General features: G+C 43.2%; 1 protein-coding gene and 1 non-coding gene across 2 annotated transcripts; one reads left to right on the top strand and one right to left on the bottom strand.

Annotated features, from left to right (window-relative positions):
• Window positions 1-17634: 17634 nt before the first annotated feature.
• On the bottom strand, window positions 17635-58958 carry LOC125608722. Its single transcript, XM_048779204.1, has 5 exons — window positions 58353-58958; window positions 35305-35416; window positions 35094-35201; window positions 31752-35057; window positions 17635-17708 (listed from the first exon to the last, which is right to left on the bottom strand). The coding sequence occupies exons 1-5, from the start codon at window positions 58956-58958 to the stop codon at window positions 17635-17637; spliced, it is 4206 nt and encodes a 1401-aa protein (XP_048635161.1).
• An 8450-nt stretch (window positions 58959-67408) lies between these two features.
• Window positions 67409-67515, top strand: LOC125579303. Its single transcript, XR_007317289.1, has one exon. It is a non-coding gene; the product is annotated as a small nucleolar RNA R71 (small nucleolar RNA).
• The last annotated feature ends 4574 nt before the right edge of the window (window positions 67516-72089 follow it).

The raw sequence follows: 72089 nt of genomic DNA, 5'->3' as shown, positions 1-72089 counted from the left end.
CCTTGTGGCAATCAACCTCAATGTGCTTGGTTCTCTCATGGAACACCGAGTTGGATGCAATGTGAATGGCAGCTTGATTGTCGCAATGTATTGTCATTGGAGTGGCTTGATCAATCTCCAAGTGCTTCAAGATGCCTTTGATCCACACCAACTCGTTTGTGAGCTTCAGCATAGCTCTATACTCAGCTTCTGCACTTGAACATGACACCACCTTCTGCTTCTTGCTCTTCCAAGTCACCAAGTTGCCTCCAATGAATGTGCAATAGCCTGTGGTTGATCTCCTGTCAACTCTATCTCTTGCCCAATCAGCATCACAATAGCCCACCACTTCTGTGCTTCCATTGCACCCCATCCATACTCCTTGATCCGGCGAGCCATTCAGATACATCAACAGCCTCTCCACCATGCGCCAGTGATGTTCCTTGGGAAGCTGCATGTGTTGGCTCACCTGATTCACAGCAAAGCATATATCAGGCCTTGTGATGGTTAGATAAATCAATTTGCCAACAAGTTTTCTATAGAGTTTAGGATCATGAAATGGCTTGCTGTCTTCAATCTCCCCCTCTCTTGGTACTTTGTAGCCATCCTCCATAGGCATCCTTGTTGTCTTGCCTCCATAAGCACCTGCACCTTTCAAAAGATCAAGTGTATACTTTCTTTGGGACATGAATAAGCCTTCCTTGGATCTACAAATCTCAATTCCAAGAAAGTATTTCATTTCTCCCAAGTCTTTGATTTCAAACATAGATTTGAGAAACTCCTTGGTTGCTTTGATACCTTCCTTATCACTCCCTGTGATAATGATATCATCCACATACACAAGGAGAGCAACCATACCTGAGGGAGTAGTGAGGGTAAAGACAGTATGGTCCAATTTTGACTTCTTAAAGCCTCGGCCGTTCAGAGTTGTGCTCAACTTGTTGTACCAAGCTCTTGGTGATTGCTTCAACCCATAGATAGCCTTCTTTAGCCTCAGTACATTCTCTCTCTTCACTAGATGTTCAAGACCTGGTGGAGGATACATGTAGACTTCATCCTCAAGTTCTCCTTATAAGAATGCATTCTTCACATCCATTTGCCACAATCCCCATCCAAGGTTAACCGCCAAGCTTAGAACAATCCTAATGGTGTGTAACTTGGCTACTGGTGCAAATGTCTCAATGTAATCCTCTCGATATGTTTGAGTGAACCCTCTTGCTACTAATCTAGTCTTCTTCCTCTCAATCTGCCCATCAGCCTTGTATTTTATTGTGAAGATCCATCTACTAGATACTGCCTTCTTCCCTTTTGGTAGTTCACTCTCATACCATGTATCATTCTTTATCATAGCTCATGCCTCAGCTCCTACTGATTCCTTCCATTCCTTATCCTCCATTGCCTCTTCATAGCTTCTTGGAATGTGATTCTCATCTAAGTTTACCATGAATGCACAATGTGCTTCTGGATATTGAGCAAAAGAACACACGGCCTGAGTAGGATGCTTCACAGCTTGGGCATTGTAGTACACTCTTGTGTTTACCCAACTAGAAGGATCCTTTCTCAGCCTTGTACTTTTTCTCAACACTGGCCCTTCTTGCGCCATCTCTTGTTCTTCTTCTTGTGGCAGCACACTTGGTTCAGATCTTTCTTCTCCTAGCTGACTTGCTGCAGCTCCTTCTTCCCTTAGCTGACTCTCTTCAGCTTCTTCTTGTTGATCATTTGATTCCACAGCTTGATCATGAGAACCAGAACTCTCTTCTCTACTTGTCTCTTCACGGTTTTGAGTTCTTGTTTCATTCCCCCCCCTCATGCTCAAGATTGGAAGTCTGATGATCCGGTACTGGAGTAGTGCTTCTCCCACCTTGATTCATGTTGATTCCAAGACCCTCTAGGATAATTGTTGGGGTCAAAAACGGTTACGACAAATTTAACATTCAAAACGTCCGAGGAGGAAAATAAGAATTTCTCCGAAGAGTATTTTTCGAAATAGACTCTTTCTTACGAAAAAGCTTTACGGAAGAAAGAATCGAGATGTCCGACGAAAAGCTCGAAACAGGTCGCTACGTAGCGACCGAGCGTAGCGACCGAGCGATCGTCCCGCTCGGTCGCTACGTAGCGACCGAGCTCAGCCAAGCTCGGTCACTACGTAGAGACCGAGCACTCGTCTCACTCGGTCGCTACGTAGCGACCGGGCTCGAGCCAAAGTTTGGTCGCTGTGTTGCGATTGAACCTTTCCGAACATCGATACGACACCAGTCCATGCATTCTCGTCAATCCTTCGAATGCTATCTCCCGAAGACCGTAGCAAGCTCAGTCCATGTTTCCCGCTATTCTAATTCATCGATCAAACTTCGCGGATTAGAAACCGCGGAAAACTCGTAGTAAACGTGTCGAGTCGGAAGACGGCCCAAAGGGACCTAAAACACGATTCGAAGCCCACCCTACGATTTTCCTAACCAAAAGCCCGTAAACCACAGCATGGTTTACGCTTGGCCCACGAGGAAGGATAAATGTCAAGTTTCCGCGGATAAATACGGAAGTTTTGAAGATAATTATGAAGATCGGGAAAAATGGAATATCTCCATTTTATGCTATGACGGCTTAAGGGCAGAAGAGTAAAAGCGTAAACCGACCTTGGAGCTAGTATAAAAGGAGTCCTAGGCGAGGAGCAGAAAAAAGACTTTTTCAGAGCAAACTTAGCACTTAGAGCAATTTAGGCAATTTTCCGTTTTTGTTATTTCGAGCTGCGACTCAATTAGGTTTAGCCGTCTTAGGGTTGCTAGAACTAGGAATCTCGCCGACAGCTCTCGAGCCCAGGTTTATACCTTGTTGTAACGCTCATACGCAGATTCGGAATAAGATCTACTTTTGCTCTCTTTTCGATTTCTTATTTTTATCGTTGTTATTCTCGTGTTCTGATTGCTTGACGTGTGGTAATTAACAGATATCCGGGTCCTCTGGGAAATTAGGGTTTTCCTAGTTTCCTTATTTAAACGGAAATCGACAGTGTGAATTTCGGTTCCCACAGTTTGGCGCTAGAAGGAGGGGGACTTACGGATCAATCTAACCCGCAAAAGCCACTCAACGATCAGGAACGATATGCGAGATTCGACGTGCGCGAACGTCATCTCATTCAAGGGGGGAGAAACGATCGATCGAGCCAAACCTCGAAACGATCTCCTTGTTATCGAGTTGACGATTCGAGATATCGACGTCGCTAGAGTACTAATCGATACCGGAAGCTCGGCCGATATCATCTTCAAAGACACTCTTGAAAAGATGGGGATCAGTCAATCCGAAATCGCGAAATACCCAAGCCCACTGCTAGGACTTTCGGGGGAAACGACCATGGCCTATGGATCGATTAGACTCGCTGTCAAAGCCGGAACCGTGACGAACATCACAGAGTTTCTAGTCGTTGACCGCCCCGCATCTTACAACGTTATCATGGGGACGCCATGGCTAAACACCATGCGCGCAATCCCATCAACCTACCATCTTTGCCTCAAGTTCCCGACCCCTAACGGAGTCGAGGTAATCTGGGGAAATCCAAGAGTTTCACAGGTTTGTTTCGCCGCGGAACTAAAACGAAAGAGACCGATCCTCGAAATTACTCCTAAGAAAGCGGAGAAAAAGACCTCCAGCAAAGATACGCAAGTCAGGATTCAGCGGAATTCTTCTGGCAGTCTCGCAGCATCGCAGCTCTAGATGAAAAACGCGAGCCAACATGCGAACCCGTGGTAACGATCTGTCTCGACGAAGCCTTCCCAGAACGCTGCGTCGAGATTGGAGCCAATCTCCACGAGCCTTTAAGGACAGAACTCATAACCTGTCTTAAAAAGAACCTTAATACTTTCGCATGGGCTGCGGAAGATATGCCAGGAATCGACATTAACATAACATGTCACGAGCTGAATATCGACCCAACATTCAAACCCGTCAAACAGAAAAGACGGAAGCTGGGACCCGAACGTGCTGCCGCAGTAAACGATGAGGTCGAAAAACTGCTTAAAGTTGGGTCGATAACGGAAGTAAGATACCCGGACTGGCTCGCCAACCCCGTAGTAGTCAAAAAGAAAAACGGGAAGTGGCGAGTTTGCGTAGATTTTACCGACCTAAACAAGGCATGTCCAAAGGATAGCTTCCCTCTACCACATATCGATCGATTGGTAGAAGCAACAGCGGGCAACGAACTCTTATCCTTCATGGATGCCTTCTCAGGTTATAATCAAATTAGGATGAATCCCGACGATCGTGAGAAGACTGCGTTCATTACCGATCGCGGAACTTATTGCTATAAGGTAATGCCCTTCGGCCTCAAAAACGCTGGAGCAACTTACCAACGACTCGTGAACCGAATGTTCTCCAAACAACTCGGAAAAACGATGGAAGTTTATATCGACGACATGCTCGTCAAATCCCTCAAAGCAAGAGATCACGTGTCACATCTCGAAGAATGCTTTGCACAACTAAACTCCCATAACATGAAGCTCAACCCGACGAAATGTAGATTCGCCGTGGCATCAGGAGAATTCCTCGGCTACTTGGTCACCAACCGCGGCATCGAAGCAAATCCAAAACAGATCAACGCACTAATCGAGATGGCTTCACCAAAGAACAAGCGGGAGGTCCAAAGACTGACCGGCAGAATCGCAGCACTTAACCGATTTATTTCACGATCAACAGATAAGTGCCTGCCCTTCTACGACGTCCTGCGAGGAAATAAAAAATTCGAATGGACGGAAGAGTGCGAAAACGCCTTCCAACAGCTGAAGCGTTATTTAGCTACTCCTCCAGTCCTCGCAAAACCCGTGGAAGGGGAGCCTTTATTCTTGTACATCGCGGTGTCGGCAACGGCCGTAAGCGGAGTCCTGATCAGGGAAGAACGCGGAGAGCAGAAACCTATTTTCTACATAAGCAAAACCTTGCTGGATGCCGAATCTAGGTATCCGTTGATGGAAAAATTGGCATGCGCGGTCGTAACATCGGCCCGAAAACTAAGACCATATTTCCAATCCCACACGATTGTCATCCTCACGACTTTTCCCTTACGGACAATTTTGCATAGCCCAAGTCAATCAGGTCGATTGGCTAAGTGGGCGGTCGAGTTGAGCGAGTATGACATCGAATACCGACCAAGGACGAGCGCAAAATCACAAGTGCTCGCAGACTTCTTGGTCGAACTTCCAACGGGAGCAATAACCAATGAGGAACCAAATTCCACCTGGCTCCTCCACGTCGACGGATCCTCATCCAAGCAAGGATCGGGTATCGGGATCCGTCTCACATCTCCAACGAGCGAGATCTTGGAACAATCGTTCAGACTGGAATTCCATGCCTCAAACAACGAGGCCGAATACGAAGCATTAATCGCAGGTCTACGTTTGGCTCACGGCTTAAAAATACGTAATCTCCACGCCTACTGCGACTCCCAGTTAGTGGCCAGTCAATTCAGCGGAGAGTATGAAGCCAGAGACGAACGGATGGACGCGTACCTCAAACTGGTCCAAGGTCTAGCTCAAGACTTCGACTGTTTCGCCCTTACCCGGATCCCCCGTTCCGAGAATGTCCAGGCGGACGCCCTCGCGGCCTTAGCATCAAGTTCCGATCCAGGACTCAAAAGGGTAATTCCGGTCGAATTCATCGAACATCCGAGTATCGGACCACCAGTCGTTGTCAATCTCATAGAGGGTCAAGACGACGAGGAAGAAGAAATTACGATACCACCACCATCAGAGCAATCTGATTACGGCTGTGATACCCCATGGCTTCAGACGATTCGAGACTACATTATCGACGGGCAACTGCCCGCCGAAAAATGGGCAGCTCGCAAGATCCGAACACAGGCCGCACGCTACGTAACAGTGGACGGCGAAATCTACAAATGGAGATTCTCCGGACCACTCCTGACGTGCCTGGAAGGAGAAAAGGCGAGGAAAGTAATGGAGGAAATACATTCCGGCTCATGCGGCAACCATTCCGGCGGAAGATCACTAGCCGTGAAAATCAAACGCCACGGATACTATTGGCCAACAATGATCGGAGATTGCGAGAAATTCGCACGAAAATGCGAAAAATGCCAAAGGCATGCGCCAACTATCCGACAACCGGCCGAAGTTCTTTCCTCCATCACATCGCCTTATCCCTTTATGCGCTGGGCCATGGATATTGTCGGACCTCTGCATAATTCAAAGCAAAAGCGTTTCCTTCTAGTCCTTACCGATTTTTTCTCAAAATGGGTAGAGGCGGACTCGTACGCAAGTATAAAAGACGTCCAAGTCGAGAATTTCGTATGGAGAAACATCATCTGTAGGCATGGAGTTCCTTACGAAATCGTAACCGATAACGGGTCTCAATTCATTTCCACCCGATTCGAGGCATTCTGCGAAAAGTGGAAGATACGACTCAACAAGTCAACTCCCAGATATCCGCAGTGCAACGGACAGGCTGAAACAATCAACAAGACCATTCTCGACGGACTGAAGAAACGCTTGGAGGCCAAAAAAGGTAGATGGGCCGACGAACTCGAGGGAGTCCTCTGGTCTCACCGTACCACCCCAAGGCGAGCAACGGGAGAAACTCCCTTCGCCCTGGTATACGGCACGGAATGCATGATTCCCGCAGAAGTAGAATTTCCCGGTGTTCGAAGAAGGTTCTTACCTGAACGAGAGGAACTCAACAATGCTATGCTCTTGGACGACCTCGACCTCATTAACGAACGCCGGGATCGAGCGCTCATCCGAATTCAAAACTACCAGCACGCCGCTGCAAGATACTATAATTCCAACGTACGGAATCGTAGGTTCAATCAGGGAGATCTGGTCCTTCGCAAAGTCTTCCAAAACACCGCTGAACGAAACGCGGGAAAACTCGGAGCAAACTGGGAAGGTCCCTATAAAATCGAAAAAGTCGTCCGACCAGGTTCTTACGAAATAGCCAACATGCAGGGCATAAAAATCCCTAGAACCTGGAATGCGATGCATCTCAAAAAATACTATCACTAAACAAACCAACTCGCAATCACTGAACTACGAGACGGCTTGATCTCCGCAAGGAGTACGTAGGCAGTTTGCCGAAAGGCAAATTCAGCTGTCCCCCCTCATTAAAAAAGGGGGGGGAGTGGGTACGTATACTCGTATACTCCCAAAAAATCGAAAAACTTCTTACCACACTTTTGGTGTTTTCGACTTATCAAAACATCCTCACCCGCGAAATCGCAACGAGGTCTTCGGAAATCAGTCGGCCGCTTGGGAGAATCAACCTTTAGCATCGCGAGACGTCGCAAAAGATGCCTCAAAGTTGGTTTCTTCCGAGCAAACGAAATCTCCGCAAAAAGACACATACATGCACACATTAACATTTATTTTGCGCAAAATAATCAAAACAACGGCACACGCCACCAAGTCCGATGCTGATCACATCGAACTCACAAACGTCCTAAACAGACATAGACATCTCACGGAGATGACTCTCTTACATCCGACACAAGGATAATAGCGCTATAAAAGAAATCCGAAATTTTGGTCTAGCACTTCCGGTCTCCGGAGAGATGCTCGATTCGTATCAAACAAGTCGTATAAGCCGAGAACTTTTCGCGGACTTTACATCGATACGAATCAGGAAGAAATCGCGACAGGAAAAACGATAGCCGGTTAGTCACCGCACAATCCTTAAACCGAAAGTAAACCTAGGTCTTGCCCTAAACCCAGCGCACTGGTCTCTAACATCTCAAAGGCATGATATCGAAAGATAGGAGATTCTTAAACCACGCCTCTATGTTTACGTTCGATACCTTCAGCACCCCCGCAGAGTTCACATCTCGCGGAAGAACTCTCGAAACAGGTCTCGAATAAAACATTTCACAATCGAAGAAGGATATGAGACGACAACTCATCACCTTCCTCCCCACTATTCACAATTTCATGAAAAGCATTATCCGATTATCGTACCATAAAAAGAAAGCCGCGGAGCGGCAGGGATTCAAAGCCACACACGGCCAGTCCCGAAATACAAACAAGGCCATTCAAGGCCGAAACATAAAAACATAAAAAAATCTCTCGCAAGAGATCTAACCCAAGTCACCCTCAGAACTTACGCCCCCTCTTCACCCGCTGCCTCGTCCGAGCCTGGAGCCGCGTCGCTTCCGTTCTCTCCGACCATCGGGTCTTTCCCCTCTGGGTCTTCTGAACACGTCGGAAGGAAGCACGCGGATTTCAGGTCGGCCAGGATGAGACCGAAATCTCCATCTTCGGCCGCCATATCTCCCTTGCAGCCCGACAGTCGGGCCTCTTCGGCCTCCAAGGTCGGGGGAGTCTCACTTTGGAACGACCGAACCACGGCCATCCCGCCCTCAATCGTCGCCAAAGCGAAATCCCTGCTCCGGATGCACTCGAGGGAACCCAGGGAAGCAGAAATCTTCGCCAAGCGAGCTTGAAACTCCGCGCGAAGGGCATCCGTAGCCTCTTGGATCCCGCGGCGCGCTAGTCCAGCGTCACTCTCGATCTGACGCTGGAGTCGACGCACCTCCGAGGATTTGGCCTTCCTGGCCTTCTTTTCCTTAAGCAAGGAACTCGCCGTCTTCCCAAGGTCCCTCTCAAGCTCTCCTATCGCAACCTCGAGCTTCGACACTTTCGCAGAGTGAGAGTCCTCGACAGCCGTCAACATAGCCTCGGTTTCGGACCATCTGCCCTGAAGCTCCACCAACTCCCCGGAAAGGCGACTGGTCTCAGAACCACATTCGCTGATCATCCCATCGATCAACGATATGAACTGCGAACGGTAAAAATTGGTTAGACTAAGTCCGTGAAAAGAATGCACGAAAGACGATCGAGAATTCAAACAAGAAACAAACCTTTCCGCGAAGTCCCGACGCTAGGCTCGACCCACCTCGCTGCGAAGTCTCCCCGTCACCGCTCTTGGCAAGTTTCCTCTTCCGACTCTTAGGCTGAGTAGCCAGGACAGCGCTAGGAGCACGCAATGCCAGAACGATTTCTTTTCTGGCTGGAGGCGGAGGCATAGAGTCAGCGGCTTTCTCTTTGTCCTCGACGAGGATCGGAGTCGTGGAAGATCCCGCAGGTAGGACTTGCGGGAGAGGAGCCGCGACGTCGGTCCCATGACACGGGGCAACGACCTGCGCGGAAGAAGACGGAAACTCGGAGCCAGTTTGAGCTAGTTCTTTCTCGGCTTGACGACGAACTAGTTTCTCTCGGAAAGAAAGATGACCGGCAACACAAGCCGGCACTTCCGCCGGAGAAGTTGGAATCGGAGCCGGAGAAGTGGCCTCACCCATCTCGACGTCGGAATCTTTCTTATCACCTTGGGAGGAAGACATGTTGAGAGGAAAGTTATGAAACTAGAGAGGTTTTTGAAGGAATGAAGAAGGGAAGGTGTGAAGAAAATGAATGACAAGAGCTCACTACTTATAGAAGTATGGGTTCGGAATGTCGTCTCGACAACTTTTTTCCGCGGAATTTTAAATGTAAATTTCGTCTAATACACTTAAACTTGTCAAAATCACCTATCCGCCCGCTAGAGTCACAACTCTAACGGGCTGGGGGGCTAACTGTTGGGGTCAAAAACGGTTACGACAAATTTAACATTCAAAACGTCCGAGGAGGAAAATAAGAATTTCTCCGAAGAGTATTTTTCGAAATAGACTCTTTCTTACGAAAAAGCTTTACGGAAGAAAGAATCGAGATGTCCGACGAAAAGCTCGAAACAGGTCGCTACGCAGCGACCGAGCGATCGTCCCGCCCGGTCGCTACGTAGCGACCGAGCTCGAGCCAAAGCTCGGTCGCTACGTAGCGACCGAGCGATCGTCCCGCTCGGTCGCTACGTAGCGACCGAGCTCAGCCAAGCTCGGTCGCTACGTAGCGACCGAGCGATCGTCCCGCTCGGTCGCTACGTAGCGACCGAGCTCAAGCCAAAGCTCGGTCGCTACGTAGCGACCGAGCACTCGTCTCACTCGGTCGCTACGTAGCGACCGGGCTCGAGCCAAAGTTCGGTCGCTGTGTAGCGATTGAACCTTTCCGAACATCGATACGACACCAGTCCATGCATTCTCGTCAAACCTTCGAATGCTATCTCCCGAAGACCGTAGCAAGCTCAGTCCATGTTTCCCGCTATTCTAATTCATCGATCAAACTTCGCGGATTAGAAACCGCGGAAAACTCGTAGTAAACGTGTCGAGTCGGAAGACGGCCCAAAGGGACCTAAAACACGATTCGAAGCCCATCCTACGATTTTCCTAACCAAAAGCCCGTAAACCACAGCATGGTTTACGCTTGGCCCACGAGGAAGGATAAATGTCAAGTTTCCGCGGATAAATACGGAAGTTTTGAAGATAATTATGAAGATCGGGAAAAATGGAATATCTCCATTTTATGCTATGATGGCTTAAGGCCAGAAGAGTAAAAGCGTAAACCGACCTTGGAGCTAGTATATAAGGAGTCCTAGGCGAGGAGCAGAAAAAAAGAACTTTTTCAGAGCAAACTTGGCACTTAGAGCAATTTAGGCAATTTTCCGTTTTTGTTATTTCGAGCTGCGACTCAATTAGGTTTAGCCGTCTTAGGGTTGCTAGAACTAGGAATCTCGCCGACAGCTCTCGAGCCCAGGCTTATACCTTGTTGTAACGCTCATACGCAGATTCGGAATAAGATCTACTTTTGCTCTCTTTTCTATTTCTTATTTTTATCGTTGTTATTCTCGTGTTCTGATTGCTTGACGTGTGGTAATTAACAGATATCCGGGTCCTCTGGGAAATTAGGGTTTTCCTAGTTTCCTTATTTAAACGGAAATCGACAGTGTGAATTTCGGTTCCCACAATAATCCTCAAGGTTTCAGCTCTATCAGAGGTGAGATCTTTCAAATCATCTTGAATCTGCTCCGCATAGTATCCTTTTTCTTCAACAAACTTCACTTCTCTAGATACTAACACTCTCCTTGTGTTAGGATCATAGCACTTGTATCCTTTCTGACTTGATGAATATCCAATAAACATTGCCTTTGAACTCTTAGCCTCTAGCTTGTTTCTTATCTCTCCAGGCACCATCACAAAACACAAACATCCAAAGATCTTCATATGCTCTAGAGAGGGCTTGTACTGGTTCAGTACCTCAAATGGTGATTGTCCTTGAAGAATCAGAGTTGGTGTCCTGTTGATGAGATAACAAGCCGTAGCAACTGCATCACTCCAAAATTTCTTAGGCACGTCCAAGGCATAGCATTGGATTGAAACATCATGGACCTGGCTACTTCCATCAAATGCATGTTCTTCCTCTCAGCCACACCATTCTGTTGTGGGGTATAGGGACAGCTTGTCTGATGAAGGATTCCATGCTGAGATAGGTGTAGTTTGAATACTTGTCCCGTGTACTCTCCTCCATTATCTGACCTGAAAATCTTTATCTTGGCATTGTAATGGTTAGTCACATAGGATTGAAAGTTTTTAAATGCATCAAGTACCCTATCTTTGGTTAGAATTAAGGTTAACCAGGTGTATTTGGATTTTTCATCAATGAAAGTTACATAATACTTATGGTTTTCTCTAGATAGGCAAGGTGCAGTCCAAACATCAGAATGAATGAGATCAAAACACTTTTCATAAACTGGAAATTCAGAAAATGTTTTCGAAGAACAGCAAGAAATCATCTAAGGTGGGAAGCAACAAACCACCAAAAATCCCAGGATGAACACAGTTGCATGGAATTGTCAAGGGGCGGGAGCCGACTTGACCAAGGAACATCTACATGAGTTGTTTCATTGCTTTTTGCCTAGATTTTTATTTCTTTCGGAGACTAAGAACAATCGGAGTTTTTTGCAAAATGTGCAAGTTTCTTTTGGATATGATCATGTTTGTACTGTAGACCCTGTTGGTAGAAGTGGCGGACTTGCACTCTTTTATATGGATGATCCCTCGGTTACTATCTTATATACGGATGCGCATATGATTGATATTGAAACTAGACTTGAAGGACACACGATTTTTATGACCTTCGTGTATGGAGACCCTGTCGTTCGATATCGAGACCTAGTTTGGGAAAGATTGTCACGCATGAGTACCAACCGTGGGGGAGCGTGGTTTATGATTGGAGATTTCAATGAGATTACTGGAAATCATGAGAAGAGGGGAGGAAGGCGTCGTTTAGAGAGTTCTTTTCTCCCTTTCCGTATCATGTTGGAAAATTGTGGAATGCTCGAATTCCCATATAAAGGAAATTCATTCTCGTGGGTGGGGAAAAGATGATCCGGTAAAGTTAAATGCAAACTGGATAGAGCAGTTGCAAATGAAGAATGGCACGCCCTTTTTCATCATTCCATTGTGGAATTTTTACAATTGTGGGGCTCGGACCATAGGCCAGTCGTAGCACGTATTCAATCGAATGTTCGGCGGACAAAGAAGAGCTTCAGATTTGACAAAAGATGGATAGGAAAACCGGGTTTCAAAGAAGCAGTAACCTCGGGATGGGGACATTTTGATGCAATTCCAGTTCGAAATTTTCATCAAAAAGTTATCTCATGCCGAAATAAAATCAGTTTTTGGAAGAAGCAAAATCCAATGAACTTTGCTATACTTATTAAAGAGTTAAAACAGAAGATAGACTTGGCACAAGATGATGAAAACTCTACGACTGAAGAATTAGAAGATTTTAGGAGACAATTAATCTTGGCCTTTCGAGAAGAAAACATGTTTTGGGAACAAAAAAGTCGAGACCAGTGGCACAGAGATGGGGACAGAAATACGAAATTTCATCATGCCACCACAAAACAACGAAGAGCCCAAAACAGGATCATCAGTATTAAAGATAAAAATGGGAGGCTGGTAGAGAGTGAAATCGAGGTGGAGAACGTGGCTGTTCAATACTTTCGAGACCTCTTCTCTACCTCTTCGCCGACAGAGCTAGACACCTCGCTTCGATTCATTTCTGGAAAGGTGTCCCATGATGATAATATTTTACTTTTGGAGAAACCTTCGGAACAGGAAATTAGGAGAGCTCTCTTCGACATCAACCCAGATAAAGCTCCCGGACCAGATGGCATGACTAGTAAACTGTTTCAAAAATTCTGGCGCGAGATGCGTCAAGACATTATTAGACTTGTGCAAGACTTCTTTGCGACGGGCAGTTTCGACCCACTATTAAACCAGACAAATATTTGTCTCATTCCTAAGAAGAAGAAACCTCGAGACATGACTGAGTTCAGACCTATTAGTCTTGTAATGTTAGCTACAAGATTATATCTAAGCTACTTTGCAAGAGACTTAAGAGGGTAATCCCGCACTTGATCTCAGAGACGCAATCTGCTTTTGTATCGAAACGTTTGATCACTGATAATATCTTGATAGCACAAGAAAATTTTCACGCCCTACGGACGAACCCAAGATGTAGAGAAGACTTTATGGCTATTAAAACGGATATGAGCAAAGCTTATGACAGAGTGGAATGGAACTTCCTTGCAGCCTTGATGTTAAAGATGGGTTTTGATGAAAGACTGGTTGACCTCATTATGTGTTGTGTCACGTCGGTCACATACCAAATTTTAGTTAATGGGCAACCAAGAGGGCGAATATTACCTAGGAGAGGGTTGAGACAAGGAGATCCTCTCTCTCCCTTTTTGTTCATCATGTGTACGGAGGCCTTGATCTCACTTTTAAACGGAGCTGAAGCAGAAAAAAAGATTGAAGGCCTTCGGGTTGCTAGGGCGAGCCCAAGGATCTCCCATCTTCTATTTGCAGATGACAGTCTCTTCTTCTGTAAGGCGGAAGTAAGCCAATGCAAGGAGATCATAGACATCTTAGACATATATGGGAAGGCATCAGGACAGCGACTAAATGCAACAAAATCCTCGGTCTTTTTTGGAAATAAAGTACATTTGTCTCTGAAGCAAGACATAAAAGAAGCTCTTGGTTTTTTTTCGGAAGGAGGCATGGGGATGTATCTTGGGCTACCCGAGCAAATATGTGGTTCTAAGATGAAAGTGTTCTCTTTTGTACAAGATCGATTAAATGGGCGAGTTAACAATTGGTCATCTAGACTCCTATCCAAAGGGGGGAAAGAGGTCCAGATTAAATCTGTGACTCAATCAGTACCAACCTATGTGATGTCGAGTTATTTGCTTCCACAAGGCATTACTGATAAACTAAGGAGCACAACTTCAAATTTTTGGTGGAGCTCAAAACAAAACAGTAGAGGTTTACATTGGATAGCATGGGACGAGATCTGTACACCCAAAGACTCCGGGGGACTAGGTTTTCGTGATCTTCATGACTTCAATATAGCGCTTCTTGCTAAACAATTATGGAGATTAATTCATTACCCAAATTCTTTATTGGCACGAGTCTTAAAAGGAAGATACTACAACCGCACCTCTCCTTTGGAAGATCGACGAGCATACTCACCATCATATGGATGGCGTAGTATCATGGCAGCAAAACCTCTACTCATTTCCGGATTACGGAAAACTATTGGTACCGGTCGAGATACAAGGGTCTGGAGTGAGGCATGGATTCCAGACTCAATGGCTAGACCACCCAGACCTGCTAGCCATATTGTTTACAGACTACCTCAACTTCTTGTTCAGTCCTTTATTAGGACTGATACCAAGGAGTGGGATATACAACTCTTACGAGATCTTTTCCACCCGGAGGATATTCCGCTGATACTGGGGCTAAAACTATCACACACTTCGGCCCCAGATGGATATGTTTGGCATCATACAAAAACAGGAATCTACTCAGTTAAAACCGGTTACGACCTTCTCCAAGAAACCAAGCAGAGCCTCACACATGAAGGGGCCATAGAACCGAGTATTACGAGCCTTCAGAGCCATGTATGGAAGCTAAAGACCCCGACCAAGATGAAACATTTCCTGTGGCAAGCAATATCGGGATGTGTGGCGACGGCAGAAAGGCTAGCGTATAGACACCTGGGCACCGATAGGAGTTGTCCTAGATGTGCTGACCCAGTGGAGTCGATTAATCATCTTCTTTTTGAATGCCCTCCTGCCCTTCAGGTTTGGGCTTTATCGGACTATCCGTCCCTTCCGGGTTACTTCCCGAGTACATCTACATATCAAAACATGAACTTCCTGTTTTGGAAGAGAAAAGAGGTGGCTCCACTGAGACCACAATTCGATACCTTCCCATGGATCTGTTAGTACATTTGGAAGGGGAGGAACGACAAACTCTTTAATGGGAAAGTCGTTTCCCCGATGGATATTATCCAACATGCGTCTCTTGAGGCGGAATGTTGGAGGAAAGCTAATGAAAAGGAGGAAGTAATTGAGGATCATGACGACTCCTCTACTATAGAGAGAGAGATAGTGCCCCCTTGGATACCCCGAATCCCTACCTGTCAAATTGATGCATCATGGGTCAACAATGGCAGCGTTAGTGGCTTAGGGTGGAGTCTTAAGGATCAGTTGGGCTCGGAACACTTTGGAGTACGGGCGTGTAATAGAAGCCTCTCAGCTTTGCATGCTGAGATGGAAGGTTTACTTTGGGCTATCTCATGTATGAGAACCATGAGGATGCCTTCGATACGGTTCGAGACGGATTGTTCGGACCTTGTGGACATGACTACGAACCCGGTGGAGTGGCCAACTTTTGCGATAGAGATCGAGATGTTCCGGAGATTACAGGAAGACTTCGAAGATGTGAGCGTGTCTCATATTCCTCGGAGTAGGAATGGTCGAGCGGACACGCTAGCGAAAGAAGCAAGAACTAGAGGATATATCTTTTCTCATATAGATCAGACCCGGACAGACGGAGATGCTCTTCGGAGAATCGGCTCGTCTGCCACCACTTGATCTAGTTCATATGGGTAGCCGACAAAAAAAAAAAAAAAAAAAAAAAAAAAAAAAACACTTTTCATAAACAGTAGTACACTTGGTAAAGACAGTTCTACAATGCTTGCCTAAAATGCAAGCTTCACACTCAATATTCTCAAAGGAAACACCTGGCAACATCAGTTTTAAAGCCTTATTATGAGGGTGTCCTAATCTAGCATGCCACAATGCATTTTTACTTAAACTAGAACCAGAAACAGAAGTAAACGAGCAGCTATATCTAGAAACAGGAGTGAGATCTTCAAGTAAATATAGCTCTCCTTTAGTCACTCCCTTTCCAATCATCTTGCTGCTTTTAATATCCTGAAACTTCACATCATTAGGACTGAATATAACATTGCATTGCAAATCAGTAGCACACTTCTTAACAGATAACAATTTGAAGTAAATTCAGGCATATAAAAAGCTTTAGTTTCCTTATCAAACAGTTTAAGACTTCCTATTCCTCTAATAGGAATCTTATCTCCATTAGCAATCATCACATTTCCATTCATTGGTACAATGTTTTTAATCAAGTTAGTGTCACTTATCATATGATGAGATGCACCTGAATCAATCACTAATGGCTTAATGTCATGAGAACTAGCAATATGCGCAAGGATACTAGATGGTTTGAATGCATGATCATTTCTAGCAAAGTTTGCAATCCTAGATTGATTTACCATTTATATCAAGCTCTCATGCATCCTATCAGTTCTAGTTAGATTCTCATAGTTCTCTACCACCCTAGCACCAAAAGAATACCCAAAGGTGTTACCATTCTCCTTGAACAACTTAATGAGAGCATCAAGGTCGGATCTCCTTAGATACTCTTGATCATTGTTCCCACGGTTGCTTGGTGCTCCAGTGTAGGCTACAAGAGACTTCCCATCACCTGCCTCACGCCCATCTATCTCCTTTCCTTTTCTTGTACCAGCTCCACTTGTACCATCCGAGACATTAGCCCTTGCCTCACGATCCTTCATGAACTTAGCCGGCTTGAGATGAGGGTGGAGTATCCAGCATTGACTCTTCTTGTGGCCATGCTTCTTGCAGTGATCACAACTCCCATTGAACCTCCTCTCCTCAAACTTCCCATGCGCAGCCTTGTTTGCTTGTGGAGCTTCACTCCCCTCCTCTTGAGTTGCTTGACTTGCAAGGGAAAGGTCTCCTTTCTTCCCAAACAGCCCAATGGAGCCTTGCTCCTTCTGAATCCGCGCACACACATCCTCAAGGTCAGGTAGAGTATCCTCCCTAAGTAGGTGCTGGATGAGACCGTTGTACGCCGGGTTTAGGTGAGGAGTAGCCCAAATACCTTATCTTGCTCTCTCCTCTTGTTAAGCTCATCAGCATCCATTGTGCTTGGCCTAAGCATCTCCATCTCGGACCAGAGGCTTCTGAATCTTCCTAGATGCTTAGTGAACTCCATGTCTTCTTGTACAAGGTTGTTGATATCTTGCTTCACTTCAAACACTCGGCTTAGGTTTGAAGTGTTGCTATACACCTTCTTCAAGGTATCCCACAGCTCTTTAGCAGACTCACAGTAGCTGTATGCATCTAGAATAGCCGGCTTAAGGGACGCATGAAGCACATACATCACCAACATGTCCTCTTGATGCCACTTCTCTTCTGCCTTGCTTGCGGCTTCATCTTCAGCCTCTCCTTGAGTGATGAGCTTTGGAGCTGCTCCTGGCGTGATGTGCTTCCAAAGCCCCTTGCTTCCCACTGTGGTTCTCACCAACCGAGACCACACCAAGTAGTTGTTTCCCTTGAAACAAACCGCCACCTTCATGTTCATGTTCATCCCACTCTCCATGTTGAATGTAGAACCCTTTAGACTTCAATAACTTTCTCTTGAGGTAACTGTCTTGAGTGAACACTAGCAGCTTCACCTTTTACCCACACAGCTTCAATAACACCTCACACAACCAATAGAACTCAGAAAGACTACCTAGAACCGCTTAAGAACACAAGAACACTAAACTGTTTCTTCAAAGCTTCAATCTTGAATCTTCAAAGAACCCAACGAAACCAAGTTTCCTATCAACCTGGCTCTGATACCATATCACTTTTAGGATTGAGTAGAGTAATCTGAGTAAATAAGAAAGACTAGAAGTGATTTAGAAGAGATTTGAGTATGAAATGAGATTAGGAGTCTAGTATAGAATCATTGAGAGAATAAAGACTAAGAGAGACTCATAACTTGCTTGATCTTATTAATGAGAGAGTTTACACTTATACAGGAAGCTTAAGACACTAGGATTTCGATTACATAAAGTAGAAAGCATGTGAAGTCAATAACCAGCTAAGAGCTCATTTGAATCCTTCCAATGAGAGTCTCCACATGTGTAAAGCATCTTTGAATATGCCTTTACCTTTCCAGCCTATGACAGGCTGTCAGATGCGCATCCCTTATCCTTCTAACGTTCAGCTCAACTTCAGACTCAAGGTAAGTAAGGTAAAGTAACTCCAGCCAGTTTACATTTAACCTTGGCCGAGTTACTTCTTGCGGATGGTCGTTGGTACGGCCTGCGTCCGTACTGCTCGCCCTATCCGTACTGTCTGTCCGTACATGCTCCTTCTCTTACTTGCTTATTAACTCCTCAAGACTTCTACACCATCTCGGACTTCTTCTTCATACTATAGTGCACTCATCTCAACAACAAAGACTATGGATCATGGCCTCTACAATCATCCCACGCCTTGTACTCTCCTTACTGCCTAATCTTGGTCTCTCCCCCTTTCACCTAACCTCTTGTTAGGTTGAAGTGCTCGGACACACCAGATCAGCCTCTTCTTGGAGATACAACTTCTCTTACTGAGTCTTGGCTGCTTCTTCTTCTTATAGAGTCTCCACCTTGTTGCTTGAGCTACATGAGGATGCTTCAGCTACTCTCCAATCACCTCAACACTTGAAGCCGCCTTGGACATTGCTTCTTCATCCTTCATCATACTTCTCAACAGGTTGCTTCCTCTTCTAGAATAACCACCAAGCTCTCTTGGATCATGTAAGCTTCAACACTCCCCCTCAAGCTTGAGACTCTCACAGGAACAAGATTGAATGGATTGCTTCATGATCCTCACACACACACCATTGCAGCCTCTCCTCTGATCTCGCCATCTTTATGGAATGCTTGTGGAAGCTACAGCTATTTCTCCAATCACTTCACACTAGAAGCCGCCTTGATAGAGTTGCCTTCATCTTCTCACAGCCAAGAGTACTCTGTCTTAGTTTGAGTACTCTCTTGAATAGACTCGCCACAGCCTAAGCCCGGATGGCTCCTTCTTCAGATGCTTGCAATGCACTTCTTTGATCGCTTAGAAGCTCACTAAACTCCCCTCCTCAAGCTTGGATTGAGTATAGGTCCAAGCTTGCAAGTGAGCTTCAGTGAGACTTCACACCAGTGGCACATCACCATTTCTTTCTCAACTCTCCATTGCTCCACACAATGGGCAAAGTCTTCCTCTTTCAACTCGGATGGATGCTGAACCAAGAACACCTCTTGTGAACCTGAAACATCACTCAAACTCCAGCAAAGATAAGACACAATAGTATTGAGATCAATCCTTGATTAATCATCAAGTTTGATTCCCAATATCACAAGCATTGCAACAGATTAAACAAGTCATTTTCAAGTTCTAATCTTTGCAAGCAAACTCTCTAAGCACAAGTAAGATCATAACAGATTCAATACAAGCTACTTAGGCAATTTTTTAAAGCTTCTTTACTCAGCATTTAGACATGAATCTAATGCCTCAATGTAAGACAGCCATTTGACAGTATGCACTAACCTTAATCAGTTTTAATTCATGAATGCAACAATACAATCCATCACACATTCATTTATAACTTAGGCTAAGCATTACTATCATCACTTAACATCAGACAATGCATTACTTTCAATCTGTTTTCAGTTCATGAGCTTCAAACAATATCATTTCACATTTAGAGAACTCATTACTTAACAGGAGCAAGCATTTTACTCTTTAAACACTAAACAAGCCTTTAGAGCATCCTGGGACAGATTCAACTAGTTATATTTAGCAATCACACATTATCCTAAGGTTTTTCAATCAATACACATCACAATAACCAGGCACAGTCACAACACAAGCTCAATATCAAGAAGGTTTTAAAGAATCGCTTACACAAGGAACCAGGTTGGATTTAAGAGTCTGGATCGTCACCCAACTCCTTCTCCTTCAGTCCATGGCCTCCTTCTTGTTTCTCACACCCGAAGACCCCTCCTTTCTTCATACTTCAAACCGGCTTCTCTTAGCTTCATCTTTCTTGTATCCGGATGTGATAAGCTCTTGGACAAGGAGCTTTGGCTTGAGGTTCATGACGCCTCTCCATCCTCCTCTGCTTCCAAAGAGACACTCTCCATCAGATAAAGACAGGCACGGTTGAGAGATAAGGAGAACACTCCACGCTTCAAGCTTCTTTCTTCTTCAAGAACTGAACTCGGCTGGTAATGTCTTCAAGGGTTTGGTTTGAGCTGAGATGAGAGCTGTGGATTTGCGGAAGCTCAGCTCAGGTTCTGATGAACCTGGCTCTGATACCATATGAGATTTGAGAGCTCTGGCTGTGTATGTGTATGAAAAGCCATTAAAGGCAAAGATAAGGTCTTGAACTAGTTGAATAAGAGGTCTGATGAAACTAGTATGAACTTGAATCAGAAATAAGTAGACTTAGAGAGATTAAGAGATTAGAGACTAAGAAAGGGGTAGATTAAGGGAATCTGACCAAGAACACACTTTTATAATTATGAAGGAGATGGGGAAATCCCCCATACTCTCTTAAGAGAGTTACAAACGCCCATGAGGGTCTTTATATATGTTTTACACTCTTGCAAACTCATAAACCTATATCTAATGGATAGAAATAACTTAAGAGGAATGGATGGTGAGGATGAGTTGGTCTTGTTCTAATCTGAGTGATGTGTGCTGATTGGATAAGCTAAGCTGGCTCACTTTAATTCAAACAAGGGCTGTGCTTTGATTGGTTCTTCTTAGGCTCCTTTGTATCTGTCCACAGATCAGTCTAGGTTCATGGTCGTGGCTGCCTTCCTCTTTACAGCTCCAGCCAGCCTGTCCATGCCCCAAAGTAACCAATCAGCTCCACACAGCATCTTCTTGATGCTTTCTTGATTCCCTTTGACTAGATTCAAACCTTGGTGCCTTATCCATACACTATGCACTCTTAACATCCTGAATAGTGACCCAAAAAGTGAATAGTCAACCTGAATAGTGACTAGTGTTTCACTATTCATTTTTACACCAACTTGCCCAAACTTCTCCAATCTTACTGTGGTAACTCTCCAAAGTTACTGTGGTAACTCTCTAAAGTTACTGTGGTAACTTTGGAGTTACTGTCTGACCCAAATCTTCTCTAAATGGTGTCTAAGTCCCTCCTGGACTTAAACCCTATCTTTGCACACTCATCAGACCACTTCTGAAGCCTTAAGACTCTCCCAAAGCCTTAACATACAATCTCTGAAGATCTTGCCATGTCTTTGCACAAGCACCAACTCAACTCATCACCTTTGCTTCTCCACTTCTTCTCTTCAAGTTAACAATGATAAGTGATGAAAACTTGATTAAGGATATATAGAACCTACTCATGGGCATGTGATGATAGCAAATGGGGATAAGATACCTATTAAGGGAATAGGAAAGCTTAAGTTGTTTAACAAAGAATCTAGAGCTTTTTACATGCCTGAATTCACATCAAACCTATTATCTGTGAAGAAATGTACTAATGATTTACAATGCAATGTTATCTTTAGTCCTAATGATGTGAAGTTTCAGGATATTGAGAGCAGCAGATTGATTGGGAAAGGGGTGACTACAGGAGATCTCTATATGCTTGAAGAACTCACTTCTGTTCCTGATTATAGTTGCTCGTTTACTTCTGCTTCTTTGTTGAATAAAAATGCATTGTGGCATGCTAGAGTAGGACACCCTCATGTTAAAGCATTGAACTTAATGGTACCAGGTGTTGTGTTTGAGAACAAAGATTGTGAAGCTTGCATTTTAGGCAAGCATTGTAGAACTGTGTTTCAAAAGTCTACTACTGTTTATGACAATTGTGTTGAGATGAGTTGAGTATATGTGGAGCAAGTGAGGAGTTGAGACTAAGGAGATGAGTTGAAGCTTGGGAAGGTTTGGGTAAGGTCCGTACTGTCCGTACATGACCGTACCATCCGTACACATGGAGATGGGTAAAACCTTGACAAGAGTAAAGAAGTTACTTGGGGTAACTTATGGGAAGGGAAGGAACTTACCTGGATGGATCAAACCGTTGAGGGATAAGGAAGAGCGCGCCTTGACAGGCTGGAACAGCTGGAAAGGCAAGAGCATCTCGGTCCAAGATGCTAGATACTCCGCGCATGTGGAGAAGCTAATTGGCTTGTTCAAATGAGCTTATCCTTTCCATATTGACCTCACATGCTTTAGTCTTCTCTTGATTTCGAAAACCCTTGTATGCTCACACTATATATTGTAACTCATGTCCTTAATGAAAGATTAGACAGTTCTAAACAATCTTTCTCTTTACTCATTTCATTATGATTCTCCATTAGTCTCTAAGTAGTCTCTTAATCTCTTATTCTCCTTCTCTAACCCTTTCTAAACTCAGATTATCTTTTACATTCCTAAAAAGTCATATGGTATCACAGCCAGGTTGATTACAATCTGATTTCATGAGTGATTCTCTTAAGGATTCAAGTTTGAAACTTTAAGAGAACAAGTGAGTGTGTTTGAGAGTTTCTTTAGAGTTCAAAAGCTCAAGGTGTTTTGTGTGTGTCTTGGTGATCCGTGGGAGGTTCATTTGAAGACTCAAGAGTGAATCTGTGTTCTAGAGAGCAGTGTGGGTTCTCAGTACAAGATCTAACCGATTGTTCAAGCTGTAGACGTCAAGCTGTTCAAGATCGAGAGTGGTATGAAGATGAAGGTCGCGGTGACATTCAAAGGAAGCAACTACCTAGTCTGGTCTAGGATGGTGAAGGCTGCTGTGGGAAGCAAGGGTTTGTGGAAGCATATCACATCTGGTGAGGCTCCAATGGCGATTACTCAGGAGGGTGACAAGGAGAGCCCCGCGGAGAGTGTTGTAGAGAAGTGGCAACAAGAAGACATGATGGTGATGTCAGTCCTTCATGCCTCTTTGGAGCCGGCTATCTTAGATGCTTATAGCTACTGTGAGACAGCCAAGGAGCTGTGGGATACTCTGAAGAAAGTGTATGGAAACACTTCTAACCTGAACCGAGTGTTTGAAGTCAAGAAGGCAATCAATGGGTTAACTCAACATGACATGGAGTTCACTAAGCACTTGGGGTGGTTCAGGTCTCTTTGGTCTGAGTTGGAGATGCTGAGGCCAAGCACGGTTGATCCAGAGCTTCTAAATGAGAGGCGTGAGCAAGACAAGGTGTTTGGGTTGCTGCTCACATTGAATGCAAGTTACAATGGTCTCATCCAGCACATGCTAAGGTCCGAGAAGCTGCCTGATCTTGAGGAGGTGTGTGCTCAGATACAGAAGGAGCAGGGCTCAATGGGTTTGTTTGGAGGCAAGGGTGACTTATCTCTTGCAAATGCTGCCCAATCTGACCGAGAAGAGACTCCACAAGCCAACAAAGCTGGTTACAACAAGTATGAGGATAGGAAGTTCAATGGGAATTGTGATCATTGCAAGAAGCATGGACACAAGAAGAGTCAGTGCTGGATACTCCATCCCCACTTGAAGCCGGCTAAGTTCATGAAGGAGAGAGAGGCAAAAGCTCACATGACTGAAGGATCAAGCGGAGCAGGGCCATCTAACCGAGGAACTGAAGTGGAGAACCGTGAGGGAGATGGAAAGGCTTTGGTGACCTATACTGGAGCTATCAACCCCCGAGGCAATGATCAAGACTTCATCAGGAGATCCGAGATGGATGCACTCATCAAAATGCTCAAGGATAATGGTAACATTCATGGGTATTCATTTGGTGCTTCTATGATTGCTAGAACTATAGAAATGACTCCTAATGTGGCTGAGATTGCTAGGATTGATAGTAAGACTGGAATTGAGCATTTCATTGATAGAAATGGTAGGATGAATGCATATAGATCACAAATTAGTATCTGCCAAAGTGCTAGCAATACATCCAAACCATTGATTATAGATTATGGTGCATCTCATCATATGATTAGTGACACCAACCTGATTAAGGATATAGAACCTACTAATGGATGTGTGATGATTGCAAATGGAGATAAGATACCTATTAAGGGAATAGGAAACTTAAAGCTATTTGATAAGAACACTAGAGCATTTTATATTCCGGAATTCACATCAAACCTACTGTCAGTTAAGAAATGCACTACTGATTTGAATTGCAATGTTATATTCAGTCCTAATGATGTGAAGTTTCAGGATATTGAGAGCAGCCAATTGATTGGAAAAGGAGTTACAAAGGGGGACTTATACATGCTTGAGAAGCTTGATCCTGTTTCCAATTATAATTGCTCATTTACTTCTGCTTCTAGTTTGAATAAAAATGCATTGTGGCATGCTAGACTAGGACATCCCCATGAGAAGGCTTTAAACTTGATGTTACCAGGTGTTGTTTTTGAAAATAATAAGTGTGAGGCTTGCATTTTAGGCAAGCATTGTAAGAATGTGTTTCCAAGAACATCTACTGTTTATGAAAATTGTTTTGATTTGATTCATACTGATGTGTGTACTGCACCTAGCTTATCTAGAGATAATCATAAGTATTTTGTCACATTCATTGATGAAAAATCTAAATACACCTGGTTAACACTAATTCCATCAAAAGATAGGGTGATAGATGCATTTAAGAACTTTCAAGCTTATGTGACTAACCATTATCATGCTAAGATTAAAATTTTGAGATCAGATAATGGAGGAGAGTACACAAGCTATGCGTTCAAGAGTCATCTAGATCATCATGGAATCCTTCATCAAACAAGCTGTCCCTACACACCACAACAGAATGGTGTAGCTGAGAGAAAGAACAGGCACTTGATGGAGGTGGCTCGGTCACTGATGTTCCAAGCCAATGTACCTAAGAGATTCTGGAGTGATGTTGTATCCACTGCTTGCTACCTAATCAACCGGATGCCTACAAAGGTGTTGAAGGATCAAACACCATTTGAAGTTCTAAACAAGCGCAAGCCATCCTTGGAATACATGAGAGTGTTTGGATGCTTATGCTATGTTTTAGTACCAGGAGAGTTGAGGAACAAGCTAGAAGCAAGAAGCAGAAAGGCAATGTTCATTGGCTACTCAACAACTCAAAAAGGATATAAGTGTTATGATCCAGAAGCTAGAAGGGTGCTTGTATCTAGAGATGTGAAGTTTATTGAAGAAAGGGGATACTATGAGGAGAAGAATCAAGAAGATTTGAAGGATCTCACATCAGATAAGGCTGGAGTCTTAAGGATCATTTTGGAAGGTCTCGGTATCAAGATGAACCAGGATCAGTCCACAAGAAGTGGAAGCCAAGGAGAGAGCTCAACTGAACCAAGTAGAGCTGCTCAAACACCTCACCTTGATCATGAAGGGGGAAGTGAACCTGAAACTCAAGAAAATGGCCAAGAAGGAGTCGGCTTGAGTGAGGAAGGAGAAGAGTTCAACTCAGGTTCTCATCATCAAGGTGAGCAAGACAAAGGAGATGAAGAACATCAGAGTGAAGCACAAGAACCGCATACACAAGCTGAGCCGGTTCAAGAGCAAGAACAACCAGTATTGAGGAGAAGCACAAGGCTGAGAAAGGATCCTTCCTCTTGGGTAAACACGCGAGTGTACTACAATGCCCAAGCTGTGGAGCATCCTTCTCAAGTTGTGTGTTCCTTTGCTCAATACCCTGAAGAACATTGTGCCTTCATGGTTAACTTGGATGAGAACTACATCCCAAGAAGCTATGAAGAGGCAATCATGGATAAAGAATGGAAGGAGTCAGTTGGAGCTGAGGCATGAGCTATGATCAAGAATGATACATGGTATGAGAGTGAGTTACCAAGGGGGAAGAAGGCCGTGACTAGTAGATGGATATTCACAATCAAGTATAAGGCTGATGGAAAGATTGAGAGGAAGAAGTCAAGGCTAGTTGCAAGAGGTTTCACTCAAACATATGGAGAAGATTACATAGAAACCTTTGCACCAGTAGCTAAACTACACACAATCCGGATTGTGTTAAGCTTGGTTGTGAATCTTGGATGGCGGTTATGGCAAATGGATGTGAAGAATGCCTTCCTACAAGGTGAACTTGAGGATGAAGTGTATATGCATCCACCTCCAGGCCTTGAACACTTAGTGAAGAGAGGGAATGTGTTGAGAGTGAAGAAAGCTATCTATGGGCTGAAGCAATCACCAAGAGCTTGGTACAACAAGCTGAGCACTACTCTCAATGGCCGAGGCTTCAAGAAGTCTGAACTAGATCACACTCTCTTCACACTCACGACTCCCTCAGGTATGATTGCACTCCTTGTTTATGTTGATGATATCATTATCACAGGAAGTGATAAGGAAGGTATCATAGCAACCAAGGAGTTCCTTAAATCCATGTTTGAGATTAAAGACTTGGGAGAAATGAAATACTTTCTTGGAATTGAGATATGTAGATCCAAGGAAGGTTTGTTCATGTCCCAAAGGAAGTATACACTTGATCTTTTGAAAGGTGCAGGTGCTTATGGAGGCAAGACAGCAAGGATGCCTATGGAGGCTGGCTACAAAGTCCCACGAGAGGGGGAGATTGAAGACAGAAAAACCTTATCAGGATCCTAAACTCTATAGAAAACTAGTTGGCAAATTGATTTACCTTACCATAACTAGACCTGACATTTGTTTTGCTGTGAATCAGGTGAGTCAACACATGCAAGTGCCTAAGGAGCATCACTGGCGCATGGTGGAGAGAATCTTGATGTATCTCAACGGCTCACCTGATCAAGGAGTATGGATGGGTTGCAATGGGAGCACTAAAGTGGTTGAATACTGTGATGCGGATTGGGCTGGTGATAGAGCAGACAGGAGATCAACCACAGGCTATTGCGCATTCATTGGAGGCAACTTGGTCACTTGGAAGAGTAAGAAGCAGAAGGTGGTGTCTTGCTCAAGTGCAGAAGCTGAGTATAGAGCTATGCTGAAGCTTACCAACGAGCTGGTGTGGATCAAAGGTATCTTGAAGCATTTGGAGATTGATCAAGCCACGCCAATGACAATGCATTGTGATAACCAACCTGCCATCCACATTTCCTCCAACTCGGTGTTCCATGAGAGAACCAAGCACATTGAAGTTGATTGCCACAAGGTGAGGCAGATGATCATCCTAGGAGTCATCTTGCCATGCTACACAAGAAGTGAAGATCAGTTGGCTGATGTGTTCACCAAGGCTGCAAGACAAAAGACAATGGAGTCCATTCACATCAGGTTGGGCCTCATTGATCTTGGGAAGAGATGGAGCTGATCCCCTTTGGCTGTGAGGTCTTTACTCTTTTTCCCTCATCAAGGTTTTATCCCAATGGGTTTTCCTTGGTGAGGTTTTTAATGAGGAAGATCTCATGGCTGTCCAAGCTTAGACTTTCACAAATCTAAGGTTGAGGGGGAGTGTTGAGATGAGTTGAGTATATGTGGAGCAAGTGAGGAGTTGAGACTAAGGAGATGAGTTGAAGCTTGGGAAGGTTTGGGTAAGGTCCGTACTGTCCGTACATGACCGTACCATCCGTACACATGGAGATGGGTAAAACCTTGACAAGAGTAAAGAAGTTACTTGGGGTAACTTATGGGAAGGGAAGGAACTTACCTGGATGGATCAGACCGTTGAGGGATAAGGAAGAGCGCGCCTTGACAGGCTGGAACAGCTGGAAAGGCAAGAGCATCTCGGTCCAAGATGCTAGATACTCCGCGCATGTGGAGAAGCTAATTGGCTTGTTCAAATGAGCTTATCCTTTCCATATTGACCTCACATGCTTTAGTCTTCTCTTGATTTCGAAAACCCTTGTATGCTCACACTATATATTGTTACTCATGTCCTTAATGAAAGATTAGACAGTTCTAAACAATCTTTCTCTTTACTCATTTCATTATGATTCTCCATTAGTCTCTAAGTAGTCTCTTAATCTCTTATTCTCCTTCTCTAATCCTTTCTAAACTCAGATTCTCTTTTACATTCCTAAAAAGTCATAAATTGCTTTGATCTAATTCATTCAGATGTGTGGACTGCCCCTTGCTTATCTACAGATAGTTATAAGTATTTTGTCACATTCATTGATGAAAAATCCAAATACACCTGGTTAACCTTAATTCAGACCAAAGATAGGGTGCTTGATGCATTTAGGAACTTTCAAACTTATGTGACTAACTATTATCATGCTAAGATTAAAATTTTCAGATCAGATAATGGAGGGTAGTACACAAGCCATGCATTCAAGCAACACTTATCACAACATGGGATCCTACATCAGACAAGCTGTCCGTATACTCCACAGCAAAATGGAGTGGCTGAGAGGAAGAATAGGCACCTCATGGAAGTGGCAAGGTCACTTATGTTTCAGAGTAATGTGCCAAAGAGATTTTGGAGTGATGCGGTTGCTACTGCTTGCTACTTGATAAACAGAACTCCAACCAAGATTCTGAATGAGAAGGCTCCATTTGAAGTTCTAAACAAGTACAAGCCAGTTCTTGATTACTTGAAGGTCTTTGGATGTCTATGCTTTGTGCTCAAACCAGGAGAGATGCGCAACAAGCTAGAAGCAAGGAGTACTAAGGCTGTGTTCATAGGATACTCAGCTACACAGAAAGGATACAAATGCTATGATCCTATAGCAAGGAGAGTACTTGTATCTAGAGATGTGAAGTTCTTGGAAGATAGAGGATACTATGAAGAAAAGAATCAAGATGATCTGAAGGACTTAACATCAGACAAGGCTACAACCTTGCGGATCATCCTTGAAGGTCTTGGAATCAGTACATCCCAGGATCCGAGAGATCACGCAACTACACCTCCTGAAGTTGGTTCACCATCACACCTTGATCATGAGGGAGGAGAGGAGCATGAGGAGCCTATGCAAGAGGCTAACCAAGATGAAGGAGGAGTAGAAAATGAAGGAGAAGAGAGCATAGGCTCTGATGGTCATGGGCATGATCATGGTGTGATACAAACACCTTCTTCTCAAGATGAAGTGGTAGAAGAACAACAGGAAGAAGAACCGGTTGTGCAGCCACTAAGAAGGAGTACAAGGATAAGGAAGGATCCTTCTAGCTGGGTAAACACGAGAGTGTACTACAATGCCCAAGCTGTGGAGCATCCTTCTCAAGCCGTGTGCTCCTTTGCTCAATATCCAGAAGCACATTGCGCTTTCATGGTAAACTTGGATGAGAATCACATCCCAAGAAGCTATGAAGAGGCAATGGAGGATAAGGAATGGAAGGAATCAGTAGGAGCTGAGCCAGGAGCTATGATAAAGAATGATACATGGTATGAGAGTGAACTACCAAAAGGGAAGAAGGCAGTGTCTAGTAGATGGATCTTCACAATCAAATACAAGGCTGATGGGAAGATTGAGAGGAAGAAGACTAGATTAGTAGCAAGAGGGTTCACTCAGACATTCGGGGAGGATTATATTGAGACATTTGCCCCTGTAGCTAAGCTACATACCATTAGGATTGTTCTAAGCTTGGCGGTTAATCTTGGATGGGAATTGTGGCAAATGGATGTAAAGAATGCATTCTTACAAGAAGAGCTTGAGGATGAAGTCTACATGTATCCTCCACTGGGTCTAGAACATCTAGTGAAGAAAGGGAATGTACTGAGGTTAAAGAAGGTTATCTATGGCTTGAAGCAATCACCAAGAGCGTGGTACAACAAGTTGAGCACAACTTTGAATGGTCGTGGCTTCAAGAATTCAGAGTTGGATCATACACTCTTCACCCTCACTACACCCTCAGGTATGGTCTCTCCTTGTGTATGTGGATGATATCATTATCACGGGGAGTGATAAGGAAGGTATCAAAGCAACCAAGGAGTTTCTCAAATCCATGTTTGAAATCAAAGATTTGGGAGAAATGAAATACTTTCTTGGGATTGAGATTTGTAGATCCAAGGAAGGGTTATTCATGTCCCAAAGGAATTATACACTTAATGAGATCCTAGGACTCTTCTCTGGATGGATATGGATAGATCCGTGCATAAACGAATCAGAGACTCAAGTTTATCAAGGTTGTGGATCGAATGGTGACACAAGAGGCTGCGGAAAGGCTTCTTGATACTCCTAGACAATAGATTGGATATGACACACCAAACTAAGGTCCTTAGACACTGGATATTACACACCAGCAGACTGGATATTACACACCAGACACTCACGACAAAGACAAGAGAGAAGAGAAAACCCAAAGGTTTAAAGCAAAAGAAAACTTGATAAACATTAGGGTTTGCGGCTACACATATTTATAGGCTGAGACTTGTACAGACACAAGCTCATTAAAGGAACAGGCTCCTTATGTGTTTAATAGAAATAAAAACAAAGTTTAAAAGCAAAGAAATGAAAACCATAATCTAAAATAACATAAGATAGTTATGCATCCGAAATGCACCCATGATACATCAACTAGGAATGTGTAAGTGAACTTGATACCTCATTAAAAACCTTGATTAGAAAACCCAATGGGACAAAACTAATCAAGGGAAAAAGAGTACACCAAGTCACTTGCCTAGATGATGATCAGCTTGATGGTAAGATCACTTGAATGGTGATAAGTGTGTCTTGGTGGATCAAGCTTCTACCAAGACAGTGTTCTTGCTCCTTAGAGATCTTCAGTATGTTTCCAACAGCTTCCTTGAGTCTTCTTGTCATTGCACGAGTTATAGGGCCTGTGGGAATGGCTAAGACATCTTCTTCTTCAGCTGGTGTATCTTCAGTCTCTCCATCTTCATCTTTATCAACTAGCTGGTCCATGATCAGATCATCCCCTCCCACTTGAAAATGATTTGTCCTCAAATCTGGCTCATCTGCAATAAAAGGGATCAAGTCAGTAACATTGAAGCTATTACTCACATCATACTTACCTCGCAAATCCAGCTTGTAGGCATTGTTGCTGATCTTCCTTATGACCTCAAAAGGTCCATCAATCCGTGGCATTAGCTTGGACTTCCTCTCATTGGGAAACCTCTCTTTCCTTAGGTGAATCCAGACCTGATCACCCACTTCAAAAACCATCTCACGCCTCCCTTTGTTAGCATGCTTGACATACTGCTTGGTTTTCGCCTCAATGTTGAGCCTTGCCTGCTCGTGGAGTTGCTTCACCATCTCTGCCTTCTTTTTGCCATCAAAACTGACCCTTTCACACTCAGGTAAAGGTATTAAATCCAAAGGAGAGTTGGGATTGAACCCATAAACAATTTCAAAAGGAGAAAACTTAGAAGTAGAATGCACAGCATGATTGTATGCAAATTCACAATGAGGCAAATAGTCTTCCCATGATTTCAAGTTTTTCTTTATGAATGCACGCAAGAGTGTTCCAAGAGTCCTATTAACTACTTCAGTTTGCCCATCAGTTTGTGGATGACAAGTAGTAGAGAACAAAAGCTTAGTACCTAGCTTAGACCAAAGAGTCTTCCAAAAATAACTAAGAAACTTAGTATCTCTATCAGAAACAATAGTCTTAGGCATGCCATGTATGCGCACAATCTCTTTAAAGAACAAGTTAGCAATATGCAATGCATCATCAGTTTTGTGACAAGCTATAAAATGTGCCATCTTTGAGAACCTGTCCACAACAACAAAAATAGAATCCTTTCCAGTCCTAGTTCTAGGCAATCCAACAATGAAATCCATAGATATGTCATTCCAAGGATGATAAGGGATAGGAAGAGGAGTATACAAACCGTGAGACTGAACCTTAGACTTAGCTTGCTTGCAAGTTGCACATCTCTCACAAAGTTTCTCCACATCTCTTTTCATTCGAGGCCAAAAGAAATGATCCTGCAAAGTTTTAAGAGTCTTTGCAATACCAAAGTGACCCATGAGACTTCCTCCATGAGATTCCCTAACAAACAAGTCTCTCAAAGAACAGTTAGGCACACACAATCGATTATCATAAAAGAGAAAACCATCATGTCTAAAGTAATGTCCTTCAGCAAATTTCTCACAAGAGTTGTAAGCATCTTTAAAATCAGGATCATTCTCATACATACTTTTAATCTGCTCAAATCCTAACAGCTTAGCATCAAGAGTGTTCAAGAGAACATACCTTCTGGATAGTGCATCAGCGACTATGTTTTCCTTATCTTGTTTATACTTGATGACATAAGGAAACGTCTCAATGAACTCAACCCACCTTGCGTGTCTCTTGCTGAGCTTGTTTTGTCCTTTGAGGTATTTGAGAGACTCATGATCTGTGTGTATGACAAACTCTTTAGGCCAGAGATAGTGCTGCCAAGTCTGCAAGGCTCTCACCAAGGCATACAGCTCCTTGTCATAAGTTGCATAGTTGAGGGTAGCTCCTCCAAGCTTCTCACTGAAGTATGCAATGGGCCTCTTCTCCTGCATCAACACAGCACCAATTCCAATTCCTGAGGCATCACATTCTATTTCAAAAGTTTTATGAAAGTCAGGAAGTATAAGAAGAGGGGCATGAGTAAGCTTCTCTTTAAGGCATTGGAAAGCAAGTTCTTGTGCCTCTTCCCACTTGAATCCGACTTCTTTCTTGATTACTTTAGTCAAGGGAGATGCTATGGTGCTGAAGTCTTTCACAAAACGCCTATAGAAGCCAGCAAGTCCATGGAAGCTCCTTACTTCACTCACTGTCTTAGGAATTGGCCACTCTTGTATAGCCCTTACTTTCTCTGGATCAACTTTAACCCCATCTGCACCCACAATAAAACCTAAAAAGACCAAGTTATCTGTGCAGAATGTACATTTCTTAAGATTAGCATAAAGCTTTTCTTTCCTCAACACATCAAGAACAGTCTTAAGATGATCTATATGCTCCTCTAGACTCTGACTGTAGATTAGGATATCATCAAAGTAAACTACCACAAACAACCCTATAAAAGACCTAAGCACATGGTTCATCAGTCTCATGAAAGTACTCGGAGCATTGGTCAATCCAAAAGGCATAACTAACCACTCATATAACCCATGCTTAGTTTTAAAGGCAGTTTTCCACTCATCTCCTTCTTTCATCCTAATCTGATGATATCCACTCTTTAAATCTATCTTAGAAAAGATGCAAGAACCATGTAATTCATCAAGCATATCATCTAATCTAGGAATAGGATGGCGATACTTCACTGTTATATTGTTGATTGCTCTACAATCAACACACTTGCGCCAGCTTCCATCTTTCTTGGGCACAAGGAGTACTGGAACAGCACATGGACTCATGCTCTCTCGGATATGCCCTTTCTCCATCAGTTCCTCCACTTGTCTTTGTAGCTCTTTGGTCTCAACCGGATTGGTTCTGTATGCTGGCCTATTGGGAAGTGTAGAACCAGGCACAAAGTCGATTTGGTGCTCAATCCCTCGCACTGGTGGTAGTCCATTGGGACTATCTTCTGGAAAAACATCTTGATATTCCTGTAAAATAGAAACAAGCTCACTCGGATACTCCGGTGCAATATCAGTAGTAGTCAAGAGTGATTCCTTATAGATAAGCAACAAAATAGGTAGGTTAGAGCAGAGAGATCTTTTAACATCACCAGACTTGGCATAGAAGTTTAGTTGCTTTGTTGATTCAGCGGGAAGGTCAATCTCTTTCTTCTTTTGTAGTTGGAGTTGATCAGCCTGAACTTCCTTAGGAGTCATAGGCACAAGGACTGTCTTTCTCCCTTTAAACTCAAAGGTGTGCTTGTTGGCATACCCATCATGTATCACACGTCTATCTGATTGCCACGGTCTTCCAAGGAGAATGTGTCCAGCTTCCATAGGCAACACATCACATAGAATCTCATCTTCATATTTACCAATGGCTAAGGGAACCATAAACTGAGTAGAAACTCTCATCTCGCCCTCTTCATTGAGCCATTGTAGTCTATACGGTTTAGGATGCTTTTGGACCTTCAAACCCAACTTTTTAACCATAGTCTCACTCGCAACGTTGACACAACTGCCTCCATCTACAATAAGACTACAGACCTTTCCTTGCACTAGACATCTAGTATAGAAGAGATTCTCTCTTTGCTCCATTTCCTCGGTCTTGCTTTGAAGGCTCAAGGTTCTTCTAGCAACTAACAACCTTCCAGTAACCGGGTTGGCAACATATACTTCTTCTGAGCTGTGATCTTCTTCTGCCTCTGTCTCCTCATCAGCAGATTCATAGTCTTCATTCTCAAGAAGGATCATCACACGTTTGTTGGTGCACTCATTAGCATAGTGTCCTCTTCCTTGACACTTAAAACACTTAACATCTCTTGATCTCGTAGTAGAAGCATCTACTTTGCCTTTTTCCTTGCTGAAAGAACTAGTAGATTTGTCTTCTTCCTTCTGATATGGTTTGCTCTCTTTCTGGTGGATTGGCTTATCGTCCTTAGCACCTTGATACTTAGTTCCATAGTTGCCCCGAGAGTGCCCATTTCTCTTTACTTGTTGCTCCACAAGGATAGCTTTGTGTAGCATTTCTTCCATCTCTACATAGTGCTGCAACTCTACACTGTCTTGAATCTCACGGTTAAGCCCTCCAAGGAATCGAGCCATAGTAGCCTCTCTATCTTCAGATATGCAAGCTCTCAACATCAGCAACTCCATCTCTTGGAAATATTCTTCTACAGACCGTGTCCCTTGGGTGAGCTTTCTTAGTTTCTGATGAAGATCACGATGGTAATGGCTTGGAACAAACCTCTTGCGCATGACAGCTTTCATTTCTGCCCATGTCTCAATTGGGAGCTCACCATTGCGCCTTCTGTTTGTGACCAACTGATCCCACCAGCTCAAAGCATAATCATAGAACTCAGTGGCAGCAACTTGAATCTTTTTAATCTCTGTGTAGTGCTGACAGTTGAAGACAAGTTCAATCTTCTTCTCCCACTCAAGATAAGCATCTGGATCACCTTTGCCATGGAAAGGAGGTATCTTCAGTTTCAAACCAGCCAGTTCATTGCGTGGGCGATGCTCTCGTCTGTGTCTACGGCTGCTGCGGCTGCTGTGCCTAGAGACTGAGCTATGCCGATCCCTTTCATATTCATTATCAGTCTCCTCTGAGCCAGCATGTTCCTGTCGAGCTTGGCCTCGTCGGTTCCTTCTTGATGCACGACTAGGTTCTGAAGATTCCGCATCAAGCTCTTCTCAGAAGGTACCCAATCTAGTTTCCATCATTGTGTTCATCCTGCAAGTCAAGGCTTCAAGCAAGGCCTTATGTTCGAGACTAACTCCTTCATCTTCCTCAGATTCATGCGCCATAGTACCTGAAATAATCAAAAAGATTTAACAAGTAAGAGATTCAAAGAAAAACAAAACGAGATAGAATCAGATAAGGAAACAAAGAATTCAAACAAGAGAATAAGAAACTTGAGCAACACGGATCAGATTTGATTCTAAATGCTTCGACTCTTCTAACAAACCGATCAGATTCAACAAGTGATGAAAAGATTGAACAACCACAGATTGATGATAATAAGAACTAATAGAACACGCAAAACACAAGCAACTTCAGATCTAGCAAACTTGATACCGTAATCAACAAGAATACGAATGGTCCTTTTAAGAACTTGATCAAAATTCTTAGATCTATCAGTTTTAATTCGAGAAACAATAGATCTAGCTCTCCTGAATATGAAATAGGACAGATCTAGGGAGAAACAACATAAACGAACAGATCTATCAATGATATAACTTAGTGAAGAACAGATCTGATGAAATCGACAAAGAGAAAGTGAAACTCCCCTTCCAGAGTGCTCTGATACCACTTAATGAGATCCTAGGACTCTTCTCTGGATGGATATGGATAGATCCTTGCATAAACGAATCAGAGACTCAAGTTTATCAAGGTTGTGGATCGAATGGTGACACAAGAGGCTGCGGAAAGGCTTCATGATACTCTTAGACAATAGATTGGATATGACACACCAAACTAAGGTCCTTAGACACTGGATATTACACACCAGCAGACTTGATATTACACACCAGACACTCACTCACGACAAAGGCAAGAGAGAAGAGAAAACCCAAAGGTTTAAAGCAAAAGAAAACTTGATAAACATTAGGGTTTGCGGCTACACTCATATTTATAGGCTGAGACTTGTACAGACACAAGCTCATTAAAGGAACATGCTCCTTATGTGTTTAATAGAAATGAAACCAAAGTTTAAAAGCAAAGAAATGAAAACCATAATCTAAAATAACATAAGATAGTTATGCATCCGAAATGCACCCATGATACATCAACTATGAATGTGTAAGTGAACTTGATACCTCATTAAAAACCTTGATTAGAAAACCCAATGGGACAAAACTAGTCAAGGGAAAAAGAGTATACCTAGTCACTTGCCTAGATGATGATCAGCTTGATGGTAAGATCACTTGAATGGTGATAAGTGTGTCTTGGTGGATCAAGCTTCTACCAAGACAGTCTTCTTGCTCCTTAGAGATCTTCAGTATGTTTCCAACAGCTTCCTTGAGTCTTCTTGTCATTGCACGAGTTATAGGGCCTGTGGGAATGGCTAAGACATCTTCTTCTTCAGCTGGTGTATCTTCAGTCTCTCCATCTTCATCTTTATCAACTAGCTGGTCCATGATCATATCAACACTTGATCTTTTGAAAGGTGCAGGTGCTTATGGAGGCAAGACAGCAAGGATGCCTATGGAGGATGGCTACAAAGTACCAAAAGAGGGGGAGATTGAAGACAGAAAGCCATTTCATGATCCTAAACTCTATAGAAAGCTTGTTGGCAAATTGATTTACCTTACCATCACAAGACCTGACATATGTTTTGCTGTGAATCAGGTGAGTCAACATATGCAGCTTCCCAAGGAATATCATTGGCACATGGTGGAGAGGCTGCTGATGTATCTAAATGGCTCGCCGGATCAAGGAGTATGGATGGGGTGCAATGGAAGCACTGAAGTGGTGGGCTATTGTGATGCTGATTGGGCAGGAGATAGAGCTGACAGAAGATCAACAACCGGTTATTGCACATTCATTGGAGGCAACTTGGTGACTTCGAAGAGCAAGAAGCAGAAGGTAGTGTCATGTTCAAGTGCAGAAGCCGAGTATAGAGCCATGCTGAAGCTCACCAACGAGTTGGTGTGGATCAAAGGCATCTTGAAGCACTTGGAGATTGATCAAGCAACTCCAATGACAATGCATTGTGACAATCAAGCTGCCATTCACATTGCATCCAACTCGGTGTTCCATGAGAGGACCAAGCACATTGAAGTTGATTGCCACAAGGTGAGACAGATGATTGTGCTAGGAGTGATCTTGACGTGCTATACAAGGAGTGAAGATCAGCTAGCGGATGTGTTCACCAAGGCTGCATGGCAAAATACTATGGAGTCCATTCACATCAGATTGGGACTCATAGATCTTGGGGAGAGAAGGAGCTAATCCCCTTAGCTACAAGATCTTTACTCTTTTTCCCTCATCAAAGTTTTATCCCATTGGATTTTCTTTGGTGAGGTTTTTAATGAGGAAGATCTTGTGGCTTTCCAAGCTTAGGCTTTCACAAAGCTAAGCTTGAAGGGGAGTGTTGAGTTGAGTTGAGCATATAAGTGTGAAGAGAAGAGGAGTTGAGGAGATGAGGCTTAAGGGAGTTTAGGGAGAGCATGGTACGGACGTCCGTACAAGGCCGTACAAGCCGTACAATCCGTACCATCCAAGCCTCGACCAAAACTTACCATGCATTGCCCAAGTGAAATGGTAAACGCGGAAGAGTTACTCAAGAGGGGAAGGATCAGAACGTTGAGAGGATAAGGGAAGAGCATGCCAGGCTGTGACAGACTGTAAAGAGAGAAAGTATGCGAGTCCTCTCATCCGTCCATTCCTAAAGAAACCTTTGACTCCACATGCTCCAATAGTGCCCATGTCGAGTCTTGGAAACCTTTGTGTCTCTCATATAAATATGTAACCTCACTCATTAATAAGATTAAGCAGTTCTGAGTCTCTCTAATCTCTTAAGTCACAATGATTCTCTCTTAGACACAAAACTTCTCTCAAGTCTCATAATCTTTCATAATCTCTTTCTAATCTCTACTTAAACTCTCACTTATATTCTAGTTACTCTAAGGATCTCTAAATCTCATAATTCCCAAACTGGGAAACTAGAATCACCTGATTTGAAAGTGAGATAACTTCTTCATCCCAACTCCTATGAGATTTATTCAACTTCCTGGTGATTCTCAACCACTTTATGTATCCAAATCAAGCTTCTTACAAAGTGATTCATCTTAGTTTGATTGGAACGACGAAGAAGTTGTGCTATTCCCAAACTGGAAAACTGGAATCACCTGATTTGAAAGTGGGATAACTTCTTCTTGCCAACTCCTATGAGATTTATTCAACTTCCTGATGATTCTCCACCACTTTATGTATCCAAATCAAGCTTCTCACAAAGTGATTCATCCTGGTTTGATTGGAACGACGAAGAAGCTGTGCTATTCCCAAACTGAGAAACTGGAATCGCCTGATTTGAAAGTGGGATAACTTCTTCTTGCCAACTCCTATGAGATTTATTCAACTTCCTGGTGATTCTCCACCACTTTATGTATCCAAAATCAAGCTTCGCACAAAGTGATTCATCCAGGTTTGATTGGAATGACGAAGAAGCTGTCCTATTCCCAAACTGGGAAAATGGAATCACCTGATTTAAAAGTGGGATAACTTCTTCTTGCCAACTCATATGAGATTTATTCAACTTCCTGGTGATTCTCCACCACATTATGTATCCAAATAAGGCTTCTCACAAAGTGATTCATCCCGGTTTGATTGGAAAGACGAAGAAGCTGTGCTATTCCCAAACTGGGAAACTGGAATCACCTGATTTGAAAGTGGGATAACTTCTTCATCCCAACTCCTATGAGATTTATTCAACTTCCTTGTGATTCTCAACCACTTTATGTATCCAAATGAAGCTTCTTACAAAGTGATTCATCTTAGTTTGATTGGAACGACGAAGAAGCTGTGCTATTCCCAAACTGGAAAACTGGAATCACCTGATTTGAAAGTGGGATAACTTCTTCTTGCCAACTCCTATGCGATTTATTCAACTTCCTGGTGATTCTCCACCACTTTATGTATCCAAATCAAGCTTCTCACAAAGTGATTCATCCTGGTTTGATTGGAACGACGAAGAAGCTGTGGTATTTCCAAACTGGGAAACTGGAATCACCTAATTTGAAAGTGGGATAACTTCTTCTTGCCAACTCCTATGAGATTTATTCAACTTCCTGGTGATTATCCACCACTTTATGTATACAAAATCAAGCTTCGCACAAAGTGATTCATCCAGGTTTGATTGGAACGACGAAGAAGCTGTCCTATTCCCAAACTGGGAAACTGGAATCACCTGATTTTAAAGTGGGATAACTTCTTCTTTCCAACTCCTATGAGATTTATTCAACTTCCTGGTGATTCTCCACCACATTATGTATCCAAATAAAGCTTCTCACAAAGTGATTCATCCTGGTTTGATTGGAACGACGAAGAAGCTGTCCTATTCCCAGACTGGGAAACTGGAATCACCTGATTTGAAAGTGGGATAACTTCTTTTTGCCAACTCCTATGAGATTTATTCAACTTCCTGGTGATTCTCCACCACTATATGATTCCAAATCAAGCTTCTCACAAAGTGATTCATCCTGGTTTGATTGGAACGACGAAGAAGCTGTGCTATTCCCAAACTGGGAAACTAGAAGCACCTGATTTGAAAGTGAGATAACTTTTTCATCCCAACTCCTATGAGATTTATTCAACTTACTGGTGATTCTCCACCACATTATGTATCCAAATAAAGCTTCTTACAAAGTGATTCATCTTAGTTTGATTGGAACGACGAAGAAGCTGTGCTATTCCCAAACTGGGAAACTGGAATCACCTGATTTGAAAGTGGGATCACTTCTTCTTGCCAACTCCTATGAGATTTATTCAACTTCCTGGTGATTCTCCACCACTTAATGTATCCAAATCAAGCTTCTCACAAAGTGATTCATCCTGGTTTGATTGGAACGACGAAGAAGCTGTGCTATTCCCAAACTGGGAAACTGGAATCACCTGATTTGAAAGTGGGATAACTTCTTCTTGCCAACTCCTATGAGATTCATTCAACTTCCTGGTGATTCTCCACCACTTTATGTATCCAAAATCAAGCTTCGCACAAAGTGATTCATCCAGGTTTGATTGGAACGACGAAGAAGCTGTCCTATTCCCAAACTGGGAAACTGGAATCACTTGATTTTAAAGTGGGATAACTTCTTCTTGCCAACTCATATGAGATTTATTCAACTTCCTGGTGATTCTCCACCACATTATGTATCCAAATAAGGCTTCTCACAAAGTGATTCATCCCGGTTTGATTGGAAAGACGAAGAAGCTGTGCTATTCCCAAATTGGGAAACTGGAATCACCTGATTTGAAAGTGGGATAACTTCTTCATCCCAACTCCTATGAGATTTATTCAACTTCCTGGTGATTCTCAACCACTTTATGTATCCAAATGAAGCTTCTTACAAAGTGATTCATCCCGGTTTGATTGGAACGACGAAGAAGATGTCCAATTCCCAAACTGGGAAACTGGAAGCACCTGATCTGAAAGTGGGATAACTTCTTCTTGCCAACTCCTATGCGATTTATTCAACTTCTTGATGATTCTCCACCACATTATGTATCCAAATAAAGCTTCTCACAAAGTGATTCATCCCGGTTTGATTGGAACGACGAAGAAGCTGTGCTATTCCCAAACTGGGAAACTTGAAGCACCTGATTTGAAAGTGGGATAACTTTTTCTTGCCAACTCCTATGAGATTTATTCAACTTCCTGGTGATTATCCACCACTTTATGTATACAAAATCAAGCTTCGCACAAAGTGATTCATCATGGTTTGATAGGAACGACGAAGAAGCTGTCCTATTCCCAAACTGGGAAACTGGAATTATCTGATTTGAAAGTGGGATAACTTCTTCTTGCCAACTCCTATGAGATTTATTCAACTTCCTGGTGATTCTCCACCAGTTTATGTATCCAAATCAAGCTTCTCACAAAGTGATTCATCCTGGTTTGATTGGAACGACGAAGAAGCTGTGCTATTCCCAGACTGGGAAACTGGAAGCACCTGATTTGAAAGTGGGATAACTTCTTTTTGCCAACTCCTATGAGATTTATTCAACTTCCTGGTTATTCTCCACCACTTTATGTATCCAAATCAAGCTTCTCACAAAGTGATTCATCCTGGTTTGATTGGAACGACGAAGAAGCTGTGCTATTCCCAAACTAGGAAACTGGAAGCACCTGATTTGAAAGTGGGATAACTTCTTCATCCCAACTCCTATGAGATTTATTCAACTTCCTGGTGATTCTCCACCACATTATGTATCCAAATAAAGCTTCTTACAAAGTGATTCATCTTAGTTTGATTGGAACGACGAAGAAGCTGTGCTATTCCCAAACTGGAAAACTGGAATCACCTGATTTGAAAGTGGGATAACTTCTTCTTCCCAACTCCTATGCGACTTATTCAACTTCCTGGTGATTCTCCACCACTTTATGTATCCAAATCAAGCTTCTCACAAAGTGATTCATCCTGGTTTGATTGGAACGACGAAGAAGCTGTGCTATTCCCAAACTGGGAAACTGGAATCACCTGATTTGAAAGTGGGATAACTTCTTCTTGCTAACTCTTATGAGATTATTCAACTTCCTGGTGATTCTCCACCACTTTATGTATCCAAAATCAAGCTTCGCACAAAGTGATTCATCCAGGTTTGATTGGAACGACGAAGAAGCTGTCCTATTCCCAAACTGGGAAACTGGAATCACCTTATTTGAAAGTGGGATAACTTCTTCTTGCCAACTCATATGAGATTTATTCAACTTCCTGGTGATTCTCCACCACATTATATATCCAAATAAAGCTTCTCACAAAGTGATTCATCCCGGTTTGATTGGAACGACGAAGAAACTATGCTATTCCCAAACTGGGAAACTGGAATCACCTGATCTGAAAGTGGGATAACTTCTTCTTGCCAACTCCTATGAGATTTATTCAGCTTCCTGGTGATTCTCCACCACTTTATGTATCCAAATCAAGCTTCTCACAATGGATCTGAATCAGGGGAGCAGGAGCATAACCAAGAGGATTCAGGTCAGCATGATAAGGAGGAGACACAGGAAGTAGAGAATGTTGCTCAGTCTAGTGGAGATGAGCAAGGAGAGTCTACTGGTACAGAAGAGAGTGAAGCTCCTACTGGTTTAAGAGAGGAAGCACAAGAGAATGTTCAGGCTGAAGAACAGGTTGAGACCTTGCGAAGGAGCACAAGGATAAGGAGTGATCCTTCCAACTGGGTAAACACGAGAGTGTACTACAATGCCCAGGCTGTGGCGCATCCCTCTCAAGCCGTGTGTTCCTTTGCTGAGTTTCCAGAGGAGCATTATGCCTTTATGGTAAGTCTAGATGAGAGCTATGTTCCGAGAAGCTATGGTGATTCAAGAATGGAGGGATTCAGTGAATGATGAGGCTGATGCTATGATCAGAAATGATACATGGTATGAGAGTGAGCTACCAAAAGGAAAGAGAGCCGTGTCCAGCAGATGGATCTTTACTATCAAATACTTGCCTAATGGACAGATTGATAGGAGGAAAACTAGACTGGTAGCAAGAGGGTTCACACAGACATATGGAGAGGATTACATTGACACGTTTGCACCAGTAGCCAAGCTTCATACAATCCAGATTGTGTTGTCTATTGCAACAAACTTGGAGTGGGATTTGTGGCAGATGGATGTGAAGAATGCTTTCCTGCAAGGTGAGCTAGAAGATGAGGTATATATGCTTCCACCTCCTGGTCTTGAGCATCTAGTGAAGCCAGGAAATGTTTTGAGATTGAAGAAGGCTATATATGGGCTGAAGCAGTCTCCTAGAGCTTGGTACAAAAAGCTTAGTACAACTCTCAATGGGAGAGGGTTCAGGAAGTCTGAACTAGATCATACACTCTTCACACTCGTTGGACCATCAGGGATCATAGTGATTTTGGTGTATGTGGATGATTTGATTATCACAGGGAGTGATAAGGCTGGGAATAAAGCCACCAAAGAGTTTCTCAAGTCTGTGTTTGATATTAAAGACTTGGGAGAGATGAAGTATTTTTTGGGGATTGAGATATGCAGATCTAAGGAGGGCTTGTTTATGTCTCAAAGGAAGTACACTATGGATATGCTGAAGGAGACTGATGTGCTTGGAGGGAAGATAGCTAAGACACCTAATGAGGAAGGGTATAAGGTCTTGCATGAGGGGGAGGTTGAAGAGAACCAGTTGTTTGAGGATGCTAAGCTGTATAGGAGGATGGTGGGTAAGCTGATCTACTTGACTATCACCAGACCTGATATATGCTTTGCTGTGAATCAAGTGAGTCAACATATGCAGGCGCCAAAGGTACATCACTGGAAGATGGTTGATAGGATACTGAGGTATTTGAGTGGCTCACATGGACAAGGAGTTTGGATGGGTTGCAATGGCAGTACAGAAGTGGTTGGGTATTGTGATGCTGATTGGGCAGGAGATAGAGTGGACAGGAGATCAACTACTGGGTATTGTACATTCATTGGAGGGAATCTGGTTACTTGGAAGAGTAAGAAGCAGAAGGTCACCTCCTGTTCAAGTGCTGAAGCTAAGTATAGAGGTATGTTGAAGCTTACAAATGAGTTGGTGTGGATCAAGGGTATTTTGAAGCACTTGGAGATCGAGCAGACCTCACTTGCGTTAAAATCTTGTTCAAATCTCAATCGAACCACTAAATACCGATTGTCCGAAGGAAACAAACATGTATCCAATTCGGCCGCAGACAAGCTCGAGTACGGCAATCGGACCACGGACAAGCCAAGCTCGATCGATACGCGGCGACCAAGCATGCACACAGCTCGGTCGCTACGTAGGGACCGAGCGTCGGTCCCGCTCGGTCGCTACGTAGCGACCGAGCGTCCATCCCGCTCGGTCGCTACGTAGCGACCGAGCGTCCATCCCGCTCAATCACTACGTAGCAACCGAGCTCGAGCCAAGCTCGGTCGCTACGTAGCGACCGAGCGTCCGTCCCGCTCGGTCGCTACGTAGCGACCGAGCGTGCGTTCTGTTCGGTCGTTACGTAGCGACCGAACTCTTCCGAAACGTCGATATGACACCAGTTCATGCATTCTCGTCTATCCTACGATGCTATCTCCCGAAGACCGTAGCGAACTCAGTTCATGTCTTCCGACCATTCTAAAGACATCAATCAAACTTTGCGGTAAAAACCGCGGAAAGTTCCTTCTTTATCGAAAGAAGTCGTAATAAATGTTTCGAGTCGTAAGACGGCCCAAAGGGACCTAAGACACGACTCGAGGCCCAGCTTATGATTTCTTAACCAAAAGCCCATAAACCGTATGACGGTTTATGCTTGGCGCGCAAGGAAGGATAAATGTCAAGTTTCCGCGGATAAATACGAAATTTTGAGGATAATTACGAAGATCGGAAAAAATGGAATCTCTCCATTTTATGCTATGACGGCTTAAGGTTAGAAGAGTAAAAGCGTAAACTGACCTTGGAGCTAGTATATAAGGAGTCCTAGGCGAGAGGCATGAGGGGAACTTTTTAGATTCGGAATTCTCTGCACTTAGAAACTTTAGGCTTTATTCTCGACAAGTTCGGTTTCTATGTCTGGCACTCAATTACTAGACGAACTCGCCCAGGCAGTTTGATCTCTTGTCCAGCTCTATCAATTGAACTACGTTCGGCTTGATCCTCGAAAGGGGTACGTAGGCAGCCTTTAACAAGGTTCAGTCCGAAATCAATCAAAAACCTTTTCTGTATCTTTTTCGTCTTTTGTTATCGAGCTGCGAATCAACTAGGTTTGAGCTATTAGGCCGCTAAAACTAAGTAACTCGCTGACAGCTTTTGCGGCCAAAGCTTTTATGATCTCTTGTAATGATCGCAACGCTCTTACGCAGACTCGAAATAAGATCTACTGTTTTCTCTAAACGCGTTTGTTATCTTTTCATGATTTCCGCATATATTCGGTCACTTGTCGTTGGCTCTCGCAGAGATCCGGGACCTCTGGGAAATTAGGGTTTTCCTAGTTTCCTTATTTAAACGGAAATCGACAGTGCGAATTTCGGTTCCCACAGTTTGGCGCTAGAAGGAGGGGGGGGGGTTACGGATTATTCTTACTCATGGCCACAAAACGCTTCATCGGAACAATGTCTGGATATATGAAAGACAAACTCGCAGCACTGACTGCTCCTATGGTTAACGCTTATGCAAATGCCGCAATGTTCAACAAAATCGAAAACTTAGTCGCGACCTTCCGCCACAGGAAGAGCACTAAAACATGCCCGCGATTTCTCTTTCTAAACATAAAGGGAAACGATAAATCTTATCAAACCCCGTAAGTTTGGCTCATTACCGAACAAAACAAATCTCGATGTGTAAGGGTTTTACCAAAACACGTTTTCCGAAAACATTTCGGAAGGATAAAACTTGTTCTCCCAAAACCCGCTGAAAAACCACTAGGTTAATCGCGGAAAAAGGAAACACAAAAAAACGATTACACAGCTCGGTCGCTACGTAGCGACTGACCATACACACTGCTCGGTCGCTACGTAGCGACCGAGCATGCACACGATGCTTGGTCGCTACGTAGCGACCGAGCACGCACACGCTGCTCGGTCGCTACGTAGCGACCGAGCACGCACACTTCTCGGTCGCTACGTAGCGACCGAGCATACACACTGCTCGGTCGCTACGTAGCGACCGAGCACACACACTGCTCGGTCGCTACGTAGTGACCGAGCTCAAGCCAACTCTCCACTCGCTACATAGCGACCTGTAAGGCCTCAGAAAGGCCTCCTTTGGGTTTTTTTTTGAATCCTCATCCAAACGCTTTTCGTTTCGTCTCAATCAGAGTTTCCATTGAGATTTTATGACGAAAACAAGTAGGACTCTTCATGGCCTGATTCCGCTCGCTACGTAGCGACCTGTCAGACTGTCAGTCGTTACGTAGCAACCTGTAAGGCCTCAGAAAGGTCCTCCTTTGGGTTCTCTTTTGAATCCTCATCGAAACGCTTTTTGTTTCGTCTCAATCGGAGTTTCCGTTGAGATTTTATGACGAAAACAAGTAGGACTCTTCTTGGCTTGTTTCCGCTCGCTACGTAGCGACCTGTCAGACTGTCAGTCGCTATGTAGCAACCTGTAAGGCCTCAGAAAGGTCCTCCTTTGGGTTCTCTTTTGAATCCTCATCGAAACGCTGTTCGTTTCGTCTCAATCGGAGTTTCCATTGAGATTTTATGACGAAAACAAGTAGGACTCTTCTTGGCTTGTTTCCGCTCGCTACGTAGCGACCTGTCAGACTGTCAGTCACTACGTAGCGACCTGTAAGGCCTCAAAAAGGTCCTCCTTTGGGTTCTCTTTTGAATCCTTGTCGAAACGCTTTTCGTTTCGTCTCAATCGGAGTTTCCGTTGAGATTTTACGACGAAAACAATTAGGACTCTTCTCGGCTTGCTTCCACTCGCTACGTAGCGACCTGTCAGACTGTCAGTCGCTACGTAGCGACCCGTAAGGCCTCAGAAAGGTCCTCCTTTGGGTTGTCTTTTGAATCCTCGTCGAAATGCTTTTCGTTTCGTCTCAATCGGAGTTTACGTTGAGATTTTACGACGAAAACAAGTAGGACTCTTCTCGGCTTGCTTCCACTCGCTACGTAGCGACCTGTCAGACTGTCAGTCGCTACGTAGCGACCTGTAAGGCCTCAGAAAGGTCCTCCTTTGGGTTGTCTTTTGAATCCTCATTGAAACGCTTTTCGTTTCGTCTCAATCGGAGTTTCCGTTGAGATTTTACGACGAAAACAAGTAGGACTCTTCTTGGCTTGCTTCCACTCGCTACGTAGCGACCTGTCAGATTTTCAGTCGCTACGTAGCGACCTGTAAGGCCTCAGAAAGGTCCTCCTTTGGGTTCTCTTTTGAATCTTCGTCGAAACACTTTTCGTTTCGTCTCAATCGGAGTTTCCGTTGAGATTTTACGACGAAAACAAGTAGGACTCTTCCTGGCTTGCTTCCACTCGCTACGTAGCGACCTGTCAGACCCCCAGCTCGCTACATTGCGACCTTTCAAGCTTCAAAAAGCTCCTCCTTTGTGTTCTCTTTTGAATCCCGATCAAAACGCTTTTCGTTTCGTCTCAATCGGAGTTTCCGTCGAGATTTTACGACAAAAACAAATAAGACTCGTGTAAACTCATTCGCTTGCTCCTACTCGCCCTTACCTCCAGCTTTGTATTCTCCTTCAAATCTCGATCGAAACGTCTCTTGTTTCTATCGGAGTTACTATTGAAACTTTACGATAAAAAAAAACCGCAAAGACTTGTTTTCTCGCATGGATTCAGATTGATCGTATAAAACGGCAACGGTTAACTCAACATCTTAGCCGCCTTAACTCTACGATTACGTTGAACCTTTTTACAAAAATCGACGTCTTATCTAAGGAGAAGATAACAGTCAAGTTCGGAAGATAAATATCAAGTTTCAAAGGATAAACACCAATATCGGAAATGTCGAACATACACGAGAAGAGGAAAGGGAAATGAGCAAGCAAAACTGAGAAGAAACAAAACTGCATCTTCGAGAGAACTAAGGTATTTCCGACTTGAAATTTTTGAAATCAGACTTGGAATTTTCGTAGGAAATTACTTTGACGCTGCCATAGAACTTTAGGGAACGTAAAACCTAGCGAACTAAGTTTTAAGCGAATTTTCCTGTCTCGATATATTGTTCCATAATTGTTTATCCAGATCTTGCAAACCGATCTAAACTCTCCGAAAGTTGAGAAACGATCGCCACGCATATCAAGCTCGCTTCCTAAAGAGAGAAAAAGTTAGAGACATGAACGTCATCTTAAAACCGATTCATTTCTGGCAATTTTCTCGGAACCGACATATCCCAAGTCGTCAAACTTGGAAACAACCAAATCACAGTCCAAGCGTCGTCTATAAATCGTCCCGAATTATCGATCATTCCAAACATCAGAAGAAGAAACGTACACAACCCTTCAAAGTATCGGTTCAACCGTTTTCTTTCGTAAAAAAAAGGGGGGAGTAGGTACGTATACTATACTCGTATACTCCCAAACTTTCAAAACTTTTGCAAATTGTCAAAAATAGGCAAACGACAATCTTAATATTCGTCTAAACGCTAGCAACATATCCAGACGATCATGAACATAATCTCAAAAACTATACATCATTGAAAACTTGTACCAATATCAAACTGAAACTCGACGATTAGCCAAAGTATTGAAGCCTTTTCCAGCATCAGAAAGCTAGTTTCGTTTTAAAATTTTTTTACGAGAAATCTTCAATCACCAAAGCATTTCTTTCAGTTTCCGTTGTACCAAGTAAGTCACGGAAAAGCATCGTAAACATTTGCGACAAAGAAAACTCGAGAATAGATGTAGCATCGTGCACGTTAAAAGGAGCACTTTCCTCCCGATGGTTAGCTAGATCCACCTCTGGTTGACCAATTCGTTCAAGAAACGAATGTGTCATGAGAATCCTCTCGAAAAACCTATGAAAAACGTTCTGCCACTAGATCGTATTGAAATAAACTTCGGTAACACTCCATGAGTAACTCCAAGCAACTTTCACCTAAGATCAAAATCACAGCGGGAACGTTTCTCGTAAAACCCGCAGAAACAATGCTACTTTGACATATGTATACATATCACTGATTTACGACCTTCGTAAAATCGGTTATATGATATGATAAATCATCGTATAGCCCACAGTCGGAAATCATATGATAAATTTTTCGTAACGAAACTAAGTCCTAACAACCAAACGGTTAACGAAAAATCTAAACTTTTCGAAAATTGACCAAGTTCAATACACTCCACAATTCACTTTAAGGCCGCAACGTTTTAACCATAATACGCGGCATGTAAAGAAAAATTCGTAACAAAGCTTCTAGAGCTATACGAAACATCCTAAAAATGCACGAAATACATCTAGTAAGGCCAACACTTCACAAAGCACTATGAAAAAAAACGCTTGTTCCCATGGACAAATTTACACGACACCTCAGTCATAATTCCTCGATCGCAAATAAAACTATTAGCATCCAAACATGAACAACAATTTTGGCTGCGAACATTCGTAGTCAAACTAGAATGTTTTTCAAACGCATGGCTAAGACTAAACCCTTGCAACATCGCGAAATATCTTCAAGCCCGCAAACATTTCAAGCATGAAACGTGGCATACGAAAGAATAACAAATCTTCAGCATTGCGAGACGTCGCAGACGCCTGAAGATTCGTTCTTCGACGAAATTTCCTTCCTCGATAAAAACATTTTCTTGGAAGACCAGACAGTCATACGCACTAACATCTTCACAAAACATATCCTTCGCGAAGACTCGAAACGGTATTTTTTTACCATTAAGTTTGTTGCTGATTGTTGGGGTCAAAATCAGTCACGACGGAATCAATGTCTGAAAGTCCGTAAAAATCAGCATAAACGTTTTTACAAAAAGTAATCTTCGTAAAGATATCTTTACGAAGAGCCTTGCAGTAAAATATCGTCCAAATCTCAATCGAACCACTAAATACCGATTGTCCGAAGGCAACGGACATGTATCCAAATCGGCCGCGGACAAACTCAAGTATGGAAATCAGACCGCGGACAAGCCAAACTCGATCGATACGCGGCGACCAAGCATGCACACAGCTCGGTCGCTACGTAGCGACCGAGCGTCCGTCTCGCTCGGTCGCTACGTAGCGACCGAGCGTCCGTCCCGCTCGGTCGCTACGTAGTGACCGAGCCCGAGCCAAGCTCGGTCGCTACGTAGCGACCGGGCTCAAGCCAAAGTTCGGTCGCTGCGTAGTGACCGAGCTCTTCCGAACATCGGTACGACATCAGTACATGCATTCTCGTCAAACCTTCAAATGTTATCTCCCGAAGACCGTAGCGAGCTCAGTCTATGTTTTCCGCTATTCTAAATCATCGATCAAACTTCGCGGATTAGAAACCGCGGAAAGTTCTTTCTTTGTCGAAAGAAATCGTAGTAAACGCTTCGAGTCGGAAGACGGCCCAAAGGGACCTAAAACACGACTCCAGGCCCATCCTGCGATTTCTTAACCAAAAGCCCGTAAACCACAGCACGGTTTACGCTTGGTCCACAAGGAAGGATAAATATCAAGTTTCCGCGGATAAATACGGAAGTTTTGAAGATAATTGTGAAAATCGGGAAAAATGGAATATCTCCATTTTTATGCTATGACGGCTTAAGGGCAGAAGAGTAAAAGCGTAAACCGACCTTGGAGCTAGTATATAAGGAGTCCTAGGCGAGGAGCATGAAGGAGAGCTTTTTAGACTCGGAATTCTCTACACTTAGAAACTTTAGGCTTTATTCTCGACAAGTTCGGTTTCTATGACTAGCACTCAACTACTAGACGAACTCGCCCAGGCAGTTCGATCTCTTGTCCAGCTCTATTAATTGAACTACGTTCGGCTTGATCCTCGAAAGGGGTACGTAGGCAGCCTTTAACAAGGTTCAGTCCGAAATCAATCAAAAACCTTTTTTGTATCTTTTTCGTCTTTTGTTATCGAGCTGCGACTTAACTAAGTTTGAGCTTTTAGGCCGCTAGAACTAGGTAACTCGCTGAGAGCCTTTGCGGCCAAAGCTTTTATGATCTCTTGTAATGATTGCAACGCTCTTACGCAGATTCAAAATAAGATCTACTGTTTTCTCTAAACTCGTTTGTTATATTTTCACGATTTCCACATATATTTGGTCACTTGTCGTTGCCTCTCGCAGAGATCTGGGACCTCTGGGAAATTATGGTACGTATACTATACTCGTATACTCCCAAACTTCAAAAAACTTCTGCAAATCGTCAAGAATAGGCAAACGATAATCTTAATATTTGTCTAAACGCTAGCAACATATCCAGACGATCATGAACATAATCTCAAAAACTATACATCATTTCTTGTCGCAATCATGCGTACAGAAAACTTGTACCAATATCAAACTGAAACTCGAGGATTAGCCAAAGTATTGAAGCCTTTTCCGGCTTCAGAAAGCCAGTTTCGTTTTAAAAATTTCTACGAGAAATCTTCAATCACCAAAGCATTTCTTTCAGTTTCCGTTGTACTAAGTAAGTCACGGAAAAGCATCGAAAACATTTGCGACGAAGAAAACTCGAGAATATATGTAGCATCGTGCACATTAAAAGGAGCACTTCCCTCCCGATGGTTAGCTAGATCCACCTCCGGTTGACCAATTCATTCAAGAAACGAATGTGTCATGAGAATCCTCTCAAAAAACCTATGAAAAACGTTCCGCGACTAGATCGTATTGAAATAAACTTCGGTAATACTCCTTGAGTAACTCCAAGCAACTTTGACCTAAGATCAAAATCACAGCGGGAACGTTTCTCGTAAAACACGCAGAAACAATGCTACTTTGACATATGTATACATATCACTGATTTACGACCTTCGTAAAATCGGTTATATGATATGATAAATTATCGTATAGCCCACAGTCGGAAATCATATGATAAATTCTTCGTAACAAAACTAAGTCCTAACAATCAAACGGTTAACGGAAAATCTAAATTTTTCGACAATCGACCAAGTTTTATACATTCCACAATTTACTTTAAGCCCGCTATGTTTTACCCATAATACGCGGCATCTAAGGAAAAATTCGTAAGAAAGCTTCTAGAGCTATACAAAACATCCTCAAAAATGCACGAAATAGATCTCGGAAGGCCAACACTTCACAAAGCACTATGAAGGAAATCGCTTCTTCCCATAAACAAATTTACGAGATACCTCAGTCCTAATTCCTTGATCGAAAATCAAATTATTAGCATCTAACCAGAAACAACAATTTTTGCTGCGAACATCCGTAGTCAAACAAGAACGTTTCTCAAAAAAAAGGTTAAGACTAAACCCTTGCAACATCGCGAAACATCTTCAAGCCCGCAAACATTTCAAGCACGAAACGCGGCATACGAAAGAATAACAAATCTTCAGCATCGCGAGACGTCGCAGACGCCTGAAGATTCGTTCTTCGACGAAATTTCCTTCCTCGATAAAAACATTTTCTTGGAAGACCAGACAGTCATACGCACTAACATCTTCTCAAAACATATCCTTCGCGAAGACTCGAAACGGTATTTTTTACCAATAAGTTTGTTGCTGATCACAACAAACTCTCAACGTCCTAAACAGACTTAGCCATCTCGTAGAGATGACTCTCTTACATCCGACACAAGGATAATAGCGCTATAAAAGAAATCCGAAATTTTGGTCCAGCACTTCCGGTTTCCGGAGAGATGCTCGATTCGTATCAAACAAGTCGTATAAGCCGAGAACCTATCGCGGACTTTAAATCGATACGAATCAGGAAGAAATCGCAACAGGAAAAATGATAGCCGGCCAGTCACCGCACAATCCTTAAACCAAAAGTAAACCTAGGTCTTGCCCTAAACCCAGCGCACTGGTCTCTAACATCTCTAGGCATAGTATCAAACACCCTGATACGAGATCCCAAAATTTGTCTCTTTGCCAATATTCGAACGTCTTCCGAAAATCCCGCAAGTTTACACACTGCGGAAAACTCTCGAAACAGATTATGGATATGGCAATTCACACAGAGTTAGATTACGAGACGACAACTCGTAGTCTTCCCTCCACACCCATACAAAATGCCATCGGCAGCAACACGCCTTATAACCGCTACATAAAAACTAGACCATAAAGGTCTCACTAGAAAACTAGTCATAAGATCCTTAACTCTAAAGACGAACTACGAAAGGCTTGATCCCTTCAACAAGGGTACGAGCCCCAATCTTATCGCGTTTTTTACTTTTAGGAGAGCGAGAAGATCACTTACCACAGACCTTTTCAACCATTAATTCCGCCTAACTTGCCTAACTTGCCAGGCCACTCGCTAGAACCTCACGCTAGAAGCTCATGGTTCTAACGAGCTGGGGGGCTAACTGTTGACGGAATCAATGTCTGAAAGTCCGTAAAAATCAGCATAAACGTTTTTACGAAAAGTAATCTTCGTAAAGATATCTTTACGAAGAGCCTTGCAGTAAAATATCGTCCAAATCTCAATCGAACCACTAAATACCGATTGTCCGAAGGCAACGAACATGTATCCAAATCGGCCGCGGACAAACTCAAGTATGGAAATCAGACCGCGGACAAGCCAAACTCGATCGATACGCGGCGAACAAGCATGCACACAGCTCGGTCGCTACGTAGCGACCGAGCCCGAGCCAAGCTCGGTCGCAACGTAGCGACCGGGCTCGAGCCAAAGTTCGGTCGCTGCGTAGTGACCGAGCTCTTCCGAACATCGGTACGACATCAGTACATGCATTCTCGTCAAACCTTCAAATGTTATCTCCCGAAGACCGTAGCGAGCTCAGTCTATGTTTTCCGCTATTCTAAATCATCGATCAAACTTCGCGGATTAGAAACCGCGGAAAGTTCTTTCTTTGTCGAAAGAAATCGTAGTAAACGCTTCGAGTCGGAAGACGGCCCAAAGGGACTTAAAACACGACTCGAGGCCCATCCTGCGATTTCTTAACCAAAAGCCCGTAACCACAGCACGGTTTACGCTTGGTCCACAAGGAAGGATAAATGTCAAGTTTCCGCGGATAAATACGGAAGTTTTGAAGATAATTATGAAAATCAGGAAAATGGAATATCTCCATTTTTATGCTATGACGGCTTAAGGGCAGAAGAGTAAAAGCGTAAACCGACCTTGGAGCTAGTATATAAGGAGTCCTAGGCGAGGAGCATGAAGGAGAGCTTTTTAGACTCGGAATTCTCTGCACTTAGAAACTTTAGGCTTTATTCTCGACAAGTTCGGTTTCTATGACTGGCACTCAACTACTAGACGAACTCGCCCAGGCAGTTCGATCTCTTGTCCAGCTCTATTAATTGAACTACGTTTGGCTTGATCCTCGAAAGGGGTACGTAGGCAGCCTTTAACAAGGTTCAGTCCGAAATCAATCAAAAACCTTTTTTGTATCTTTTTCGTCTTTTGTTATCGAGCTGCGACTTAACTAGGTTTGAGCTTTTAGGCCGCTAGAACTAGGTAACTCGCTGAGAGCCTTTGCAGCCAAAGCTTTTATGATCTCTTGTAATGATCGCAACGCTCTTACGCAGATTCGAAATAAGATCTACTGTTTTCTCTAAACTCGTTTGTTATCTTTTCACGATTTCCACATATATTTGGTCACTTGTCGTTGGCTCTCGCAGAGATCCGGGACCTCTGGGAAATTAGGGTTTCCTTAGTTTCCTAATTTAAACGTAAATCGACAGTGCGAATTTCGGTTCCCACACTGATCACAACAAACTCTCAACGTCCTAAACAGACTTAGGCATCTCGTAGAGATGACTCTCGTACATCCGACACAAGGATAATAGCGCTATAAAAGAAATCCGAAATTTTGGTCCAGCACTTCCGATCTCCGGAGAGATGCTCGATTCCAACCATACAAGTCGTATAAGCCGAGAACCTATCGCGGACTTTAAATCGGTATGGAATCAGGATGAAACTGAAACGGGATACGTAAGTCGAATTAGTCATCGCACCCTCTAAAACCAGGAGTAAACCTAGGTCTTGCCCTAAACCCAGCGCACTGGTCTCTAACATCTCTAGGCATAGTATCAAACACCTTGATACGAGATCCCAAAATTTGTCTCTTTGCCAATATTCGAGAATCTTCAGAAATCCCGCAAGTTTACACACTGCGGAAAACTCTCGAAACAGATTACGGATATAGCAGTTCACATAAAGTTAGATTACGAGATGACAACTCGTACTCTTCCTTCTACACCCATACAAAATGCCATCGGCAGAAACACTCCTGATAACCGCTACATAAAAACTAGACCGTAAAGGTGTCGCTGGAAAACTAGTCATAAGAACCCTAACTCAAAGACGAACTACGAAAGGCTTGATCCCTTCAAAAAGGGTACGTAGGCAGCCGTCATAAGGCGCAGCCCCAATCTTATCGCGTTTTACTTTTAGAAAAGCGAGAAGACCATTTGCCACTGACCTTTTCAACCATTAATTCCGCCTAACTCACCTTACTTGCCTAACTTGCCAGGCCACTCGCTAGAACCTCACGCTATAAGCTCATGGTTCTAACGAGCTGGGGGGCTAACTGTTGGGGTCAAAATCGGTCACAACGGAATCAATGCCTGAAAGTCCGTAAAAATCAGCATGAACGTTTTTACGAAAAAGTAATCTTCGTAAAGATATCTTTACAAAGAGCCTTGCGGTAAAATCTTGTTCAAATCTCAATCGAACCACTAAATACCGATTGTCCGAAGGAAACAGACATGTATCCAATTCGGCCGCGGACAAGCTCGAGTACGGCAATCGGACCACGGACAAGCCAAGCTCGATCGATACGCGGTGACCAAGCATGCACACAGCTCGGTCGCTACGTAGCGACCGAGCGTCCGTCCCGCTCGATCAATACGCGGCGACCAAGCATGCACACAGCTCGGTCACTACGTAGCGACCGAGCGTCCATCCCGCTCAGTCGCTACGTAGCGACCGCGCGTGCGTTCTGTTCGGTCGTTACGTAGCGACCGAACTCTTCCGAAACGTCAATATGACACCAGTTCATGCATTCTCGTCTATCCTACGATGCTATCTCCCGAAGACCGTAGCGAACTCAGTTCATGTCTTCTGACCATTCTAAAGACATCAATCAAACTTTGCGGTAAAAACCGCGGAAAGTTCCTTCTTTATCGAAAGAAGTCGTAATAAACGTTTCGAGTCGTAAGACGGCCCAAAGGGACCTAAGACACGACTCGAGCCCCAACTTATAATTTCTTAACGAAAAGCCCATAAACCGTATGACGGTTTATGCTTGGCGCGCAAGAAAGGATAAATGTCAAGTTTCCGCGGATAAATACGAAATTTTGAGGATAATTACGAAGATCGGAAAAAATGGAATATCTCCATTTTATGCTATGACGGCTTAAGGGCAGAAGAGTAAAAGCGTAAACCGGCCTTGGAGCTAGTATATAAGGAGTCCTAGGCGAGAGGCATGAGGGGAACTTTTTAGATTCGGAATTCTCTGCACTTAGAAACTTTAGGCTTTATTCTCGACAAGTTCGGTTTCTATGTCTGGCACTCAATTACTAGACGAACTCGCCCAGGCAGTTCGATCTCTTGTCCAGCTCTATCAATTGAACTACGTTCGGCTTGATCCTCGAAAGGGGTACGTAGGCAGCCTTTAACAAGGTTCAGTCTGAAATCAATCAAAAACCTTTTCTGTAACTTTTTCGTCTTTTGTTATCGAGCTGCGACTCAACTAGGTTTGAGCTATTAGGCCGCTAAAACTAAGTAACTCGCTGACAGCTTTTGCGGCCAAAGCTTTTATGATCTCTTGTAATGATCGCAACGCTCTTACGCGGACTCGAACTAAGATCTACTGTTATCTCTAAACTCATTTGTTATCTTTTCATGATTTCCGCATATATTCGGTCACTTGTCGTTGGCTCTCGCAGAGATCCGGGACCTCTGGGAAATTAGGGTTTTCCTAGTTTCCTTATTTAAACGGAAATCGACAGTGCGAATTTCGGTTCCCACAAACATTCTCTTGTGCTTCCTCTCTTAAACCAGTAGGAGCTTCACTCTCTTTTGTACCAGTAGACTCTCCTTGCTCATCTCCACTAGACTGAGCAACATTCTCTACTTCCTGTGTCTCCTCCTGATCATGTTGACCTGAATCGTCTTGGTTATGCTCCTGCTCCCCTGATTCAGATCCATTCCCCCTCTCATGATCAAGAGGGGTTGTTCCTCCAGCTTCTCCAGCTTGATTAGAAGGTCCTGTCCTTCCTGGTTCCTGATCTTGGGATAATCATATCCCTAGCCTCTCCAACATCACTCTCAATGTTGTTGCCTTCTCTGATGAAGCTCGGGACAGATCCTCTAGGTCTTCCCATTTCTTTTCCTCATAATACCCTTTAGACTCAACAAACTTCACTTCTCTAGATACCATCACCCTCCTAGTTATTGGATCATAACACTTGTAGCCTTTCTGAGTGATTGAGTACCCAATGAACATAGCTTTAGTACTCTTTGCTTCTAGCTTGTTCATTCTTTCTCCAGGAACCATCACATAACATAAGCACCCAAAGACCCTCAAATGATCAATGTGTGGCTTGGTCTTGTTCAATACTTCAAAGGGAGACAGTTTCTTCAAGACACGGGTTGGCACTCTATTGATGAGATAGCAAGCGGTCTGAACAGCATCACTCCAAAACCTCTTAGGCACATTCATGTGGAACATTATTGATCTCGCAACCTCCATCAAATGTCTGTTCTTCCTCTCAGCTACCCCATTTTGTTGTGGTGTGTAAGGACAGCTAGTTTGTTGCACAATCCCATGCTTTGCAAGATGACTCTTGAAAGCAATGCTAGTGTATTCTCCTCCATTATCAGACCTCAGAATCTTCACAGTGGCATTGTACTGGTTAGTAACATATGCTTGGAAGTTCATGAAGGCTTCTAGGACTCTGTCTTTGGAGGGAATCATGGTGATCCATGTGTACTTTGACTTCTCATCAATGAATGTCACAAAGTACTTATGGCTGTCTATAGACATACAGGGAGCTGTCCACACGTCTGAATGCACCAGATCAAAGCAATTCTCATATATGGTTTCTGATGTTGGGAAGACAGTCCTACAGTGCTTCCCAAGTATACAAGCTTCACACTCCAAGTGATTGAACGCCATACTTGGTAGAATCAATTCAATTGCCTTGGCATGAGGATGTCCCAGCCTTGCATGCCATGTGAGATTATCACACCTATCCGTTGTGCTGCTGAAACACACAGACCCCACAGGACTAGGCGCCTCAGTTGTTTGGAGATGATAGAGCTGATGCTTGCTGTCTCCTCTGCCAATAACCCTTCCAGTCTTCAAATCCTGGAACTCAACTTCATTTGGTCTGAAAACCATTTGACAATCCAGATCAACTGTAGCCTTCTTAACTGAGATTAGATTGGATGTAAACTGAGGTAGGTAGAAGGCAGTGGAGTTCTTCTCAAACAGGTTGAGGTTTCCCACTCCTTCTATTGGGATCCTGGTACCATTGGCTATCATGACACTCCCTGTTGCTGCTTTAACCTCACTGATTAGTCTCTTGTCACTGATCATGTGGTGTGTTGCTCCAGAGTCAATGATGATGGGTTTAGATGTGGATGCTTTGGCAGGAGCACCCAGACTCCGGGTCGTAGCCAAAGCATACACATGCTTAATCAACTCATCCCATTCCTTCTTTGTCACACACTCATCTGCCCTCTTGGTATCCATTCCTCTCATATCCGCACTTTCTCCTACTGTTTCTCCCATGTATGCTGAGTAGGAGCATTCTCCCACTACCATCAGTTGCTGAATCTCCTTGATCACTTTCAGTTCCACCTCAAGTTGTCTCCTCTTCATCCTAGTCTTTCTTCCTCGGATCCATATCTTGGACAACCTCCTCAGGCTTGCCCTCTTACACTTTTTACCATTCCTCCTCTTGATCCGCTTCTTGTTCTTCTCATGAACCTCATAAGCGGCTTGAATCAGATCACACAACCCATCCACATCTGCTTGCTCTTCACCTTTGATCACTTGCATAATCAGCTGACCATAAGATGAGTTTAAACTGACTAGAAGACTCAAGACTACATCTTGCTCCATCCTCTTTTGTATCATCTCCGGGTCTGATGCCCTTGTTCTCAAGACACCCAACTCCTTCCACAAGTATTTCAGCTTTCCCACAAGCTGATAAAGTTCTTCTGCTCCTCTTCTAAGATTGATGTGAGTTCCCTTGACCTCACAGATCTTCTTCAGACCAGATCTACTCCAACCCACTGCTCCAATCTCACATCTTGTGTGGTTTTCTTGGACAGCTCTTTCTTTAGACCTCAGGCTCCACGCCTGACCTTCATTTGCAATCATTTCTTGTAAAGGCTTCTCCTTTCCATGACTGCTCCATAACCCACAGCTTTCCAAAGCTCTTTTGGCCCACCTTGACCACTCGCTATGCCTCTCCTCTTCAGTCCTCACAGTTGACTCAGGTCTGTGCTTCATTTCCATGTTGAGATGATTTGGATTTACCAGAAACTCTCACGCCACCAAGATAATGAAACCCAGAAGTTAAGACAAGAACACTCCAGATTTTTAAGAAAAAGAAATCACACTCTCCCACTTTGCACAACCTGGCTCTGATACCATATACACTTTTGTGTATTAGAGCATGATTCAAATAATCAGAGATAAACAGATGAAAAGATTAAAGAGATTAAGAGATTTTAGTGAGAGAATAAAGAGAGAGACTCAAAACTCCATTAATTAATAACTGATGAGGTTTACAAGTATTAATAGAGAGAGCAACAAGGATTTTTGAAATGTATAAGCATGTGTAGTCAAAGGACAGGCTGGAACTTCTTTTGAATCCCTTGGCTGTGCTTTCTCACATGCTTGCACTAGTGTAAAAGCATCCTCTCCTTTCCAGCATCATACAGGCTGTCAAAGTGCTCCCTTATCCTCTTTGGTCGAGTTTCCTCTCCTCTCTTCACTAAGTTACCTTACTCATCCCATCAGATAACTTCCCAAGTAGTTACTGTGGTTAAAATAAAGTTACCACATTAAAACTCTAAAGTTACTGTCTCAGCCTCAACACTCTACTGACCTTCAAAGCTTCATCTCTTCTCTTCTTGGTCTTCATCTCAATACTAACAAAGTGATTCATCCTGGTTTGATTGGAACGACGAAGAAGCTGTGCTATTCCCAAACTGGGAAACTGGAAGCACCTGATTTGAAAGTGGGATAACTTCTTCATCCCAACTCCTATGAGATTTATTCAACTTCCTGGTTATTCTCCACCACTTTATGTATCCAAATCAAGCCTCTTACAAAGTGATTCATCTTGGTTTGATTGGAACAACGAAGAAGCTGTGTTATTCCCAAACTGGGAAACTGGAAGCACCTGATTTGAAAGTGGGATAACTTCTTCATCTCAACTCCTATGAGATTTATTCAACTTCCTGGTGATTCTCCACCACTTTATGTATCCAAATCAAGCTTCTTACAAAGTGATTCATCCTGGTTTGATTAGAACGACGAAGAAGCTGTGCTATTCCCAAACTGGAAAAATGGAATCACCTGATTTGAAAGTGGGATAACTTCTTCTTGCCAACTCCTATGAGATTTATTCAACTTCCTGGTGATTCTCCACCACATTATGTATCCAAATAAAGCTTCTCACAAAGTGATTCATCCCGGTTTGATTGGAACGACGAAGAAGCTGTCCAATTCCCAAACTGGGAAACTGGAAGCACCTGATCTGAAAGTGGGATAACTTCTTCATCCCAACTCCTATGAGATTTATTCAACTTCCTGGTGATTCACCAACACTTTATGTATCCAAATCAAGCTTCTTACAAAGTGATTCATCCTGGTTTGATTGGAACGACGGAGAAGCTGTCTTATTCCCAAACTGGGAAACTGGAATCACCTGATTAGAAAGTGGGATAACTTCTTCATCCCAACTCCTATGAGATTTATTCAACTTCCTGGTGTTTCTCCACATTTTTATGTATCAAAAACAAGCTTCTTACAAAGTGATTCATCATGGTTTGATTGGAACGACGAAGAAGCTGTCCAATTCCCAAACTGGGAAACTGGAAGCACCTGATTTGAAAGTGGGATAACTTCTTCATCCCAACTCCTATGAGATTTAGTCAACCTCCTGGTGATTCTCCACCACTTTATGTATCCACCAAATTAAGTTTCTCACAAAGTGATTCATCATGGTTTGATAGGAACGACGAAGAAGCTGTCCTATTCCCAAACTGGGAAACTGGAATCACCTGATTTGAAAGTGGGATAACGTCTTCTTGCCAACTCCTATGGGATTATTCAATTTCCTGGTGATTCTCCACTACTTTATGTATCCAAATCAAGCTTCTCACAAAGTGATTCATCCTGGCTTGATTGGAACGACGAAGAAGCTGTGCTATTCCCAAACTGGGAAGCTGGAAGCACCTGATTTGAAAGTGGGATAACTTCTTCATCCCAACTCCTATGAGATTTATTCAACTTCCTGGTTATTTTCCACCTCTTTATGTATCCAAAACAAGCTTCTTACAAAGTGATTCATCTTGGTTTGATTGGAACAATGAAGAAGCTGTGTTATTCCCAAACTGGGAAACTGGAAGCACCTGATTTGAAAGTGGGATAACTTCTTCATCCCAACTCCTATGAGATTTATTAAACTTCCTGGTGATTCTCCACCACTTTATGTATCCAAATCAAGCTTCTCACAAAGTGATTCATCCTGGTTTGATTGGAACAACGAAGAAGCTGTGCTATTCCCAAACTGGGAAACTGGAATCACCTGATTTGAAAGTGGGATAACTTCTTCTTGCCAACTCCTATGCGATTTATTCAACTTCCTGGTGATTCTCCACCACTTTATATATCCAAAATCAAGCTTCGCACAAAGTGATTCATCCAGGTTTGATTGGAACGACGAAGAAGCTGTCCTATTCCCAAACTGGGAAACTGGAATCACCTGATTTTAAAGTGGGATAACTTCTTCTTGCCAACTCCTATGAGATTTATTCAACTTCCTGGTGATTCTCCACCACATTATGTATCCAAATAAAGCTTCTCACAAAGTGATTCATCCCGGTTTGATTGGAACGACGAAGAAGCTGTGCTATTCCCAAACTGGGAAACTGGAATCACCTGATTTGAAAGTGGGATAACTTCTTCATCCCAACTCCTATGAGATTTATTCAACTTCCTGGTGATTCTCAACCACTTTATGTATCCAAATCAAGCTTCTTACAAAGTGATTCATCTTAGTTTGATTGGAACGACGAAGAAGCTGTGCTATTCCCAAACTGGAAAACTGTAATCACTTGATTTGAAAGTGGGATAACTTCTTCTTGCCAACTCCTATGAGATTTATTCAACTTGCTGGTGATTCTCCACCACATTATGTATCCAAATAAAGCTTCTACAAAGTGATTCATCCCGGTTTGATTGGAACGACGAAGAAGCTGTGTTATTCCCAAACTGGGAAACTGGAAGCACCTGATTTGAAAGTGGGATAACTTCTTCATCCCAACTCCGATGAGATTTATTCAACTTCTTGGTGATTCTCCACCACTTTATGTATCCAAATCAAGCTTCTTACAAAGTGATTCATCCTGGTTTGATTAGAACGACGAAGAAGCTGTGGTATTCCCAAAATGGAAAACTGGAATCACCTGATTTGAAAGTGGGATAACTTCTTCTTGCCAACCCCTATGAGATTTATTCAACTTCCTGGTGATTCTCCACCACATTATGTATCCAAATAAAGCTTCTAACAAAGTGATTCATCCCGGTTTGATTGGAACGACGAAGAAGCTGTCCAATTCCCAAACTAGGAAACTGGAAGCACCTGATCTGAAAGTGGGATAACTTCTTCATCCCAACTCCTATGAGATTTATTCAACTTCCTGGTGATTCTCCACCACATTATGTATCCAAATAAAGCTTCTCACAAAGTGATTCATCCCGGTTTGATTGGAACGACGAAGAAGCTGTCCAATTCCCAAACTGGGAAACTGGAAGCACCTGATTTGAAAGTGGGATAACTTCTTCATCCCAACTCCTATGAGATTTAGTCAACCTCCTGGTGATTCTCCACCACTTTATGTATCCACCAAATTAAGTTTCTCACAAAGTGATTGATATTACGTGTATACGCACACCAAATAACCTAATGTACACACTACCACAATCGAATGGTATGTCGATGTAGCACTTTAGGATCGAATCCACAGAGACCAAATCTTACACTTTATCTTTATGGGATCAGAATCAAGCTAAAACAATATGGGGGTTTTAAAGTTTGTGGTAACGTAAAAAGCAAGTAACAGATTGGTTTTAAGTTTCAGATTAATGAGAAACTAACCTAGGGTTTAACGGGCGCTTATAATCATGAGCCAAACAATTATTCAAGTTTGATTAATGGACTAGTCTAGAACTAGGAACACAATACTAGATCAACCCACTGTCGTGGTGTTTCACCTTTCAACGATCAGCCTCAATACCTAAGCTCTCGCTTGGATCAAGGCGTGATGATGAACATTAAGATCAAGTCCAATCGGTTCACAAAACACCTTAATATCTACTTTCGCTGATTAGGGATGCTATGCTCATTCATAACAGATCTAGCAACCTATTACACGGTTAATGAATAGGTTAAACCTAGGATCTAACAATAACTGGCCAGTTTAATGCAAGCAATAAGAGCAGTTATGAATGAAGACAATCAATGGATACTTATCTATGTTTAGCTCACGATCTAACACCCTAACACCCTAGGCTAGCTAGATCGACTACTCAGACATGGACAAAGAAATCACAGAGATCAATTCTGAATAAAACTTCATGTAAATAAAAGAGATAGAAAGAGGGTTCAGGATAATTTTCTCTATGGTGAGAGAGATGGAGCCTTCTCCCTTTACAATCCAAAAGCACAAAAGTCTCCAATGGTTTTCTTCTGTCTAGATTAGCGTAGAATGATAAAGAGAAACAGAAAATATGATATATCAAAGCCACAGGCGGCTGGGAGAGAAAATATGGATAATTAGGGCAAATCCCGTAATGATTGTAGTTTCCTTAAAAATCTCTGCCGCTGGAACACTCACTCGGAACAGTCACTCGGGTTGCTCTGCTATCCGGAACAGTCATCAAGACTGTTCTGCGTGAAAACCACCAAATTGCATTGTTTTCTGCCTCTTTTGTTCCAGCTGATCCATCTCCCATCCAATGCAACTCCAGACCTGTAATGACTCCAAAAGGACTAGGAAGACTCGATAAAGACTTGAAAACCAATTTAAAAGCATATATACAAGATGTATAAAACACCATATATCAATTCCCCCAGACTTAGATCCTTGTTTGTCCTCAAACAATGTCAAGTATCAAGAACAGGGAGAAAGGTTTGAAAGTGTGGGAACTCTCCTATTCTCAGCAACCATACTTTAACCACGAATCTCTGAACCATACAAGCAGTAAAACTAGGACAACACACCCTTACCGGAACCCCACTGACTGCTGTTCAAAAATCGGCTCCATACTCTTCATCTCAAACCTGAAAAAGCAACACTATCGAGACAGAACTCCCTACATTCATTTAAGAGTAGCGTGAGCTTCTCATCACAGGCATCATTCAGGGTAGACGGTCTAGGTGTGGAACAGGCTATTTAATGGTGGAGTTAAAAGTGTTTAGGGGCTACCATTTCATTGAAGAGGATGCAGGATATCACACAAAATGGCAAGAGAGGATAGATCCATTGATGTCCACAGCCTCTACTCGTTTTTGCTATATCTAGTGCGACTGTTCTGATGATGGAACAGGCAACTGATTGTTCTGCTTTCCACTTTCCTCTACACACTCTTCAATACTTGGTACCAACTTCTTGCTCGACCTTTCCAGTGGCTCCATGTTTCTTTTCTTTCTTCCCCTTCTCCATCACATTAATCTCATTTTTTTTTTCTAAGACTGATATGGTGATGTGACGAAGAAGGAGGTAATACATGATCGTTCTGAGTGCCACTGGTGGTTCTGATTTCGCGACCTTTCTGGTTCTCCACCCCTGCTCTTGCGCAGTTCATTGGTTATGGAGCGGTTGCTCCCTTAATCTGCTTGTTCTCCTTTCTGACATAATTTCTGCAGCAGTAACGAGTAGGAGGCTGCGTTGATCCTTTCCTCTCCGACCTTTTTGCACATATCTGCACATATGACACTGAAAAACAAATGCATGAAGGTGGAATAAAGGCAAGGTGCAGGGTGGGAACTAGCTAAAGATGAGCTAGCCACTCAGGATCAGCAAGATGGATAAAAAGGATAAGAAGTCCTGAGTGTGTTCTCGTTTCCCTGATCTAATGCCCATAACAAGAAGAATTTCAGTCAAGATTAGGTTCAAGTAAGGTGGAGTTAAGTCTACCCAGTGTAACCTGATCGGCTGAGAACTTCTGGAGAATCAAGTGAGATATGTCAGGGTGTTCCAGGTCCACATGTGTGTCTTTCGCCACTGCTAAGGTCACTGAATAAGATAACTAAAGCACGAGGTGGTTAGTGATCAACACGGAATAAGGTCCTAATTCCCACAAATTTTTGACTGACTCAATAAAAACTGACTCAAATTGACCCAAAAGAAAAAAAACAAAAGAAAGAAACGAGTTAGTAAACGACGAAAACCCTCCCCCCAGACTTACTTCACAACGTCCCTGGTGTGAAAATAAATCAGAGAGAAGGAGAAAACAAGAATAAATATTTTTTTTTTCGAGATACTTACCTGGCGCGGAGCAGCCTGACAGAGCAAGATGCGGTTGCTCCGGTAAAGGATGCTCTGGAATGAGAGCAGCCAGCTGCTTGTTCCAGTCAAGGATCTCGGATTTTCTGATTTATGACCTGAGACTCAACAAACTAAAAACAAAAATAAGTAAAAAGAAAATCCTAATGTTAATGACACTCACCAGTGGGTTGCCTCCCACCAAGCGCTTGGTTTAAGTCTCTAGCTTGACTTGGTGACTGGGATCAGTCGGGTTGAGCAGGAGGGCTTGTTCCAAAACAAGCTCCACAATCAGATATGTTCAGCTTCAAAACCCTGCTCAACAACCCTTTCACAGCAGCTTCCCCTTTCTCCTTCAGCTCATGTGTGAGAATAGCTCTGACTTTAGAGAACGGTTTAGAGGTACCCTTGCACTTTACCTCATACTCAATGGAGTTCTCATCACACTTGAGAGGTATCAAAGTCATTGTAGGATCTCCCTTGACCCTTTTCTTCTGGACTTTCTGTTTCACCCTTGAATTCCCTCTGAATTTAGTAGGATCAGTGCTAGGATCTTCATCAGAGAACAGCCTGCTCTCACCCTTATCACCATGCTCCTTCTCTGGAACAACCTTCAGCTTTTCTACATCAAACACTGAGATGCGAGAGGCGTGTGATGAGGAAGATCTGGTGGGTACAGCCTTGTAGAAAACTTTCTTGTTGATGTTGGAGAAGCAGACTCTCTTGTTGGGCATATCGATGGTTGCTCCAACAGTAGCCATGAATGTCCTTCCAAATATCAAAGGCATCTCATGATCCTTGTTCATCTCAACAACTTGAAACTCAGCAGGAACAATGCATTCCCCTACTTGAACATGAAGGCTGCGGATGGTTCCATATGGGACTGCTCTGGAAGAGTTTGCAAAGGTCAGGGTCAGCTGAGAACGCTCAACATCAGCAATACCCAAATCGTCTACAATAGCCTTTGAGACGAGATTCACACAAGAACCAGAGTCACAAAGAGCATCCTTGAAGGTTGTTCCTGCGATGGAACATGGGAAAACAAACTTTCCAGGATCATCAACCTTAGGCAATACCTTCAGTGCTGGTGTAGACAGTGCTTTGGTATAGAGGACCTTGATCTCCTCTTGAGTCTCTCTACAGTGTTTAAAGAACTGGAGCAATGGACGAATCTGCAGAGCATCTTCGAATGCAAGTTCTTTAGGAAGCCTTCTCACCATCTTGTTAAAACCTATCAGCTGCTCTTCACTAATGGGATCCATCAGATGTCTAGGTGGAATTGGATAGGGAACCTTGGGAACATAGACTCGAGATGGTGGAGTCTCAGCAGGTTCGCTAGGAGCAGTCACTCCAGAGCTAGCAGACTGCTCTGCTCTCTCTTCTGTGCCTGGAGCAGTCTCAGCGAACGGCTGCTCTATTGCATTACAGTGCTCAGTCCTAGGATTTTTATCAGTTCTTCCAGGGAGCGTCTCTTGTTGCCTCTTGACACTCTCAACTGTTTGAGCAAGCTGAACATCGACCTTTCTTATATGGATCGCAAGATTGTCATACTTGTTATTCAGCTCAGTGAACATGTTGCCCATCCTGGTGTCTATTTCTGTGGTTACCTGATTCAACGCCTTGGCCTGAACCTGCTGACCCTGCAACAGCTGTTGCATCATCATACCCAGACCCTTCAGCTCATCTGGTTGACTGTTCCCGTTAGCTGGAACAGCTTGCTGATTGCTCTGCGGTTGTCGCTTGTTCTGGTTCTGAATATGCCCGGCCGTAGCTTGCTCCATGCTGAAGACGTGCCCTTGGTTGTTTTTCAGTAGCTGATCAACCTTGGCAGTCAGCTCATCTATTTTCTGGGTGTCAGAACTGTTCCCTTTCTTGGAGCAATCACTCTCCTCTTTCTTATTAGCTGAGCTAGCAGCCATGTTCTCAATCAGCTTAAACGCTCCATCAGTGGTTTGAGTCATGAAGTCTCCATTGCTCGCAGAGTTTAGAGCACCTTGGTATTTCCAGTCCACTCCATCATAGAAAATGTCCAGGAGGTAATCATCATCAAATCCATGGTGAGGACATTCTCTGCGATAGTCATTGAAGCGCTCCCATGCGTCGCAGAAAGGCTCATCAGTGAGCTGTCTGAAGGAGGTGATCTTGTTCCTCAATGCAGCTGTTCTCGCCTTAGAGTAGAAATGGCTGAGGAACGCTGATCGGACCTGTTCCCATGAAGTGAGAGAGCCGGTAGGGAGAGAGTTCAACCACCGTGCAGCTTTTCCATCAAGAGAGAATGGGAATAACATGCACGTGATGTAGTCTGGTGGAACACCATTCACGCGAGTGAAACTGCAGACTTTTTCGAAGCTCTCAATATGCTCCATTGGAATTTCTGTAGAGAGACCAGAGAACACCTTTCTCTGTACTAGACCGATCAAAGCAGGCTTGATCTCGAAGTCCTGCCTGGTGCAGAGTGGAGGAACAATGGCAGAGCGCGTAGTAGGGATGTTACGCGGAAGGTTTCTCTGCCCGATTGGAACAGTCTGCGCCTGTTGTTCCTGCTGCGCGAGAGCAGCCTGTTCAGCAGCATCCTGCTGAGCTTGGATGGTCTGCTGCATTTGTTGCATCTGCTGCTGCATGAGTGCCATAGCCGCAGCGAGATCATCCTGATTGGCGTGATCACCCATAGTGGTGTCAGTTTGCCTTGGCTGTTGACGATTTGTTCTTTCTAACCTTGCTAGCTCCTGGTTGGTAAATGTAACTAACTCTCCTTGTGCGTTTCTCCGAGTATGTCTACTGGTCATGCACCTGGAACATTAGCTGCAACAAAAAGGATAAGGCAAGTTAGAGGTCTTAGACTAAAATAACCAAAAAATAAAGGTAAAAAGATGGTCCCCGGCAACGGCGCCAATTTGATATTACGTGTATACGCACACCAAATAACCTAATGTGCACACTACCACAATCGAATGGTATGTCGATGTAGCACTTTAGGATCGAATCCACAGAGACCAAATCTTACACTTTATCTTTATGGGATCAGAATCAAGCTAAAACAATATGGGGGTTTTAAAGTTTGTGGTAACGTAAAAAGCAAGTAACAGATTGGTTTTAAGTTTCAGATTAATGAGAAACTAACCTAGGGTTTAACGGGCGCTTACAATCATGAGCCAAACAATTATTCAAGTTTGATTAATGGACTAGTCTAGAACTAGGAACACAATACTAGATCAACCCACTGTCGTGGTGTTTCACCTTTCAACGATCAGCCTCAATACCTAAGCTCTCGCTTGGATCAAGGCGTGATGATGAACATTAAGATCAAGTCCAATCGGTTCACAAAACACCCTAATATCTACTTTCGCTGATTAGGGATGCTATGCACATTCATAACAGATCTAGCAACCTATTACACGGTTAATGAATAGGTTAAACCTAGGATCTAACAATAACTGGCCAGTTTAATGCAAGCAATAAGAGCAGTTATGAATGAAGACAATCAATGGATACTTATCTATGTTTAGCTCACGATCTAACACCCTAACACCCTAGGCTAGCTAGATCGACTACTCAGACATGGACAAAGAAATCACAGAGATCAATTCTGAATAAAACTTCATGTAAATAAAAGAGATAGAAAGAGGGTTCAGAATAATCTTCTCTATGGTGAGAGAGATGGAGCCTTCTCCCTTTACAATCCAAAAGCACAAAAGTCTCCAATGGTTTTCTTCTGTCTAGAATAGCGTAGAATGATAAAGAGAAACAGAAAATATGATATATCAAAGCCACAGGCGGCTGGGAGAGAAAATATGGATAATTAGGGCAAATCCCGAAATGATTGTAGTTTCCTTAAAAATCTCTGCCGCTGGAACAGTCACTCGGGTTGCTCCGCTATCCGGAACAGTCATCAAGACTGTTCTGCGTGAAAACCACCAAATTGCATTGTTTTCTGCCTCTTTTGTTCCAGCTGATCCATCTCCCATCCAATGCAACTCCAGACCTGTAATGACTCCAAAAGGACTAGGAAGACTCGATAAAGACATGAAAACCAATTTAAAAGCATATATACAAGATGTATAAAACACCATATATCAGTGATTCATCATGGTTTGATAGGAACGACGAAGAAGCTGTCCTATTCCCAAACTGGGAAACTAGAATCACCTGATTTGAAAGTGGGATAACTTCTTCTTGCCAACTCCTATGAGATTTATTCAACTTCCTGGTGATTCTCCACTACTTTATGTATCCAAATCAAGCTTCTCACAAAGTGATTCATCCTGGTTTGATTGGAACGACGAAGAAGCTGTGCTATTCCCAAACTGGGAAGCTGGAAGCACCTGATTTGAAAGTGGGATAACTTCTTCATCCCAACTCCTATGAGATTTATTCAACTTCCTGGTTATTCTCCACCACTTTATGTATCCAAATCAAGCTTCTTACAAAGTGATTCATCTTGGTTTGATTGGAACAATGAAGAAGCTGTGTTATTCTCAAACTGGGAAACTGGAAGCACCTGATTTGAAAGTGGGATAACTTCTTCATCCCAACTCCTATGAGATTTATTCAACTTCCTGGTGATTCTCCACCACTTTATGTATCCAAATCAAGCTTCTCACAAAGTGATTCATCCTGGTTTGATTGGAACAACGAAGAAGCTGTGCTATTCCCAAACTGGGAAACTGGAATCACCTGATTTGAAAGTGGGATAACTTCTTCTTGCCAACTCCTATGCGATTTATTTAACTTCCTGGTGATTCTCCACCACTTTATGTATCCAAAATCAAGCTTCGCACAAAGTGATTCATCCAGGTTTGATTGGAACGACGAAGAAGCTGTCCTATTCCCAAACTGGGAAACTGGAATCACCTGATTTTAAAGTGGGATAACTTCCTCTTGCCAACTCCTATGAGATTTATTCAACTTCCTGGTAATTCTCCACCACATTATGTATCCTAATAAAGCTTCTCACAAAGTGATTCATCCCGGTTTGATTGGAACGACGAAGAAGATGTGCTATTCCCAAACTGGGAAACTGGAATCACCTGATTTGAAAGTGGGATAACTTCTTCATCCCAACTCCTATGAGATTTATTCAACTTCCTGGTGATTCTCAACCACTTTATGTATCCAAATCAAGCTTCTTACCAAGTGATTCATCTTAGTTTGATTGGAACGACTGTGCTATTCCCAAATTGGAAAACTGGAATCACTTGATTTGAAAGTGGGATAACTTCTTCTTGCCAACTCCTATGAGATTTATTCAACTTGCTGGTGATTCTCCACCACATTATGTATCCAAATAAAGCTTCTACAAAGTGATTCATCCCGGTTTGATTGGAACGACGAAGAAGCTGTGTTATTCCCAAACTGGGAAACTGGAAGCACCTGATTTGAAAGTGGGATAACTTCTTCATCCCAACTCCTGTGAGATTTATTCAACCTCCTGGTGATTCTCCACCACTTTATGTATCCAAATAAAGCTTCCCAAAAAGTGATTCATCCCGGTTTGATTGGAACGACGAAGAAGCTGTCCTATTCCCAAACTGGGAAACTGGAATCACCTGATTTTAAAGTGGGATAACTTCTTCTTGCCAACTCCTATGAGATTTATTCAACTTCCTGGTGATTCTCCACCACATTATGTATCCAAATAAAGCTTCTACAAAGTGATTCATCCCGGTTTGATTGGAACGACGAAGAAGCTGTGTTATTCCCAAACTGGGAAACTGGAAGCACCTGATTTGAAAGTGGGATAACTTCTTCATCCCAACTCCTATGAGATTTATTCAACTTCCTGGTGATTCTCCACCACTTTATGTATCCAAATCAAGCTTCTTACAAAGTGATTCATCATGGTTTGATTAGAACGACGAAGAAGCTGTGCTATTCCCAAAGTGGAAAACTGGAATCACCTGATTTGAAAGTGGGATAACTTCTTCTTGCCAACTCCTATGAGATTTATTCAACTTCCCGGTGATTCTCCACCACATTATGTATCCAAATAAAGCTTCTCACAAAGTGATTCATCCCGGTTTGATTGGAACGACGAAGAATCATGAGCCAAACTGGGAAACTGGAAGCACCTGATCTGAAAGTGGGATAACTTCTTCATCCCAACTCCTATGATATTTATTCAACTTCCTGGTGATTCTCCACCACATTATGTATCCAAATAAAGCTTCTCACAAAGTGATTCATCCCGGTTTGATTGGAACGACGAAGAAGCTGTCCAATTCCCAAACTGGGAAACTGGAAGCACCTGATTTGAAAGTGGGATAACTTCTTCATCCCAACTCCTATGAGATTTAGTCAACCTCCTGGTGATTCTCCACCACTTTATGTATCCACCAAATTAAGTTTCTCACAAAGTGATTGTTGGGGTCAAAAACGGTTACGACGGAATTACCACCCGAAAATCCTCAGAGATCGTATTTCCGAAAGAGTTAGTAAAAGAAGGGATGTAATTTTCGTAAAAATGACCTATACGAGGTTATTTTTACGAAGAAGTATTCTTTGGGATTCAAACCGAGTGATCGTCCCGCTCGGTCGCTACGTAGCGACCGAGCTCAGCCAAGCTCGGTCGCTACGTAGCGACCGAGCTCGAGCCAAAGCTTGGTCGCTACGTAGCAACCTAGCTCGAGCTCGTTTCAATCGACAGTGCGAATTTCGGTTCCCACAGTTTGGCGCTAGAAGGAGGGGGCCTTACGGATCAATCTAACCCGCAAAAGCCACACACAGTCAGACA

This window comes from Brassica napus, chromosome A1, assembly GCF_020379485.1.
Source record: "Brassica napus cultivar Da-Ae chromosome A1, Da-Ae, whole genome shotgun sequence".
NCBI lineage: Eukaryota > Viridiplantae > Streptophyta > Magnoliopsida > Brassicales > Brassicaceae > Brassica > Brassica napus.
Note: the sequence above shows the minus strand (reverse complement) of the source record. Positions and strands in the feature narration are given on the sequence as shown.

Coding starts and splice junctions, on each gene's coding strand:
- LOC125608722 (XM_048779204.1), bottom strand. CDS start 58,958: ATGATTGCAAATGAAGGTCAGGCGTGGAGCCTGAGGTCTAAAGAAAGA. Junction 35,417..58,352: donor CAGCATACATGGGAGAAACA/GTAGGAGAAAGT, acceptor GTGTTCTATTAG/TTCTTATTATCATCAATCTG. Junction 35,058..35,093: donor AATGATGGAAACTAGATTGG/GTACCTTCTGAG, acceptor CGGAATCTTCAG/AACCTAGTCGTGCATCAAGA.